The 72,089-nt window shown below is 37.7% G+C and overlaps 1 pseudogene; it reads right to left on the bottom strand.

Annotated features, from left to right (window-relative positions):
• Positions 1 to 37,220: 37,220 nt before the first annotated feature.
• LOC112623383 lies at positions 37,221 to 37,611 on the bottom strand (annotated as a pseudogene).
• Positions 37,612 to 72,089: the final 34,478 nt, after the last annotated feature.

Raw genomic sequence — 72,089 nt, forward strand, 5'->3', positions numbered from 1 at the left:
ATAATTGGAAGCTAGATACAGACACACAGATCAGAGAATCTGGGTCACAAAGGAGAAAATACTTCAAACTTCCTGGACATGCACTAAGGCAGATACATTGCTTCAGGCAAGCTCTGATAAGAAGTTACTAAGGAAAGAAATAGGAATTGATCATTTCCAGATTCATTAGTTTACAACTGATTCCAAAGTTGTGGAGAGGTATCAAAGCATTTGAAAATTAAAATAACCAAATAACAGTTTTTAAACTTGCTGCAAGGTATTTCAGCAATGTAAGATATCAAAATGCATTATCTAGTTTGCTTGCTGGAGTGTTTTCTGTTTATCTACAAATGAGATGATATCTTAATGTTAGGTAATATTTTTAGTCATTTTTTTGTAGTTTTACTTTTGTGTAATTTCTTAATTTTAAGTGAGAACTACTCTAATCTCATTGGGGGAGCACAAATGCTATTTTTTTATTTTTTTACATCTTTTTGTATTTTATGAACTTATACTCTGAAATTATCAGTTTGGCAGCTTGAAGTGGTACTTTGATATTAAGCTCATTCTCTGGTGTTACACTCTGGTTTTTGATACATTCTTTTTTCACATGTAGACCAGCAGCTATCAAATAGAGATGTACATCAAAATAAGTATGGTTCTCAAAATTGTCAGGAAAGACAATGGCATTCAATAAACTTGAGAATGACTCTTTAGGTTTACACATATGATTAATGCATCCAAGAAAGTAGGTGGGTAAGCATTTGAAATATCAAGTCTACCTTTTTTCCACACCATTTATTGAAGAGCCTACCATATACAAGGCACTATGTTGACTGTAATACAGGCAAAACTGGGTCAGTATAGTTGAGTTCTTTAGGAACATATGATCTCCAGAGACTAAGTAAAATATACCAACCACTATTAAAAGAAAAAGTATAAGAGATGATGCAAAAAATTTACAAGGGCTTGATGGGGGAAGAGTATTGGTGGTAGGGAGGTGTTTGTAAGTGAGTGTGTGTGTGTGTGTACAACTTATATCCTATTGAAGGAATCAAGGAAGACCAAGGATGATGGGTAATTTAAAATAGGGCACAAGAGTGGGTAAGAGTTAATAAGCAGAGATGTATATACTTCTTTCTGAGGGAAGAGCATCAACAGAGACATGAGAAAACTAAGTTTAGGAGGTCAAGCAGTAACATGGGTAGGTGGAGTGTGCAGGAGATGTTGGGGAATAGGATGCAGTAAGTATAGTTTGGAATCATATTGGGAAAAGACCTGAACTAGCATAGAGATGGTACACTTGGGTTGATAGGTGTGTCTTAGATGATCATTTGATGGAAATTTTTAGGATGAACTGATGAGAAGTCAGGGACAGTATGGTATTGGAGTGGTTCCTGGGACAGAGCCTAAACTAAAACAGTGGCAGTAAAAATACAGAAGAGGTAAGAATTGGAGAAAGGGAAGCAGAATCTTAAGTCTATGAAAACGTAAGTAAAAGAGAAAATCAAAATTTTAAAATGACGTACGTCAAGGTAGATTAGAGCATGGTGTTGCCACTACCAGAAACATGAGTGTTGGGGGAGAAACTGAGGTAAGGGGTGAACCAAGAGTGAGCCCAGTTTAAACACACAATGTTAGAGGTTGGAAGTTTTGCCAAAACATTTAGATGGAGATGTTCAATAAGTAAATGGAAAAGATTCAGATGCAATGGCCTGGCCTAATACCACCCCCTATTTCCCCTGGAGGGTCAATTCTGAATTGGGACAGAAAGGATTTTAAGAGCTCCTGATCCAAACTCTGAGACTCAGCATCAAATAATTATTACTCCAAGTCCATTGTTGCTGCCCTTGGGAACTTGGTTCTAGTAACAGAGTCTTAGTAATATGCTAAATACTAAGCTACCAACTTTTGCATCTATTGTTTTCTTTTATTATGTTTTTACCTAAGTGTCCAGTCTTGTGCCCATTTTTCTCTAGCATTGAAGTCCCTCAAAATCCCTCCAGGAGGCTAGGATCCTTAAGGCCTAGATTCCCAGCGATCAACTGTCGCATGATTTCACATCATCATGCTCTACCCTACCCAGCTGTCAAGACATCCTGGGTTATTTCTCATTAGATTTTTCTTTCCCTCAACACACACACACATACACATATATGAACACACACACACATACATGCACACACACACCACCACCACCACCATGACCAAGATACACACAAGTTCCTACTACTGATTTAGTATCTATTGATAGATGTTTGGTCACAAGATCATGGTATATGTTTTGGGCTGATTTCCTCTCAGCAACTGCAATAGTTTTCTTTAGAAAAAACTGGCACAAATTGCATACCCCACCTTCTTGTTTGCTTCATCCCATGTAATTGACTGTGTCATGAAGGGTCACGATAATATTCTGGTTTAAGGTGTCAGAGTTACACATGTAGATGTGAGAACGAAAGCCATGGGAATGCATGAAATGTCCGAAGAAGTGGTACAGAGGAAGAAAAGACTAAGAGAGGATGTTGGGGAATGCCCATCTTTGGCCGGTGGGGAAAAGAAGAGGAACAAATGGAACAGGCTCAGAGCATAAGTCAAAGAAAAACAAGGACAGTGCAGAATCAGAAAAAGTAAAAGAAGATTTCAACAGAAGAGGCTGTGACCAAAAGAATTAAATGCTTCAGAAAGCTTAAACTAGACAAAAATAAATTAAAAAGTGGTTTTGTGTTTTATATTTTTGTTTTTGTTGAATTTCATCTCCCTTTTATGCATGAGGAAACTAGGACTTAAATAATTTTTAAAACGTGCTTAGGTTCATTTTGCCAGTCATTTAAACATGAATTTACCTATAGTGTCTTGTACCTTTAAGTAATATTGAGAATAAGCTGAGGTCAACCAGCAAAAACTGCAGAGGATGAAATACTTTTTAATAGCTTCATGGATAAAGCAGAGAAAGTAATTAGGGAATTTACACAGGATTGAGAAACAGCACAAATCCAGAGATTGAAAAATCTAGTGGTGGAATTTGGTTTAAGTGGCCAATCCAGGGTTGCAAAATGAACAACTAGAAAAGATGTGATGACAACATTAAGTGAATGTGTCCTGTGGTTGAAATTTTCCATGAAGGGTGAAGAACAAGCTTAGCAGGAGAGAGAGAGTGGAAGAGGTGTATTCAGAAAACAATTTCAGAGTTTAAGATCACAGAAGTGGAGCAGATGCAGAGTGACGGTGTGTGACACGTAGATATTCAGGCAGGCAACTGCTGAAACAGTAGGGGTGAGGTTACTGAGTTGAGGGAACTGAAGTCTAGACAACAGAAGTGATGTAATGGAAATCTTCAGGAGCCATTTAGAGATGTAGGTTAGCCATTACTCTCATATCAATTAGCTAGGGAGTCTCCTATTTTGCTTGAAAGCAGGCATTAGGGTAGTTTTTGAAGCAAATTGGACATATATTTCTCCTTTTTCTGGTTAGCTCATGTACCTATGACTGGATTGTGAGAATAAGGAAAACTAATAGCACCCATATGTGTATAGTTCTTCACCACTAAATTCTGAGTGATGTATTACACCATATTAGCTCACATGATCATCTTATGTTTTCCAGGAATATATAGAGTAATTCAGGCACAGAGAAGTTGCCTCTGTCTTTGCTTCTGAACCTACCATTAGAGCAAAATTCTTAAAATTATATACTAACACAGAGAAGAAAGTATTGATCACTTAGTCTACTAACTGCTGAGCTAACTACTTGACACGGTATGATAGACAGTTTCTAAAATGGCTCCCAATGATCTCCACCTCCTAATATTAATGTCCATGTTTCATTCCCCCTTTGAGAGTGGGCTGGACCTAGTGACCTACTCTAACAAATACAAATGTAGCAGAAGTGTGGAATGGCATTTCTGAGGTTAGGTTACAAAGACTGTGACATCTGTCTTAGTTGCCCACTCTCAGTCTTGATTCTCACTTGCTCACTCAGATAAACTGAGCTTCCATGTTGTAAATAGCTCTGTGGAGAAACCCACATAGCAAGGAACTGAGGGTGGCTTCTGATCAACAGCCAGTGAGTAGTGGAGACACCCAGTCCAACGAATCTCCTACAGTCATGTGAGTGAATTTAGAAGTAGATCCTTCTTCAGTTGAGCCTTAAGACAGCTGTTGCCCCAGCCCACATCTCAATTGCAGTGCTACAAGAGATCCTGAGTGAGGGAAAGCAGCTAAAACATACGTGGGTACCTGACCTACAGAAACTGTTGTTTTTAAATCACTAATTTTGGAGGTGGAGGTAATTTGTTATACAGCAGGAGATAATGAATACACATGGAGTATTTTAGTTAATGTTCCCAATAACCCTGTGTGGTAAGTGTCATTATATCTACTTTAGTGAGGAAACAGAGTGGTAGACCTGGAATATTAACCCCAAAGTGGGACTTTCCTCTCTAACACAGGACTGCATAACATAATGAAAAATAGGTAGCATGGCTTATAAAATGAACATTTGTAGCAATCTTATTCTGATTTTATGTTATTGTTATTATGTGGCCAGTTATGACCCCAGTGCCCCGAGAGGATTGAAGTAATTCATCTTAAGACAAACTCATAGTGCCGAATTTTATGGTCCTTAAAAGTCTTCATCTTCATTAAACCTATTTTGGGGGCCTAAACTGCAATTTCTTTTAAAAGTCCAGAGGGTATGGTAATCTTTCATTTCAAAAAGTGGTGGAAAATTTGTCACCTGATCATTGAATGACCTCTGGTGGGTGAATCTAATTGATGATAAATGCAGCCCACTGTAAAATGTTTTCTAAAGTCTTGTCCTAGTGAAAATTTTTAACCTCAAAAACAACTAATACCTTGGCTCTTTTTTCTGGTAACTTTGAGACTCTTCTCTATGATCCAACTTCAGAAATACCCAAGAAAAAGAGATCTGAATTATCTGTGTGTGCAGCCAAGGTTAAATGTGCTAGAATCCACGTTTTTCTTCTAACCACTGTACTGAAGTATTTTCCAAAAAGCTATTTACATAGAAAATTGTAGTTGTTATATTTACAGAAAGGATTTTTATTTAAGAAATGTAAGAAAATAAACCTCTATTTGCTATGTGCAGCAGCTCCTTGGATGCTGGTGTCTGATGACCATCACACTAAGGTTTCCTCTGTAGATGATAAATGTTGATGCCAAACAAGGAGGGCATATGCGAATGCATATGTGTATATGTGTGGATGTGGTGTGTGAGTGTAGGGTGTGTATGTATGTGTGTGTATTAACACTTATGTGCCTGTGCTCACCATATTTACTATTTTTGTAATCTCCAGTCTTGACAAATCAGTTTCTCTATCACCCTCTCTTATTCTTTACAGTTCTTCCCATATCACCCACAAAATCATTTTAAAAGTTAATACTGTATGGGGTCTTAGATAGACTATTTTCTCTCAAATACCATTTTTCAAAAAATAAATGAGGTTCAGAAAGAATAGACTAGGGTACAGGACCAGAAATAATAAGCCAGCACTGTTCTGAGAGCTTAACTTGAATGAACTCATGTACTCTTCAACACAATACACAAATCAATAAGTGTGACTCACCACCTAAACAGAACTACGAACAAAAACTGTATGATCTTCTCAATTGATCCAGAAAAAGCACTGAAGAAAATCCAACATTCCTTTATGGTAGAAACCGTTAACAAATGGGGCAAAGAAGGAACATACCTCAAAATAATAAGAGCCATATATGACAAACCCACAGCTAACATCATACTGAATAGGGAAAAGTTGAAAGCATTTCCCCCAAGAACTGGAACAAGACAAAGATTTCCATGTTACTAGTCCCATTCGACATGCTAGTGATACTAGTGGAAGTTCTAGTCAGTGCAATCAGATAAGAGAAATAAATAAAAACCATCCAAATTTTGGGGAAAAAAAGTCAAATTATCTCTGTTTGCTGATGACATGAATGCTAGAAAACCTCAAAGACTCCTCCAGAGGATTCCTAGATTAAACAGACAACTTCAGTAACATCTTAGGATACAAAGGTAATATACAAAAATCAGTAGCATTTCTATACACCAATAACATTCAAGCTGAGAACCAAGTGAATAACTCACTCCCATTTACAATAGCCACACGCACACACAAAAATACCTAGGAATACATTTAACCAAGGATGTGACAAATTTCTACAAGCAGAACTACAAAAGACTGATGAAAGAAATCATAGACAACACAAACAAATGGAAAATGATTCATCTGTATCCTTAAAATCATGATCTACAGATTGAACACAATTTCTATAAAATTACCAATGTCATTTTTCACAGAATTGGAAAAAACAATCCTAAAGTTCATATGGAACCAAGAAAAAGCCAAAATAACCAATGCATGCTTAAGTAGAAAGAACAAATCTGGAGGCATTACACTGCCGCACTTCAAATTACACTATAAAGCTACAGTAATTAAAACAGCATAGTACTGGTACAAAAATAGACACATAGATCAATAAAACAGAATAGAGAACTCAGAAATAAAGCCGTATATCTATGCCAACTGATATTTGATAAAGTCAACAACAACAAAAAAATGGGGAAAGGACACCATATTCAATAAATGGTATAGAAAAAATTGGCTAGCCAAATGCAGAAAAATAAAACTGGACCCCTATCTCTCACTATATACAGAAATTAACTCAAGATAAATTAAAGATCTAAACATAAGATACAAAACTATGAAAATCATAGAAGAAAATCTAGAATAAATTCTTCTGGACATTGGCCTAGGCAAAGAATTTATAACAAAGACCCTAAAAGGAAATGCAACAAAAACAAAAACAAAAAAAACAGAAAAGACAAATGTGATTTAATTAAACTAAAAATATTATGCATAGCAAAATAAATAGCCAACTGAATTAACCATCAGCCTATGGAACTGGAGGAAATATTTGCAGATTATCCCTCTGACAAAGGACTAATTTGCAGAATCTGTAAGGAACTCACACAACTCAACAAGAAAAAGACAAACAACCCCATTAAAAACTGGGCAAAGGACATGAACAGACATTTCTCAAAAGAATACATGCATGCAGACAAGAAACTTATTGAAAATATGCTGAACATCACTAATCGTCAGAGAAATGCAAATTAAAACCACACTGAGACCATCTCACACCAGTCACAATGGCTGTTACCAAGAAGTCAAAAAACAACAGATGTTGGCATGGATGTCGAGAAAAGTGAACACTTATACACTGTTGGTGGGAATGTAAATGAGTTTAACTCATATGGAAAAGAGTATGGAGATACCTCAAAGAACTAAAAATAGAATTACCATTTAGCCCAGTAATCCCACTATTGAGTATCTACCCAAAGGAAAAGAAATCATTATATAAAAATACACCTGTACTTGTATGTTCATTGCAGTGCTACTTTTATTTATTTATTTATTTATTTATTTATTTATTTATTTATTTTCTGAGACAGAGTCTTGCTCTGTCACCCAGGCTGGAGTGCAGTGGCACAAGCTCAGCTCACTGCAAGTTCCGCCTCCAGGGCTCAGGTGATCCTCCCTCCTCAGCCTCCTGAGTAGCTGGGACCACACGTGCGCCACTATGCCCAGCTAATTTTTGTATTTTTTGTAGAGATAGGGTTTCACCATGTTGCCCAAGCTGGTCTTAAATTCCTGAGCACAAGCAATCCACATGCCTTGGCCTTCCAAAGTGTTGGGATTATAGGCCTAAACTACTGCTGCCAGCCTGCAGCAATACTCACAATAGAAAAGTCATGGAACCAACCTAAGTGCCAAACAACAGTTAATTGGATAAAGAAATGGGATATATATACACACCATGGAATACTATTCAGTCATAAAAAATGGAATTATGTCTTTTGCAGCAACATGGAAGGCCATTATCCTAAGCAAATGAACTCAGAAGCAGAAAATCAAGTATCACGTGTTTTAACTTATAAGTCGGAGCTAAACAATAGGAACACATGGACATAAAATTGGGGATAACAGAACCTAGGGACTTCAAAAGCAGGGAGGGAGGAAGAGGGATGAGGGATGGAAAATTACTCATGGAGTACAGTATTCAACGTTTGGGTGATGGGTACTCCAAAAGCCCAACCCCCATCATTATGCAATATACCCATATAATAAACAAGCACATGTACCCCTTTAATATAAAATAAAAATAATAATTATGAAAAGAAAACTGAAGTTAGCCACATGTTCATACATATACATTGTATTATATAAAAATTTAAACCCACCACTACAGTAGTTTGGTCTGAAGAAGAAAAAAAAAAAAAAAGACAATATTATCAGGAGGCATCTTCATTAGTTTGCTAATGAAACTAATAATATTGCCTTTTTTCCCCCAATAACATGGAAGAAACATTCCATAAAGACGAGGAAACTAAGGAACAAAAGTATTAATTAGCTTGTAAAAAGTCACACATGGTCTGAGAGATGAAGCCAGGATAGATGGTTAGCATCTGAATATGTGATTCCTAATCTCATGTGTATAACCTCTCCATTCAGAAACCATGCTGAAAAAACCATGCTAACACGGTTTGGGTTTTTTGTTTTGTTTTGTTTTTTGGGTTTTTTTGTTTGTTTTTTACTATATAAACTTCCTTTATGTAAATTCAGACAGGTCTGTAATCTTTAGTCCCAGGTATTGATTGTGTTTATTGAATCTTGAGGAGGATTCTGGAATATTGGCCACCTACTTCTTTTCTAACTCAACAAGTTCATTTGATGGGTTCACAATTGTATATTACAGATAAGAGCTTTTGTAGAATACCAACTAAAATGTCAGTCTTAATACTTAACTGTATTCCATGTAGTATAAACATAGCTTATGTGTTTTCACCAAAGAAGTATACATGCTTTACCTGTGATATACAAAGTGCAATCTGCAAAATCTAAAATTGTACCACAAATGCCTTTGTAGACTAAGAAACACAATCATATACAGTTTAACACTCCATTTTAAATTTCCATTTATCACTTTTCAAAAGTCTGAGAACAATAAACATCATTTGGAGAAAAAATGATTATTTCATTACGATGAAAGGAAACGTGATTCTAGTAACATACACTGTATATGCACATATCATTGATTCCTTTATTTGTGTTCCCCAAACTAACCTTTCTCCACATCTTCCGGAGTTATCCATATCCAGGCTAAGATATCATAAAGATAAACATTTGTTATTAGATCTCCTAATAGTTTATATACCAGTATCTCACTGCACAACTTGCTATGTAACAGAATTAAATAAGAGACAATTAGATTTTTCCTGAAAGCTGTCTAAGGACAGTGCAAAAAGACAGCGTATATTACTTAAGAGGCCAGAGGAACATATCATATCACTACATCACTTTTAGGTAAAATCTATGCAAGGACGCTATGAGTAACTCCTGTTAATTGCATTACTATTACTATAATTAATCTTAATTCTTTGATCAGAGGTTGAGATCAGAACTCACAGTTTGTGAGTTAATAATGTGTGAGTAGAAGAAAGAGGTCATCCATTAAGTTAGGCGTTGACACGTGTTTTCTCTAACGGGTCAGATACTAAATATTTTAATATTTGCAGTCCATCAGATCTCTGTTGCAATCACTCAACTCTGCCACTATAGCACAAAAACAGGCATAGACAGTATGTTAATAATGGGTGTGGTCATGTTCCAATAAAACTTTATTTGCAAACATAGGTGGTAGGCCATCTTGGGCTAGTTTGCTGACCTGGTGTTAAGGTTCACTATTAATTTCATTTTAACATGCACTTAGTAAGTTCATAAATTATGTAACACATGTATGGAATATAAGGAAAAATGTAGTGGTAGACAACTACACCCCACTCAATAATTTAATCATTTGTGGGGGGCTATACGCTGTGTTACTGTGGGAGGTTATTAGGCAAAAAGCAATTGTAAAATCATATACAAAACAAAATAGTTTATCTTATTTATGCATTTCTTAGAGTGTCAGAAGACCTTAGATCTAAAATATGGTTGGCAACCTGAAGAGAGTTAATCCTCCATTTAGCTATTTATTAGATATTGCGGAATGCTTGTGTGTCAGGCACTTTAGAAGAGTGAGGGAGATATGAATTAAACCTCATGGCATTGCAGAATACAGATGTACCAATGCCAAAACATGATGTTACAAATTCTAAAGATACTGTATGTCCCTGCTTTCTTGTAGACTTATTCTTCCCATTTTGCTGATGAAGAGAATGAGGTTCAGAGACATTTCCAATGTCATCTATTTAAGGAAGTTATTCTAGATTCTTCAAGTGTAAGGCAGTTTTTTGTTTTTCGTTTTTTATTTTGTTTTTTGTTTGTTTGTTTGTTTTTTGGTTTTTGGGTTTTTTTGAGATGGTGTCTCCCTCTGTCGCCCAGGCTGGAGTGCAGTGGGCGATCACAGCTCACTGCAAGCTCCGCCTCCCGGGTTCACGCCATTCTCCTGCCTCAGTCTTCCCAGTATCTGGGACTACAGGCGCCCGCCACCACACCCGGCTAATATGTGTGTGTGTGTGTGTGTGTGTGTGTGTGTGTGTGTGTGTGTGTTTAGTAGAGATGGGGTTTCATCGTGTTAGCCAGGATGATCTCGATCTCCTGACCTCTTGATCCGCCCGCCTCCGCCTCCCAAACTGCTGGGATTACAGGCGTCAGCCAGGGCGCCCGGCCGTGTAAGGCAGCTTTCTTACTGCCCCATACTACTTCTTTCCAGAATTATCTTCCTACCTCCCCTCTGACCTGCTCCAATCTGTGCTATATCATTCAAATCTGCAAAATGAGAATAATGATATTTAATCTTTTTCTACTTGCATTTTGAAATTGAAAGCTGTTTGTTCTGGAAATGCTTACCCCTTTACTATGCATGGTTTTTTTTATTCTTGTTGTTATTTTTATTGTGAAATTATTTACATATTGTTGGGGACAATAATCCCTAAACTTTGTCTTCATGATCAAGCCTTCACACCTGTTTATTCATTTCTAATCCCACATAAAGACATGAAGAGATGCATATTGAATTGCCAGTATCTGCAATGCTCCCTGACTTTGCTGAAAAAAAAGAGTAACCAGAACACTCTAATGCATTTTTCTTCATATATATTTGATTTAGACGCTTACTTTAATTTTTAAGCCTGTGGTTTAGGTAAAAATTATCAGCACACTTTTTGTAGTTTATTCATTTTTATGTCATTGAGTGATACTTTAGTGTTATAAGAGAAATAGAAATAACTTGGAGTTAGGCACAAAAATGTGCCCTAAAAATAACAAGCAGCTTATTCTGTGGGTTGTAAGATGAAATCCCCTCCCCACTTCTTCCTCCTGGAATCTGAGAAATGGGCAGTTTGTAAGCCACTTGGTGGCCTTCAAAGCTACCACACTAGCTAAAAGACAATCCAGCTTATTTTACGTACCTATTGAAAAGGAAGTATTTATTTTTTAGTTGGAGAGGTAGGAGAGGATGGTGGGAAGTTCCAAAAACTCTCTTTCAACCTCTGACCTACAATCTACAGAGAGAAAAAGAAGCCCCCAGCCTACCATAAACAGTCAGGAAACCCCGAAGCTCTGATTTCCAGCTGTGAAACTCACTCCCACAAAGGCCTTGGAGCAAGACCTTACCTCTGCCAGAAGTCCCAAGGCCACTTCAGTCCCAACAACCTCAAAGAAGTAGAAAAAGATGAGAGAAGATGGTATCCATTCATTGGCTATTATAGTTTTCTCTCGTTGCCTGTTTTGGAAGTTTGATGTTCTCTTTCTCCGGCCATGGAAGCTGGATGTTCTTTTGGTCCATAGTCTCATTCTAAGTGTAGGAGAGTTAATGAATACTGGGATGCCCTTTGAAGAGTGTGGATGCAGAAAATACTAAAGTAATTCAAAGTGCAGCCCACATTGATTGCAAAGCCTTAAGCTGACCACAATCCCTTGTAGTGTGGCACATGTGATAAAAATGTAAAAAATGAAGGCAATTTATAAAAACTTATCCTCATGTTTGTTTGATTAAAATGTTAGATTAAGACTGAATGACTAGAAAACAGAAGCATTCGGGGCAGTTTTCACTTTTTGTTATTCTCAGCATATATCATTTGCTATAATAAAGGGCAAAATTGAATGGAATCGTATCATGATTTAATCTCAATCTTTAAGAAGAAAGGGGGACTAGGGTAGAAAGAGATTTTGTTTTGTTTTGTTTTCTTGTTTCAGTTTCTGAAACTCCTTTAATTATGTGCAATTACCTATTATGTTGGAAATTGGTTCTCAAAGATGTAGAACCTACTTTGTGTTCTTTTTTTAAAAAACTGTACAAAATATGCAATTTAAGAAGGAAACAGTTTGAGTGTGGAGAAAAATGAGGCTACAGCTGTAGGATTTTGTTATGCTTTTAGTACCAAATCACAAAACCCATTAAATTATTTATCCTACAGGCAGGCGTTGTACTGCAAACGTTGAATACAATTGCAGATTCCAGGAAAAGAAATGTGTGCATTTTAATTGCCTCTGATTTAAACAACCTCTAATTTCATTAGTCTTAATTTTTTTCTTCAAAAAATAAAAGAGTTTATTTTTAGTCCTAGGATGCAAATGACACTAATATTTTTTCTTTCCTTTAAAGAAGCAGGCTATTGAGGATCAAGCCATACAGAAGCCCATGTCCACATATACATGCAAGAAAGCTGCATACACATGCATAACACGTTCTCCCGTATATACAATCTGCAATATGCCCCCAAAGGATTCACGGTGCACCTACCATATTCTTTGCTCCTTGTACATGCATATAGATTGGCTTACTATATTTCACTTCCGTCATTTCTCCCGATACTATGTTACAAATGAAGATATCCTCCAGGAGTCCTGCTTACAAAGCAGACTATTGTTCCCAGGCAAAGAAGACATATAAATTTATCAACGGTTGGGTAGCATGGGAGTGAGGGGAAAGCTCTCTCATGTCATACTTTTGGGTTCATTTGAAAAATCTTGGCTTTGCCATCCTCTGTAATTAAAACTCTTCTGTCTTAAGATTTATCGGTGCAGTAGTGAACGCGTTTTCAAAATGTTTCTTTACAGCAGCTATTGGAAATCTCTAACTCTGCCTCAGGCAGGATGCTGCGGCTGCTGTACTTTTTGGGGTCTATTCTCCCCATGATAAATGAGCTTAACTTCAAAGATAAGTTACAACAACTCTCAGAGGGGAAACCCTTATTACTGTTAATATACATTACTCTCTATCATTGCATTTCAAATACTGTTGCATGGAAAAGAAACCATACAAAATTGCTTAAGTCTTGCCTTGTCAATAGAGTCAGGGTATGCATATGTAGACTTTAACTGAAATATAGGATAATTATTTCTCCCAAGCTATAGTTACTTTTGCTGTGTGTGTAGCAAAATCAGTAAATTGGATAATATACAATCCAGTGTTGCCTCCTATACATATAAGCAACACTTGTAGTAATGGTGATAACAGTATTACTATCTTATTCAATCAATATCATGCAACTTGATAAAACTCAGAGATTTCTTAAAGTGAGATTTCACTCAAATGATACACAATCTCTAAAAGAATATTTGTGATTTGAATGTGATTTTGACTATTTCAGATTTAATAGCATATTTTTTCTTTCCAGAGCCCTTCTCATCTCCAGAAATGTTGTGCTCTAGCCATTTCCCTGAAAGTATGCTTTCTGAGGTTGTTTAAAGATGAATATTTAAAAGAAAAATTGACCCATCATTCCACTGTGCTCCTGCTCAGAGATTGTATTTGTTCTCCTGGCTGATGAATTTTTACTCCTCTTTCTGGCTTCTTAGCAGAGCAACATATAGATAGATGGATGTGTGCAGACTGAAGCCTGGTCCTTTATCCTTTGAAAGGGTTAAAGTGAAAAGGGGGCTTTTTGAAACTGGGGAGTCTGTAGGGTGGGGGTTTGAGGGAAGGAAAAAGGAGAAAGAAAAGGTTAGTGTTTTCTGTCCATTAAAGGGAGTATTCTGTTCTGAAACCAAATTGGTCATGCATTCCAGAAGCGTTTCCTGGTAGAGCGGAGTCTGACCGGAGCACCTGCCTTGCTATTGTACTGGGTCTGGGCTGCTGTCCTCCAGCCCTTTTCTTTATATGAGGCAGAATCTGTCACTTATTACAGACAGATTGCTCATGGGCCCAGAATGGCTGTGTGCCACTGAAGGGATAGGGGAAAATACTGTGACCGCATGAATCACTGCCCAAGCCATCATGTACACACTGCTTTATTTTTCTTCTCTAAGCACTTAAAAAATAATGACGTGAAACCCTAATGACATCATGTTGAAGTCTACCAACAGATTAAACCATCTGAACCCAAGGTACAGATGGGTTAATATTCCAAACTGAAGAGTAAGAAAATACAAAGAAAGGGTGGACACTGGGTGCTCAGAGTTTCAGGAGCACAGAGGAAAAGAGGGTGTCGGTGGCCAGCATGCCGCAGGTGGAATCTATTAGCTCTGTAGCACCGGAGGTAAATAACCGGACTTGCTCTGTGGATCCTGGAAGGAATTCCCGGTGTCCCAGCTGTGTTTTTTTGTACCCCACAGAGTACCTCCCTGGATTTATGCCCTGGACAACCTCAGCACTGAGGAGGGACACCTTATCCAGAAATGATGTCATAGTTCTGCTACTGCATGCTTCAACTAGTTATTTTTTAAAGCATGTTGCTCAACAGGCACACACATTGTGAACATTTTTTTTTAAGTTGCATACTTTAAGGGATTAGTCGGTTTCTCTTTCATCTAGTCATTTTGTTTTCCTCTTCGTTGAAGAAGTGAGTAATGAACAGAAGATTAAAAACAACCAAGTTTTTTTTGTTTTTTTTTTTGTTTTTGTATTGAATTCTTTTTAATGGGTGTACATCGAAGGGAACTTGCTGTGATAAAATTCAGTTGTGGAAGATTCACAATGCCCTGTGGCTATCTGTTCAGATTAATGAAAGGTGGCCTTTGTAACCAAATCTTCCAACCCTAGGGTCACTCTCTCTGGCCCTCTAGAACTATTAGACAGAAAGCCAGAGCTTAAATTTGCTGGTCTTTGGTATCTTTGCTGACATTTCTGGACAGATGTTAATTATAAGAAAAATGATAGTGGAAATGTAGAGAGTATAGAAAATATCTATTAACTTAAATATCTATAAAATTAAATTTTTTTATTTTTATTTTTTTAGTTAAGAGATTTGGTTAGGAAGAGCACATGGCAAAGACTTACACAGAGCACCCCTACCCCCTTGTGGCACAATGGCACTTGTAAAATGGAAATTTCATCATCATTTTTAGAGCTTTTGAGACTTTTGAACTCAGAAGCACCTGAATTAGACCCCTTGAAGCACTGTCCTGTTGAAGATCAAAACACAGAAAGGTAGACAATTTCTCAGCTCTACAGAGAAGAAAAAAAGATCTGAGGTATTTTTCTCTTGAAATACTTTAGTTTTTATTTTTATTGTAGATTACAGCACATTAAAATATATGTCACCTATTTAATCATCAGGCAGCCTGGCTAAAGATAAGGCCCCATTATTTATTTAGCTGTTCTTAAATATTTATATTATCCTAATCAAAATAAATAAAAACTTCATCATTTATAAAAAGTTATTACAACTAATCTGATGCTCTCAATCCCTCTAGGGAGTAGTCTGTGGCTATTCTCATTTTGAAAATGAGAGCACCGGAGCTCAGAAATGTTAAGGGTCTTGCCTAAGTTGGCATCATGGTCAACAGAAGTATCCCAGGGGAACACAGCTGGTCAAGGGGGAAGCAAGACCTGAACCCCAGTTTTCAAAAACTAAGGCTAGGACTCTGTTGTATACCACCCATGCCTTTACAGAATTAACTGCACAAATTTGCACATTAATCTCTCATACATGGTCCTCCACACTGCCCTTATCTTCAATGTCTTCATTCAATTCTCTGCCTAAACTCCTGTTCATATTTGGAAACTCAGATGAAATGCTATTTCCTCAATGAAGCCTTCTGTGATTCCCATAAACAATCATTCATTTTCCCTTCTATATTTCCTCTGCCTTTTGTTCATTCACCTATTTCAGCAGTTACCATGTTGCACTGGCATGATCATTTTATTCATTTATATCTCCCTCTAGACTGAGTTCTGTCAGAGAGAAATCTTGTCTTATTCATGCCTATATTTACTATGGACCTGGCAATGTCAGCTATTAGGAGATGTTTGGGGATCCATACATGTAAGTTGGGGCTCTATGCGAGAAGCTGAGTCACTCTTACTAAGCCTCTTGTCAGTAATGCTGACATCCGGCAACTCTAAAAGGGCCTTTCTGTGGAAAAGCTCCAGGAAAGATTCTTAGACGCTTCCTGGTTCTCCTTGTTTTTCTATCTTCTCTGTAGCAGACACCTATTACCCAGGATGCCTCTGGCTTCTATTCATTCATCCACACATTCATTCATTCACACATTCATTCATTCATTCACACACTCATTCATTAATACATAAATTCATTAAACAAATATTGATTACTTGCTCCAGGGTAGGCACAATGCTAGGTCCTGGAAAGATAGATGGTAAAAAGATAAAGAGACAGCTTCTGATTCCAAGAAACTCAAAGGAAGATGGGAAAGATGGCAAGCAAATAAACATAATGATTGGGGTAAGCTGGGTCCTATGACTGTTCATGATTTTCTATGAAAGGAATTCTAAGAGACAGGATGTAGGTGGAGGGATAAGCACATAAAGTTTCCAGGAGGGGGTCATATCTGAGTAGCACTTTTACTCATGACTAGGCATCAACTAGAGAGAATAAGAGTGGAGCAAGGGGAGATGTGGCAATAGCACTGTAATCAGAAAGATTGCAGTGTGAAAGGGCCTAGAGATGCTGAGAGACCACAGCACATTCGAGGTATTGCAAGAAGTTCAATATGGCAGTTATTGGATTAAGGAGGAAGATAATGAATGATGATGCCGGTGAAGGTAGCAGGAAACCTACCATAAAGTACAAAAGTCATACAAAAATATCATCCTCAAAATATGAAAGCAATAAGGAGGAAAGTTCACGTTGATAGAAGTATGAGGAATGCCAGAAAGGGCTAAACTTGGGGAAGAAACTGGGGAAAAAGAACAACAATGAATGTGAAGAAACAATTGGGATATTATATCAACTTGAATAACGATCCAGGTAATAATTGGTCATGAAAGAAATGAGAGCACGGGTGCCCTCAAACATATTTATAAGATTTAATTCTATATAGGGGATTGAGAGGAAGAGCCTGAAAAAAAATGCTAGCAGAAGAAATAAACTTAGAAGTAGAAGAGAGAAATTAGTAGATAACTGACCACTCAAAATAAGCATGCAAACCAAACTTTCAAGACATACAAAAAATCAAGCACTAAAAACAAAATTAAATTCAGATTAATTCACTTAATAGAGAATTCTGACAAAGACTATAAATATGTCTGTCTATGATTTTTGAAGGGATTAATTAAAGTATAACACCCATTTAAAAATAATAAAATAAACCAGAAATAGATAAAAGTGAAACTAAAACACATATAAAAAGGGACCAGTTGGAAAACTTACAAATAAAAAATATAGTCAATGAAATAAAAAATAAAATTCAATAGATAAAAATATACTCTGGATTAGAATCATTGACGAAGGCATAAATGTATTGAATTATTAACCAAGAACCCAGCATCAAGGGATAATGAGATAAAAATATGAAAAAGTAGATTAATGTTTACTGAGGAAAGACTGAATGGATCCACAAGTAACTAATAAGACTTCTCATAGAAGAAAATGCAGGGAATGGCAGAGAAGTAATAAATATCACAAAATTTTCCAAAATTAGAGAAAAATAAAAAATGTATGCCAAATCACCAAATAGGATAAATAACAATAAAGCTGCATCTAGAAACTTCTTTGTGAAAGCATAGTCCATCAAAAACAAGGGAAAACACTCAAAAGCTATCAGGAGGAAAGATAAATTAACAGAAAAAATTTAGATTAACTGTATACTTCCTATAAGCAACAATAAATGCCAAAGCCAATGGAACAACATCTTCAAAGCACTGAGGGAAAATAATTGCCAACCAATATTCTATATCCGGGTATATTTCCATGTAATCTCAAGGACAAAATAAAACATTTAGAAACATACAGAACCAGAAGAGTTTACACAAAACTCACTAAACTCCATTAGATGATGTTTTTAAGCATGAAGAAAAGTGAATTCTGGAGGAAGGAAAAAGGTAATAACAATAACAGCTAATAATTATTTACTTTCTGCTGGGCACAGTTCTGAGTGACTACATCATTAGCTCATTTGGTCCCAATAACAACCCAATAAAATAGAGACTACTGTGAGGTTCATTTTACAACTGAGAAGATATATGTCATGAGAAAGACAAAGAACTTCCTCACAGCTAAGAACTGGTAGATCTGAGGACTGAACCTCAGCAGACTGGCTCTAGGACACGCATGTTTTATCACTACGTATTCTACCCCAATAGAAGAAACAAACACGAACCGAGAACTTGATGAAACATATAGCTAAATGTAATTATCAGGTGTAAAAATAACTATTTTTATTATTTATAAAAATGTTGATAGAAGTCCTCCAATAAAAGGCATAGAAGTGAAGACTGAGAACAGTTCTTGCTACATAGGGCAGTAGTTAGATACAGAGAGAAAAATTGACTTCAATATTTATATGCTGAGGGGTTGAGTTCTAGGAGGGGGAACGGTAGAAGTGGAGGGGAGAATGTGGATAAACAAGGTTTCAGAGGTAGCAAAAGGACCCCAGACCCAAGGCCTGGGAAACCTTCTTATTAATAGGTAATACCTCCACCCTCTGATTTCTTACAATCTTTAGAATCTTAATCACACACATTAGCAGGTAATTATAGACTGAAATTATTTTGTTTGTTCCATACATATTATCATCCTGTTGCCTGCTCAAATAAACTGAGCTACTTGAGGTAAAAAGTTGCATTTTATAGCTCCTTTATCCCCTTCAAGTAGCTAGCACAGTTCAGAAAATTTAAAAAGTAAATTATTATAATTGAATGATTGACCCATTATGAGGTTGTAATCCATTCGATAGGAATTATTAATATATGATTATCTATATGTTAGGTATCTCAAATAAGAGAGCAATATTTTAAGTTATTTATATTTTCATAGACTTTATATATTTTTCAAGAAGCTTAAATCATTTAATTACATAAATAGTAGAAACCTTGGAAACGCTGTTGTTGGGTTCATGTCACTATTCTTAACTCTTTGGGAGTAAAGTATCTACTTCCACTGATAAATGTCTCTATGAGCTATAAAAATATATAGTAGAAATTGCTTAAGAAGTATCATGTCTCATTCTTGGACATTCTCTCAGCCCTGAACAGCTTCCACTAACTTGATATGAACCTAAATTTGAAGATCCCAGAAATGAGCCTTTGTAGAAAATCCCCCCCCTCCTTTAAGAAGAGGGTAGGCATTTCTCCCAGTTGAATCTCTTAGAAAATATTTTGAGAATTGTTCTAAGCTTTTACCCACTCTACATTCCACCAGATATATAAGCTGTTTTCAAACATTTAGTCAGTCCTACAATACCACTGTTGAGTTTGAGGTCAAGATAATCTTCTCTCGATGATTTAGTCGAAATCCCAAGGTTCCTCTCTCCTTTACTAACTTTAGCAAGAGTACTTCTAGGCAGGATCTAATCATAAGGTCTCCAAGATCTCTTTGGGATCTGCTGGGCATAGTGATCCCAAAGGATTATTTTTCTTTCCTTCTTTCTTTTTTCCTATTCTTCTCTGATGCCTTGGACCCGCTTGGGGTTGCTCAGCTTACAGGAGCCCTGCTGACCATCTCTGGCTCCATTGCCCATGGCAAGAAAACTGCTTCCTTAACTTTCTCCAAACCTCTCTGTAGGATATCCAATCTAACACACCAGGGGAGCTCAGGTAGGGGTTAGTGGCTAAAAGGACCACTGATCTTCTTCAGAACTAAAAAGTTTCTGTAAACATTCCACACGCCCTCCAAGAACACCCTGCAGCTTCTGCTGGCACTTCTTGAGAAGTGCTGTGGCTAGTGAAATGCCCCACGAGATCCACTAGCATTTCCAGATACCCACTGGTGAAGTGCACCCAAGGGACTCTCAGACTCCGGGAAACAATTATCTTCACCCCTCTAGAATGTCCATGGACTTTGCTAGCACCTTCTAAAAGTGCCCTGTGGGCTCTTCTGTCTTTTCATTTTTCCAGGATCGCACTGTGCTTAATCGACTACCCTGCCCACTGCATCAATTTGTCAGGAGCTCAGCTGAGCTGAAGAGAGCTGAGCTGCCAGGTGTTGGAGTAGCTGATTAAAATAAAAAGCCAAAATGGAATTAACAGGAAAGCCTTTAATCACCTTCTGCCATAGTATGAAAAAGAGGCTAAACAAGAGGAAATGTCAACTCTCTTCTATTCTATTTTCTCCCCACAGAATGGCACCAGTCAAAGGTCAGGTGAATCAGCAAAGCCAGGGAAGTTCCAAACAAAGAGATCCTGCAGTTTTATGAACCTGGGTCAGGGTGGGTCAAAGGCAGAGATGACAAAAGGGAAAAGACTAGGAGTGGGAAAGTATTGAGTACTGCATTGAAGTGGAGAAAAGTAGCTTCCAACCTACCCCACCCTCCTTGAAGTCCCATAAGGAGATCTTGGCAGAGAGGCCTGAGAAAGGCCTTGACCAAAAGCCCCATTAGAGGCCTCTGAATGAAGGCACCTGAGCTAGGAATGCAGCTATGCCCAAGCGCATGCTAGTCAGGAGGACCTGAGTCCTTGACTGTAGCTGTCCTCGGAGGCTGCAGCCCATCAAGCCTGTTGTGAGGAGAGCAGCTTTCCCCATGAGCCCTATCAGGTAAAGCCTTTATTATTACCAACAGTTGGGCCTGAAAATTCATGCAGAAGTTTGTGGCCAGAAGCCAGACTCCCCTTCTAGCACACTTTCCTCTCCATGTGAACCTGGTGAATTTATTATCACCATCATCTTCCTTTCTCTCTGACCCCTATCCCAGCAACTGGCCGATGCTGAGCCAATTAGGGTACTTTATTTTCCATTCTCATCCTTCAGCCTGGTCTAAAGGATGGAAGTGGAGTCAAAGTTTAGTAAATGTGAGTGTTTGCTCAGGATGTTAAAAATTAGTATTGATGAGAGTAATAGCTCTGCCTTCTAGGTCGTGAGGTCCTGGTGTTGCCAGAGTCATCTGCCATCTTCCCTGCCCTTGCAGAAAGCCTGCCTGACAACAAAGCCCACGTAGTGAGAAGGCAAGCCGATTGACGGGGAGAGCTAAAGCTCAGGTTGAACAGCCCCTGAACTTTTCAGTTATACCAACCCATAATCTCCTTTCATCTTGTTTAGGGAGACTGGGGTGAGTGTCTGTCACTTAAAGCTAACTATCTTGATTAATACTTTTCTATTTCAGTAGTCATTTCAACTATCAATATCCCCTTCACACTTCTACCCCAACCTCACATCCAAACATCACTACACATGCCAGCCTCCCAATTCATTCCAAATGCTAGACCTGTGATCACATATTCTAAGACTCACTGTAACTCTGCCTCCAACCAGTTCAGGCTAAGCCATCTATCTACTTATCATGTTAAATATCAGCTTCAAAACCTAGAGGACTATAGACTCAATTATGCTTTTGGAGTGGGAAGACCTTTTGGACGGAGTAGTAGAAGCTTTTCCTAGTGCGCCTAAAATCAAGAGAAGGAAAACTAGGATCTGTCATTTTATTTTTAGAAAACATCTGCCTATCGGTTATTTTTATTTTCATAAAAACCCTTTGAAATAGGCAGGTTTTAATATGTGATTCAAAAGAGAATTTTTGCATAAAACTGGCATTTATAAAGTGAGTGTACAGACACCCAACAAATAAGTGACAAGGTTGACTTGCATTTTATTTCATTAAGTCACAGGACTATGACATACTAGTGCAGATTAAACCATGAAGGTGTGAGGATTGTAGGAAATGATGAGCTTACAATCACTAGGTTCCTTTTGAATGAAAAGCCACTTGCAGATTCTGCAGATTCAAGTTTTCCACTTAATCAATTTTGCTGGATTGTTGAGATACAATAATTTTCTAAATCAATCTAATATTTCTTACATAATTTTTAAGCAAATGCTTAGTTGATTTTTTATCGCTTTAGGGAAATGCTTTCAAATTAGGAATACCTTTATCAAATATATAATGTATGGTTAGCTATAGAAAAAAATAAAAAATGTTACACATGTGCTATTAATAAAGTTGATAGTCACTATCTGAGATTGTGGGCTGTATATTTTTCTCATGTAAATAATAAAATTCCATTTGACTAACAAGGGGAGTCCCAGGGACATTCACAAGAATCCTTGTATGTTAGGACATTGACTCAAGCTAAAGAGCCTACTTTTTCAAGCGATAGTTGAAGACACCAAATAGTTTGACGGGCCTATCTCTTTCTCCTGCTTTCTGACCCAGTTGTTCAGTAAAAACAGTTTCCATCTGGCACAAGACAATCTGAGAGTTCTTCTTCATAAGGATGCTGCTATTCCCTGGAGCCACTTCCCCTAGGTCCAATAAAGGGAGCCTCCCCTTGAAGCTCTGGGGTTATAACCATGCTAACTCCATGTTCTAAATGCCTACAGAAAATCTTTTCTGACAAGTGTAATTAAAGACAGGGAGTTTAGAAACTGTACCTGAAATTTGTGATTGTAGAACTACTAACATTATTTCATGTACAGTTAAGTAATATTTATTGAATATTATTTATCAAATTTATTTTGAGTCCTGAATGATTTTTCCTCTAACATCGATTGCTATTCTATGGACCTAGTGGAAAGTGGAAAAACCGTGTTCAGATAAATGGAGTAATAGATGTGCTCTATGAGCCACCTGCCCCGATGCTTCATCCTATTTAATTCTCACAGCAACCTATGAGGTTGATACTTTCATCATGCAAATTTTACAACTGAAGAAACTGAGTCATAGGGAGTTTTAATATTGTGCAAAGTCACACAGCGTGGTTGTGCTTGGCCATGCTTGGCTGCAGATCCAGGAAGTCCAACTCTATGGATCACATTCTTAATTACTATACCATATGGCCTCTATTTAATATTTCCTGACTTCTGATTGTGCATTGTACACTCACCATGATGACCATATGTAATTGCTTGAATATAAATCACTTTACAGTTTTGGAAATTTGTACAGAGCTTCTGCAGAGATTGATGGCCAGGCCATTGCTAACTTTCAGTGTGACCTCAAATATCATTTCCAGGGTCTCAGTATCCTGCTCTGTAAAATGGCCACAGAAAGAAGCAGTGCCTCACAGGAAGGATAATGACACAGTGAATTAGGTTAGCTGGTCTCATAAGCTTCTCTCTGGGAGTACACCAGATGCTTGTGGAAGCTGAATGGTTCCTTCAATCAGTTAAAACAACTGGGGGCATTCTCGGTCCTATGCTCTAAATGTTCAACTTGTGGGCTAGAAGCCCCAAAACCTGTCCATTTCAGGTAGCACTGAAAGACTCCTTCCCTCCCGGCTTCCCATGGTTTATGTAGTGAGATACCAATTCCTCAGCAAGAAAGCTCACTCTTAATAAGTGTTTTTTCTTTTTTTGGTAACTTCTTAAAGGTTAAAATGGTCTAACAGAAAATCAAGTTCATGTTGTGATCCGCTGGTTTTACTGTGTCTTTAACTCATAGTTTTTAATACTGCAACACATTTTATACTTTATTCATCCACTCATTCATAAAATGTGTGCTGAGAATATACCACGTGCGTGGAACTGTGATGGTTAATGTGAGATACTAAGACCACTGGTTTGTGGGAATTTGGTAGAGAGAGAAAGTATAATTTCTTATTTTGCAGAAGTTATTAGACATCCAGTGTATGTCTTATTTTTAAAGGGAGGGAAGGGTACTTACAGTTATTGAAAAACTACCATGAGTTAGCCATGCTGGTAGGTCCTCTATAAACACCTGATCCCCACTTTAATCTTTTGAAATTCATATTATTTTTCCATTTTTATGTATTATGTACAAATAAAATGAAAGCTCAAGAAATTAAGATGGCATTTCCACGTTCACACAGCTAGGGAGGTGTGCAGGCTGGCTCCAAAAGCCCATTTTCCTTTCACTAACCTAGTAACCTCTTCATTACAGTATATCAGAGGATAGATTATAATAATTGTTGGGAAGAGCCAATGAGGAAGTGACGACTCTGAACCCTAATCCATAAAACCTGTGATTGTTAGAGAGCACCTATAGGAAAATGGGCTGCAAAACAGCCCTGCTTAACTCTCCCCATACAGATGCATGTGTTAGAATGGAGTATTGTATCTGAATTCTCTTCCCAGTCCAAATTAAAAGGATAGGTGTTGGGGGTTGCCTGAAAGATAGATCATCATGTTAGAGAGGAATGGGAAGAATGAGATGAGAAAATTGTGATTAAATTTAGGAAAACAATCAGATGTTTAGACTTAGGAAGACTTGCGGGTTTATCCACAGAACATTGTCAAACATAGCACATATTCTCCAGAACATTCCAGCCAGGGACAAAAATGAAGCCATAGTAATTTTATCTCTGTGGTTATCATATGCATTGGATACAGGGGAACAACAGCTCCACTGTTTCTGGAAGGTGCATTGAGATATCTTACCCTTATTATTAGAAGCCCTCCTTAAGAACTTTCAGTCTCCATTGATTGCAAGGGATCCACCCTCCCTGAAGCCTCATCAGGTTGCCTCCCCTCAACTCCCTGTGCACCCCCTCATAGCCAGGCTGCTTTCTGTGACTCTTTCTCAGGCGGAACCTCGAGAACAACTAACCCAGCAATAGGGAAGTGAGTCTGGCCCTTGATTCCTGAAGACACAGCGTCCAGGGGTTGAGAGACTTCTAAGAAATGTATCTAGCTATGCCCAAGATTGTACTGTGAACTTCTTTAGTTTGTGTTTGACAAACAATTGCATGTGTTTTGGGGGAACCTAAGGGTCATGGTGAACACCAATATCAAAGCGGATTTCAGAACCCTGAAAGTCAACAGTGACTAGGCATGTGGTGTCTGTCTCTATAATGGTAGACATTAACTCCTCAAAGACAGGGCCCATGTCCTCTCTGTCTTTGTCTGCCCATGACCCAGCACCTGATCATAACATGTGCCCAATTAATGTTGAGCAGTAATGAAGTACAAGAATGTTTCCCAAGACACTTTCTCTGAAGCCTGCATTGCTTGTCGGTAATCAACACTGTACACCTCTACTTACAATAATATTCCTCTTGTTGATTTTCCTAGTCATGAGTGGGATCTCCTTTTCATCATTTGGTAGTTGACTTTCCAAAGACCCACTCTCGTATGGGTAGCATTTGGAACTCAGAGTATGCTCTGGGAACATTTCATTCATTGCATCATGAGAGGCTAATGCAATTCAGAATGAGATTTAGAAGGGGAGCTGCATGTGTATGCAGAGTCCATATTCCCAAAATTCTTCATCCCAAGGCCAGCCAAGTCAGGTGAAGACAAAAATGGAGAGGGGACATGATATATTACATGTAATGGTTTTGTCAAAGCTCTAAGAGAAAAGACTGTCTAATGGAGAAACCAACAGTCAGTAACTCTGGGGAAAGATTTGACTTATTAGACTCCTGGACAAAACACCTTCCATAGGGTAACATTTCAACTCTTCCTTTTTTGTAAACAGTAATTGGTTATAACAGAAAACTACAAGTTCTGACAGCTGAACGTAGGGCTTGACTCACTGGGTCAGGTCAGCTGCAGTTGCCACAAGTTGCCCCACAAATTGTGCCTGGGACAACTATGGAACTTGCCATTTTATTCTAATGTTTGCTATTGTTCCCCTGAGATACCAGATTCTTTTCACAGCCCTAGGCAAGTGGGAATCCCCAATATTACATGAGTTAAAATTCTAACTGAGATCTCTGTTTTTAAACTAGCCTGGTTAATACTTGGCAGGTGGCAGTGTTTGGATGCTGCCTTCTGAGAGTGAGTTTCCAAGAGCACCCCAGGCACACTCTACAGAAGTATTTGTGCTAAATTCACAATGTTTTTTTTTTCTTTAGAGTCCAGTGTACATCTGTTTGCCCCATGAGTCCACTCATAAAACAAGAATAGAATTAACAGTTTGTGAGGATTCTTAGGGACTTTATACGTTTGTGAAAATGAAACTAATTCAACCTAACTCCAATATAAGAGCTGCTGCATGCCGCGCACAGCACCCTGTAACCCAGTGGGTTCTGCTAACTGTTGTTGACTGACTGATAAACAAGTTCCAGATTTCTAATTGGCCACAGCTTCCCTGGCTGCTCTGATGATATATTGCTTTGGGTGGAAGATTCAGCCTGTATCACTCAGAAATAAGCAAAATTAAACTAAACTAAAATAATTATTTTGCATAGAAAAGAAAACATCTAATATTTGAACCCCGACTAATACCTAACCTCTTCTTTCTGGGTAACCCTCAGTCTGAGGCCTTTAGAAGATGCAACTAGACCTCATGAGGACATGTGAATAGTGTGAAGCCAGAGGAAGTACTCAGGAGCCACCTGTGGAGCCAGGGGAGGACAAATGCAGTTCAGTACAAAGGCAAGCACTCCAGCTCAATAAACACTTATCTAGCAACTTTGTAGCTAACTGTACAGTGGAAATGTGAAGACAAAAAGCACTCTTCCTGTTCAGAACCTCCCAGTCCAATGGGGTATTAGATAAATAATTATAGCACTATGTGATAAGTGCTATTTGAGAGATTACATAAAGGGAAACACCTTGGAGAGTCACCAAATACCTGGAGGAGTTTGGAATCAGGGAACCTTTCCTGAGCTGAGATTTGAAGAATGAATAGAAAGGATTCTGTTGAAGATGGTGGTAGGGGCCAAGTCCAGGGGGATGCAGGGGCGAGCCCAAGGGAAGGCCAGAAGGGTGAGAATGGCTTTACACTGGCTAACGTCTATGTGCACGGAACTATGCAGGTTGCAAAGGGCCTTCACTGAAGTATTTCATTTGACTTTCTCGCAAACTGGTGAGGCTATGTAGTGAACAGGATGCTCTCTGGGTCAGCTGTAGCCACTTCCTCTTTTGAACAGAGATGAAACTGGTTGAGTCCCTCTGTCTTCACCTACTCAGACTCTCTGTAGTATTTAGAATGGCCTGTCACTACTCTTATTGAAACTCCCTTCTCTCTTGGTCACTGCAGCACCCCTCTTTCCAGGTTTCTCCCCTCTGTCAGATTTGCCATCTTGTTTCCCTTGTGGGCTATTCAAGCTTTATACCGCTCTTGGGGCTAGCGTGTCCCCGCAGATCTGTTCAGAACTTTTTCTTTATCTGCAATTTGTTCCTAGGTGGTCCCATCCGGAGCTACATTTTTAATAGACTTTATTTTATAGAACATGGATTATATCTTTTAATATTATCTTCTGATTGATGAATTCTGAGTCTATTTCCAGCCTGACCACTTCCAGATTCCATGTTTGTATATCCTGCTGCAGATTACACATCTCTGCTTAGACCTCAAGCCTCACATGCCAAAACAGAATTATTTATTGCCTTCCACTCTTCAATGTGTGCCTCCCATAGTCTCCCCCATTTCAATAAATAGCACTACTAACCACTCAGTTGCTTACATAAAAAACTAGGAGTCATCCTCAATTTCTATCTTTCCTTCATATTCTACTTCCCAGCCAAAAACAATTTCAGTTGGCTAACTTTCAAAGTAAATCTCCATTTTAATTATTGCTTACCCCTTCACTTCTTCTTCTTTTTTTTTTTTTTTTTTTTTGTTTGTTTATTCTTTCTTTTTTTCTTTTTTCAGATGGAGTCTTGCTCTGTCGCCCAGGCTGGAGTTAAGTGGCGTGATCTCAGCTCACTGCAACCTTCACCTCCCATTACCCCCTCAACTTCTAAAACCCTAGTTGAAGACCCATCATTTCCTATTTGAACCACTGCAATATCTTCTTAACACGTTTTCATTCTTGATCCTTCAAGTCTTTTCTCATGTTTTATTCATTTTTACAAAGCAAAGTCAAATAAAATTTTCCTTTCTTAAACTACTCAGTGGCTTCACATTGCAGTGAAAATAAAACCTAAGTTATTTTTCATAGCCTGCAAACCCCATCGCATGCCATCTCCTTCTCTGCCTCATCCCATTCACCCTCCTCTCAATATTCTTAATATTCCAGAGCTGCTGATATTTCTTCTCTTCTTTAGTCATAACAAGTCAGGGCCTCATATTCAACTGTTCCTTCTGCTTAGAATGCCCTTTAAGAACCAGCAATGCTGTCTCCCTCCTTCATGTTTCGGTTCAAATTCTTCCCTCTCAGAGTGCCATTCTCTGAAAATTTGAGGTGCAGGGGTCACAACCACCCCCACTCTCCTCTTTATGTATGACCCTTTTTTACTTTCTTCATATATTGTATTGCTATCTGAAATTATCTTGGTGATTTAGTTGTCTACTGCTTATTGTCTCTTCCCAACTGACTGGAAGGTAGGGACTTTGTGGGCTTACCTCTGGATCCCTAATGCCTAGAATAGAGCATGACACATAGCAAGGACCCAATAAATATTTGCAGGTGACCATGTGAATGTCTGAACCAAGAGCAGTTAGCTGTGAGGGACTCCAGGTGAGAGCTCTGCCCAGCCAAGATTGTTGTCATTAGATTGTGAAAGGGTAGATTCATCAAATCAGCTCTCTCAAGCATTGTGAACTAGAGACACAAAGTGAGGCAGTCAGTAGCAGCAGGGGCAATAGAAGCAGAGACAGAAGTGATGTGTCACAACACTGGTGGCCTGTGAGAGTGGAGATGAATGGCAATGGATTGCTGAGGAGAGAGCAAAATAACCAGATTGCCAAAATGCTGCAGAGCTTGGTGTCTCTTTTGATTTGCTGGAAATCCTCACTCTACAGCTTCTGAGATTGTTTTCCATTCTTCCTTACTTCCTCATTAACCTAGTTAGCCTGAATATGCCTCTGTCCCTCCCACTTTACAAGAGTCTAACTAACAGAAAGAAATTTTTAAAAAATATATTCACTTTAGCTAAAAATATGCAGGGACACAGAAGAACTAAGTAACTTACCCAAGATTACAGAGCTGGTCATTGCTGAGTCCAAGCTTAAACTTTTCCACTATTGTAATCACCTGATGGGTTCATCTTGCCTGTGGCCCAGAAAGTCAGTTTACTGAGACAGCATTTTGGCAATAGAGAAAAAGTTTAATAAAGATAGAACTGGCCAAATGGGAGACCAGAGTTTGATTATTACTAAAATCAGCCTCCCCAAAATTTTAAAGGCTAGGATTTTTTAAGGATGGTTTACCAGGTAGGGGGCTAGTGAATGGGGAATACTAATCAGTCAGATTGAAGATGAAATCGGAAGGAGTGGAAGCTGTCCTCTTTTGCTGAATCAGTTCCTGGGTAGAGGTCACAAAACCGGATGAGCCAGTTTACTGATCTGAGTGGCACCGGTTGGTCCATCCAAATGCAGGATCTGAAAAATACCTCGAAAACCAATTGTAGGTTTTATAATAGTAATGTTATCTATAGAAGCAACTGGGGAGGTTAGGAATCTTATGGCCCCTGGCTGCATGACTCCTGAGCCATAATTTCTAATCTTGTGGCTGATTCATTAGTTTTACAAAGGAAATCTGGTCCCCAAGCAATGAGAGAATTTGTTTTGGGGAAGGGGCTGTTATCGTCTTTGTTTCAAAGTTACACTATAAACTAAATTCCTCTGGTAGTTACCTTGGCCTATTCCTAGGAATGAGTAAGGGCAGGTTGGAGGTTAGAAGCAAAATGGAGTTAGTTAGGTCAGATCTCTTTCACTGTTGTAATTTTTGTAAAGGCAGTTTCACTATGTTGGTCACCTAATTTTATCTTCACAACTGACCTAAGAAGTAGGAAATAATTTGACTACCTTGAGATAAAATCTCTATCCCTCAGAAAATGCACCTAGAGGCTGGATCACTAGTTATAGGGAATGCCACAGTGGAGTTTCAAGATTTAGATTCATGGAGACTGGGATAATTGGCCTCTTACAAATTTAAACCCTGAGACTCCATGATGTAATATTAGAGGATAGGGAAAGCATGGTGGGTTTTCTTCTATATCTCACAGTGGGTTTTCTTCTTGTCCACAGTGCTTGGGGACTCACATTAATTTGGAGATGTTGGTATGGTAATTTCTCTTCCAGAACTTAGGATACCAAACATTCTCCTCATTAAACTTCTGCTGGTGTCTTAGGTCCAAAGGTTTCTTTGTCATTTGGATTTTCTGCTGCCACTCTCCCGGTCATTGAAACTATGAATTTCTGGGCCACGATGCCGTTAGTAACCAAGATAAATCACCAAGATAAATCATAGCACCTGGGACATGCCTTCCTTACTGACAATGGAATAGTCCACTGGTAAGGATACAGCAGCTACAGTACTGTTAGCATCCCTCCTTGTGAATAAATTCTATGTTTTCATAGCGCAGTGACCTAGCACCAAAAGAAAGTGACTTGTCTTCACATATGCCAGTACCAGCCTGGAGTTTAACCCAGTACCTTAAAACTTAGTGTTTTTCTAGTCACCTTTCTCAGAAAGAATAAACCACGTGTAAACTAATCTAGTGCTAACATTGTTCAAACGTTCCCCATAGTGGAATAAAATATCCCTTTCACACTAAACTATATTCTTTAAAAGTCAAAAGAGTTGTTCCCAAGTAGTTTCTTCAATTAATCAATGAGAGTCATAGGCAAAATATTTGGGAATCTCAATGCTCTGTTTCACAGTACCCACCACTGACTGTGAAGGATCATGTTCTAGGGGTACCTCTGCCTTCTGTTATCTGGGAGGATCAATGATCTGTAGAGACTGGCATCCCACCAGATATGGCAAGGTGTCTGGAGAGTTGCCTTTTGCAAATCTTTAAATATGTAGGCATATATTACTGGCATCTTTTCGCAAAGTTCACATGCTAACCTGTGGAGGGCCCAGCAAGAGCCCATCACCAGGTAGGAGAAATCAGAGTCATAGGCCTGCTATTCTGTATTTCTCCTGAGACCTAAACAAAGACAAATTGGCTAACCAGGCTGTAGCTGAAATTACAGATCAGCTTCCTCATTGAGGTTGGGTACCTCACAGAGCTCTGTAAGAACTTTTTAACCTGAGTTAGAATATTCACAAAATGATTTTGAAGCCAGAGCACCTAAACCTGATAGAAACTAGTCCAGCCCTCAAAGAAACCAGGCAATAGAGCAATATAAACATAATTTTTAAAAGCCATAACATGGGCCTTGGTGCACTAAAATTGTATTTCAAGATGATGGTACTGTTAGATGCACTAGATTCTGTGTATTGGTAAGTGTATTTACTGGTCTAGATGGAAAGTTTTGGGTGGTATTTGGCCTGAGGGGACAATGAAAGGGACTTAGAATATCTGTCCTCCTGGCATTCTTTCCAGACTGTACGTTAGTTCATTGACATATATTGATTCAGTGCCTCCACATCATTAGCCAAAAAAGGAGCCAAATGTACCGTCCTCCCATCCTAACATGAACAGGAACACTAATATTCCTGCCCCCACCCCTCAGCATGTTAAAAAAAAATGTTTCCCAGATAAGCACAGAGTGGAGGCCTTGAATGCTGTGCAGTAGTCATTCAGTGAAAAACCAAATTAACACTAATTATATTCTGGCTTGCTGTGGTGCAGACAGTGTGACTTCACAAGGGGAAATGGCATTTGTGGCACTAGGTGGCATCATTCTGACACATTTACAGACCATTAGCCAGCACTAATATCATTTCAAAGGGCTGGTGTCAGGACGGGTAGGGCACCCTGGGAGCACTTCGCTCAGCCCTGTGTGATCTGTGAGTGAAACTCCAGGCTCCCAAAGGAGGAGGGCTTGGGCAGGGGTTGGGCATCTACCACCTCCCTAAATGTAGGTCACTTGGAGCAGGTTGTGTCCTCAGGCATCTAAAACACTTTGGGAAACTTTTGTTTTTTTGACAGGAAGAACAGTCTTATCAGGAAATGCCCTTGCCTCACTCACAGAAAGACCTAAGTTTTCCCTCAGGATCTGTGACTAGTGGTCTCACGGTCCAGACATTTCGGAGGTAAAAGTGGGAGTCGGTTTCTATAATTGGGGTTTCAAAATGAGACTTTTGAGCCTCAGCAAGGCTCTAGCATAGGGAAATAGGCAAGATGACCCAGTGAACTAAAAGAGATGCTAGACTGGTGGGAAATTCAGGGAACAGTCCTGAATTCAGAGCACTAAGGCTGGAGGCTCTCTCTAGAAGTTATCTAGCCTCTTGCCACTCTAAGTGTGATCTATGCACAAGTAGAAGGGTCACAGTTGGTTGGGTGGAGGGGGTTCTTTTAAAAATGCAAACTCTGGCCGCCCCAGCTTTTCTGAGTCAGAATCTAGATTTTAATACAATCCCCACATAATTCCTGGGCACATTAACACTTAAAAAGCACTGGTCTAGTCTACTCTAACTTCAAGAATGCTTTTCAAAAGAGGACAATTGCCTTCTTTTCCCCCTCTCTTCTTCTTCCTCTTTTTTTTTTTTTTTTTTTTTTTTTTAAGAAATTTTCACTCTCTACTCTCAAAACCTTTTTTTGGATTCTGGACCAACCCTCCACCAAATTTTTCTCACATTCCCTTTCACTTGTACTCCATTTCACCTCCTTTTTTTTTTTTTTTTTTTCCTGTGTGTTCCTCCCTCCTTCCATACCTCCAGCACATATATTCTGCTCTTGTGGCCATCTGGATCCTGCCAAGAGAAGCCCTATTCTGAAGTTAAAGCAGTTAAAATAGGAAAAGCACTCAACTTTGAGCACAAAAACCAAACTCAAGCCTCAGGTCTGCAGAGTCCTGAACATAAGTCTTTTCATTTTCCTAGTAATACCCATTTTCCTGAATACAGATATGAAATGTAATAGTGTATGTAAAATAACTTTATGAGCTATAAAACATTAAAGATATGTCTAAGATCTTGTTCCCCACGGGGCTGTTTCTCAACACATGCTATTCATAAAGGGGGTAGTACAGCGTAAAATTTAAGAACATGGGCTCAGAGCAGATTGCCAGGGTTCAGATCCCACTTTGCCATTTTCTGGCGATCATGTTTGACTCAACTTCACCATTTGTAATAGGACCCACCTGTTACCATGATAGGGATGTCATAAAGAGTAAACTTTTATGCATATACCCAAACATTCCTTGTCCTATAATGTGAACTGTGATTACTTTTTGTCCATAAATGTCTGTAATATCCATAAATTTCAACTATGACTGATTACTACAAAGTGCAAGTAACTTTACATCTGAGAACTGTATGTACATTATCTCTAAGCAAAACACAGAGACATAGAATAAATGAACTTAGAACACAATCAGGGGGCATTTGAGGGTGAGGATAAGAGGGAAAGAGAGAGAGAGATCCAGAGATACAAAGACATAGAATTTATGTCAGGCTAAGTAACAAGCAGAGCTAGAAAGACAAAAGGGTAGACTTCATATTATTCAAGAAACATAAGTGTTTGTGGGGGGGTTATCTCTGCAAGAAAATCACTATTTGTCACAGAAGAGAGCCAAAGTGGACTAAAGTCCTAAGACTCCTAAGACAGGTGCTTGATCTCCTGCCCAGATGTAATTGACATCATTGCACACAAAGGCTATTTCTACATATTAGATGAATATGTCATGGCATCATGCCCTTAAATAAAACAGCTCATATTATTAAGAAAATGATTTTTTGCAATACAATAAAAATTTGAAGATGCCCTGAAATGCACTTACCCTGGAACTCCAGAAAAATCTCTATATGCCTACATTTGAGGTCATTATTCTTCTCTTTATGGAAGTTTCTAGTTACCAAGACAAGAGCCCTGACCTTAATCGTTTCTCTGCAAGCCTCATAGCAGACCATGAGCACTCTGTGAAATATAGTTGTTCCCCTTTCCTGAAGCCCTGGAAATCCCCGTTCCAGCCATTGCTCTAGGCCCATCTCCCATTCAGCCATTGATTACAGCATCTCACATCCCTTTTTAGCTGTGGTCGTCTTTGGTAGGATCTTCTTCTGTCTAGTCATCTAGTCTTTTTTGGGGGAAGTGTTTGATGTTTGCCTGGATCATAATTTCTCAGAGAGCTGACTCTACCTCTGAAGCCTAGTACAACTCCAGGACTTCTGCTTTTTGGGGGTTAGGTCACTTCTTCCAAGTTCCTTGTGCACTTGCCCATACTCCTGCCATCAGATTAAACACTGTGTTCTTGAAAGATGGTCTCTTGCACAGTATCAGGTAGGATCCTGTTACTTCACAAATGCCCCAAGATTAATAGAATAGGATCAACAGGAAAGTGAAAATGATAATGACAATCAAAGTTAATCTTAAGGAGAATTATCAACCAAGTGAATTTTAAACTTTATCCTTCTCTCTTTTACAGAAATTTTCCTTCTCTTCCAAGGTTCTCTTGCTTTCTCCCAGTATTCTCATTCTGTTTTATGTTAAGCACAACACCCCAGCATGTCACTCAACTCATCATTGGTCTGTATCAGCATCCAGAAATTCCACTGTTATGTATCCATTTCTTAACGTAAGTATCTCTCAGAGGAGTCTCAGGAATGAAGTTATTAGTAAACAAGCAGGAGAGGTTAGGGAAAAAGGATCCAACACCTTAAAGTGCTTAAGATTTGATTGGATGAAACAAACTTCTACAATGTGAGGAAGTGCCTATTAGAATAAATTCCATCTAGTAGTGAGAGAATAAATGGGCTAGTTCATCACTACTGGATCCTTAGGAGGCTGCATTTTGCAATCAATGAGGCATAATGAGAGATTCCAAGAATGCTCCATCCTGTCTTGGTTATTCGGAGATGTTAATTGAACTAGCAAGATCATTCCCAGAGTTCTCTAAAATGATTATACATATGAAACTCCATAGATTGATGTTGGAAGCCATTAAATGTTTCTCGAATCCAAAAGAGTCTAAAATTCCACTGAGAATTCAGTTACTAGCCTTGCCCACTGATACCAAGATGCTGGGTCCAGTGATATTAAAAAACACATAGAGAGTAGATAGAGAGTAATTTAGTAACATTTGCAGACACTTTCCTGTGGGAAAGGTGGTTCTTTGGTTTTAAAATAGTCTCCAATAGCTATTGATTACAAGCACACTCACACACACATTTCAAGGTATCAATGTGTTTTTTATTTCATTCAGGCATGTGCCCTCACTGTTTCTCTGCTATTCACCTCTCTGTCTCTGTCTCTTGAATTATTTAATGTTTTTTCTCAGTTAATCTAAATTAGAGTTGGTTCTTTTTTTAAGGGGGATGGGAGGAAACTAAAAATAGTCACTGAAGCCAGGATATATTACACCAACTGCTTTTGCCTCTGGTGGTTACTGGAGTTTCCTTTGTTGTCTTGTTTGATTGTTTCATTTATATGGCAGGTTAGACAGCAACAGACTTCTGTTATTGCCTTTTCTCAGTGGTGGATTTTTTAGGCTCAGATCCCCCTAAGGCAGCCACTCCCCATCCGCAGCTGGTGACAAGAAGTGCTGTTGCTCTCAGTACTTACACCTACTGGAGAAAGATCAACAGAGATGCTATTAAGTGACATAGAGTGTCTCCATTTTTAACTGTTTAGGCCTTTGTTGAGAGACACAGGGAAGGAGAAAAAATGAGAGAAGGAGACTTAGAAAGGATGAGAGAGATAGAACATTGAACAAGTTGCATCTTCCATATTCTTTATGAATTACTTTTGCAGATGTGAGATTGCATTTTTCTTTGTTCCTGCCTTCCCACCACCAGCTTCCACCCTCTCCTTTAAAAATTTTCTGTTTTTTCCTATTTTTTCAATAGTCAGAAATAATTTCTTAAATCAAACGGTAATAGAAGTGTGTTAAAGTGGAGAAGACAATTTTTAGGGAACATGGTTTTCACAATAGACTGAGAGTATGAGGATCAGTAATTCAGCACTTGGGGCTATTTTTTAAAGTTCTCCCAGGAAACTTTAGGTCATTAGCTACTTTCTAACTTTCCATTACTCTTTCGGCTAATGTGGCCACAGAACATCATGCTTGGCATAAAACTGGGAATGGGGAGATTTATGGAGGAAAAAGAAGTGAAACTTTGTGAAATTAAACAGATTAGATGGCTCTGGTAATACTTAAGGCAATAAATTAGCACTGTGAATTGAGAGGGGACCCTAAAAATCTTGGTCATTAGGAGAGGGTTTCTGCCCTCTTATCTTGTCTCCTTCAGGCATCTCAGCTACCCCTTTATTTCCTTTTAGTTCATAGAGCAGAGAGCCAGGGGAAGGACCCTCCAGGTATTCACTGTTAAATTATGTGGTCTGTTTATTTTTCATTAAGGGCATAAAACACCAGGTAAGGAAATGTAAGGTTAAGGACATCACCTAATCTTCAGAGGAACTTTAAGACCAAGACATCCTTGAGCGCTTTCTATGTGCATACACTGAAGTCTACAATACCACATGCCAAAAGAAAAATAAAGAATTTTAAGAATGTGTTTTTTAAAAGGAAGGTGACCCTGGAGCCAGGTACCTGATTTTAAAACCATAACTGAGAAGACCTACTAAAGGAGATTACAAGAGAAAAACTGGAGACTTTCTCTCATAATAATAATGCAAGACTCCAGGTGCCTAAGAGCCCACGTTAATTCCTAAATAAGATCAAAGAGGCTGAGGTAGTCAGAGATGGCCTGCTTGTGGTGATCTTATAACTGGGAATTGAAAAATGAGTAGGATTTAGATAATTGTTATAGATAGAAGGCATTTTAAAATTTTCCCTTCCTTTCATAACCACAAACTTAGGAGTTAACCTTGGCTTTATCTTTTAGAAAATGCCCTGAGTTCTAGCTTTTTTCTCATTTGAATAAACCAGATGAATTTCAATAAATATATTGAACTTATCCTATGAACAAAAATAGTGAATACATGATGATGTCATAACATAGAACATTAGCAGGGAAAAGGCCTTCGACATTCTGTGACTTCAGTCTCATTTCTCGATCAGTCTGTAATGGATGTTGCAGTATTTTAAAACTGTGAAACACATTCATGGAAACATATAATCTTGAGAAAAATATAACCATGAGTAATTTATAAACCATTGTATTGATTTTGCATGGAATAGAATAGGGGCTTTTCTTCCCCATGAGGCATTTTATTTGTAAATATGTATTACATCTCTAGAAAAAGAATCCCAGGATTTTCCCACCTGTGTTTTTGACTTGCTTCTTCATGGTCCATGATGCCAGCTGTCGTTGTCAGTACAATGAAACCAAACTGGTGGGATGGAAGCAGATTATTCTGCCATTTTTCTAGATTTTTATGTTGGACATCAAATCTGGGGCTGATCACTCCACACTTGTGTGGCCTGCCTGTGAGGTTCACGACAATTTTCACAGCTCTGTGATCATCAATGATTTCAAATTCACCAATGTTATCATGCTTCATCATCACAGTTAGAAACAGGATGATGACTTTGGAGCATGGCCTAATAAACACCTAGCGTTTGCCTCTCTTTTCAGCATTGTTGATGCTCTGGAGAGCAACAGCCAGGATGTCCATGTGCACCATTGTGACGGTGTAGAAAGATGGCAGAAAGAGAACACAGGGACATTTTTAAAATAAAATCTATTTCATTCTGAGACAAAATAGGATTCAAAATTATATAATGAAGTACTTCTAATATAATAATAGTATTTATTACACACAGAAGCAAATTTTCACTTTTTCCCATTTAACAAATATATACAACTTAACTTACTATTTAATCATGTAAGAAAGAGCATTATTTATGTACAAATAAATTTTTTAATGTGTTGAATTTGAGAGGTATTCTTTGTGTTAAAATATGGATCAAGAATTAACTATGTTTTATAGCATCAGAATCTTAAAAAACACTATAATCACATATTATTTGGAATTATTGAACTTCACACAAATTATTATTTTTTAAACTTTTGTTCTGCTTCTAAGGACAAGATAAGAGAAATCTGGGGGCTGCTATTTACATTGTGTCTCTACAAATAATGCATTTGGGTATGGGTAGTCTTTATTTGCAACAAATGAACAGCCAAATTGGCCATAATCGTTGCTATATTTCCCATATTCATTTGGAAGGACTGAAGACACAGTAACTTATTTTAAGAACCCTGATCACATGAGTACACCAGACAGGTTCTGAGGTGCCTTTGTGGAAAGCCAGCACAGTGTGATGCTTAGGAGAGGGACCCTGGAGCCAGGAACCTTAATTTAAACCCACCTTCCCTGTTTCCTTGCCTTCCTACCATGCAGCTTTCTAATTCTGTGACCTTTCTGCGCCTCAGGTTCCTCATCTGTAGAATGGGGATAACAACAGTGTCCATCCCATAAAATTGTTAGGGATATTGAATGAAATAGTATTTTAAGGCAATTAGAGCAGCACCTAGCACATAATACCTTCTATAGCATTATTAAATAATCATTTATATTCTCATTAACTCCAATTAAAATTAAAACATCAGTGTTTTTATGTCCATTACTTGTATAAATTATGCCCTGATTTCCAAGAGTAAGATGATTCTAAAATGTATAATGATTACAATTACAATGTTTTTGTTTTTGTTTTTTCTGCTAGATGTCCAAACCCCGAGTGGCTGAATCACATGCATGATTATAGAATCTATCAGCCAGCGTGCAGATTCTGTCCTTATTTACATATGTTCAAGTTCCTTCTACTTTAAGGGAAACTATTTAGATAATTATTTTTTAGTTAAAATTGAAACTGACATCATTACCACCTTATAAAACAGAACCTTCCTGGAACATCTTTACAAATTCCATAATTTGGTAAAGTGACCAACAGCATCTCTAGGTTTGAAGGCAGCTCCTAGAATTTTGGAAAGCCTGATATGATTTTGGCTCAATATAGGGAAACATTTTCCATTCCTTGTGAGCTTATATACTCTGAGGCTTCCCTGTATAGCTGTACAGGCTAGATACTGCACATCTCTAGGACTCCTCAGCCATTTTCTAAGTGAATGCTGCCACCAGAATTGTGTAACTGAGTAGCCTGAACACAGCAGTCCCCAAAGGATCCCCTAGGCCACTAGGACCCACCTTGTCTTTCTGTCACATGCCAATCCTCCTTCCAATACTGGGAGGTAGCGATCATATTATTCCAAGTCTTCTCTTTTCCAAGTTAAACATCATAACTTTCATCAGTCCTACTTCATATGGCATGATTCCAAATCCTAAATTTGTTCATTCAACAAACATTTGCTGGGTCCCTACACTGTGTCGGGTGGTGATGCCCAGATGAATAAAGCGCCACCGCTGCCCTCAAAGTCCGTGTGGTCCATGCCCTAGCCTGGTGATATCCCCTTTATTTGCCCAGGATAAAACAACATGTTTGGTTGATGAAGTCTGAATTGCATCTAGCTTTCTCAATTGCCACAGCATACTGCCAAGCTTGCTCAGTGCCAAAACTCACATAGCCTATGCTTAGCCATATCTTTCGCTTCCTAGGCTTTTGCAGTTTGGTTTGCAAAGCTTTACAGTTTTTCCTGCTGAGTTTTATTTTCAACAATTTAGACTACCAAGCCCCAGTTATCAACAATTTTTATACATTTAATATGTTTGCTTTTATTCCAAATGATGTGGCATTTAGTTATCAAATAAAAATGTTGAGCAACAGGAGTCTATGATGGAGCCCTGCCATATTTACTCACATACAATCAGTGGTCCTCAAGTATGTCCACAAGGCTCTCATAAGGAGCTTTTGCAAATGTTTCCCCAAAGTCCCGCTTCTATGTCAATTACATTTCCCTAATTATTGGTCTAAGGATCCTCTCAAAGGAAAAACTGAAGATGGAAGGAATTGCTTGTTTTTGGTGACCCTATGTTGGTTCTTAATGGTTGCTACTACATTCTCCAGGGATTGTTAAACCAGCCTTTCACTTATAAAAATATCTGATTATTTGAGGGTGGAGAGAAGAATACTAGAATTAAGAGCCTTGGTAATGTGTTTGGAACATCTTCCTTTATTCCTCTTAGAAATCAGCCTGGCAACTCCAAATTCTCAGTTTGTCTGTCATCTCTCTAGCTTTCTCAAGATTTCTCCAAGATCAAGGATTACAGTTCAGCCATTTCAATTGCAAATCCCTTCTGCAGAACTAAAGGTCAGGGTAGAACTCTCTAAAGCTGACAGGAAACATCCCTTGCCTCAGACAAGATCATCCTAATTAATAATAATCACAATAATATTGTGCTCTGCATTTTATCCAGGGACACCTGAACAGCAGAATGCTTTATGAACATTATTTAATTAAGTCTTATGACAGTCCCGTGAGGGGAACTGGGAAACTGAGAGATTGGCTTAATCTCTGCATAGGTAAGGAGACCTGTCAGGAGGAGCAGGGCAAACATGCAGGAAGAGACAGGCTGGGAGGTTAAGCGGAGAATGGGGATTGATAGCAGATGTGCATTTAAACCTTTCTAACCAGCTATGCACCTGGAGGAAATATCTACATCTGAATCCTTCTGAGGTGCTCCTGTGGAGTTTTATGTATGTCACTCCAAAATAATAGCAATATTCTATGTAATTCAGTGATTTTAAATTCACTAAAGCAAATGCTTGTTAAACAATGTTTGCATTTTCTCTCTCTTTTGCTGTCCTCCCTCCCTCTCTGTGGCCGCCTCTCTGGGGCTCAAATTTGTCAGCCACAAGACTGACTGAAATACAAGTAAGTAAAGCAAATGACCACATTCATTGTCCATGACAAACCCAAACCATATTCCATCACATCCCTGTGGTCTGGAGCCTCAAGATCTGGCCTGGAGGAAGCTATTTCAGTGTCATCAAGGGCCATTCCATTCTTGTCCCAGAGGGACATGTGACACCCGGTATACTGCATGGACACGGGCTGGTCTGCCCTACAAAACTAGATTATTTAAAGGACTCCCCTAAACACCTAAGATAAAAACAGAATAAACAGTCCAATCTTTTTGGGAAACTTCTTGAGAAACAAAGTGTGTGTGATATTGGATAATGACAAAAAATAATAATTTGCTACACTTGACTATACTTGACTTAAATATAATATATGGAGACTATTTTTTTTCGTCATGGGAACTTTTGAACTAAAACTATTACCTTCCTGAGAAGTACTTGGTAAGCTAAATTGTCTAAGTTAGCATACAACAACAAAATCAAGGTGTGTTGAATTGAATTAAAATAAGTTTAATGAAATTCTCTTTCCCAACTGAGTTTTCTTCCCTGGCACTTCACCATCTCCTAGCACTTCTAGCACTCACACCTTTGAGAAGTCTTGTAACGTGGTTCCCTGGTTGTGGTTCTCTTCTGTATACACACCTCACACTTACATCTCTGTGGACACAATGATGTACAAGAGGAGAGCAGAGAAAGGAATAACTGGTTATTGAGATAAGCATCAACAAATGATCATTTAGATTACTGCATAGTCTGTGTCAGACATAAGCCTGGGATGTCATCACCTGCACTTTGTGGGAAATTGCCATAATTCTCATTTTCACATTGCACCATGGAAGGAAGTCAGCAGGCATTACTGGGCTCAGCACATTTAAAACAGCTCACACCTATTTTTCTGTTATGAATTCCTCATATACATATTCAAACATGGAGAGAAAAAATATATATACATTTAAATATATATTTTAAGACATATATACATATGCATATATATGTATACACATGCATATATATATACACACGCAGACACCATATATATTCTCACCTCATCCATTCACTAGCAACACAGATTGCTTCAGAGAGGAGGAAATGAAATGCTATTTTTGGAGAAAAGACTGATCTTTCACACAGATTGTCCAGAAAATGACCCAGCCTGCCACCCATTCAGACCTCAAGGCATCTAAGTGCTGCTTTGTTCCAATGCTTACATCTATTCAAAGTTCATACTCCAAGATTAAATGAACCTCCCTGAACCAAAAGAAAAGGCTTCACTGGCATTGCTGCTGATGCCATTCTCCCTGTGTCCGCCGTATAGGAGAGAAAGAATGAGCCTAGGCTTTTCAAAACGGGCTGCCCAATTATATTTTTAAAAAGATGTTTTGCTGACATCTAGAGGCATTTGGGTAATAACACTTATTAATAATGATTCTTCCCACTTATAGGGCATCTTGCGTCGCGTGATCCCTCAGCTCTTTACACACATTAATTAATTACGCATCACAGCACCCCTGTGAGGTAGAGTAGGTAAGCATTATTATGTGCAAAGGATTTATTGATTTTTCAAAGCAATATATAGCTGAGGCACAGAGGGGAAAACCATAGGAGCATGAATTAAGGAAGGAAAAAATAAAAGACATACAATGAATGTAAAAGAAAACAAATAAAAGTAAAAATTACCCCACTGAGCTCTTTAGAAAGGAATGATTACTTCACAAGTTCTGAGGGCCTGAACGTTAACTAATTTGGTTGTTAGCAACTTATGCAAAGGCACATAGGAAATTGGAGGGAGATAGTCATCGGTAAAATTTCCAAGTCTTCTTTTGCAATCCTGTTGACAGTGCTCCCAGCTCTTGGTGCTCCTGCAGTCTGGGAAATCTCAGTAGTCACTGAGGAGCTGTGACATCAGGATGGCCCTTAAATTTACGATGGAGGCATATTACATGTTTATGGCAGGGGTGGGGATGAGATGCGGATGGGGTGTGTAGTAAAGGAGGGGGAGAAGGATAGCCAAGTTTCTATGCAAAAATATGTTTGGAGGCTGTGGAATTTAAAGTATGTCACTGAGTACAGCAATATAAATTGACTATCATTTTGAATTCTTCTAGTCTTGTTTTATGGTAGTGGCTCAGCTGCTCTTTTTTAAAGTAGTAACTATGCTAAGTTCTTATTTTAGGCATAGTTCTTATTTATTTTCATGGAGCTAACACTTCTGGGGCTTACTATTTATTTCTAAACTGAAAGGTAATATTCTACTTAAAAAGAAGAGTGTCATAAAATCACTAGCTTGCAGACACCAAGACATGATTAAAAACTCAAGAAATGCATTATATTCTTTCTATAAGTTATTGTAATGCTGAGTTTTTATGGGGATAACAATAAGTTGCCTTTCAAACAACTTATTTTGCTCAAAACTTTTATATTCATTGGGTTTGAAAAAATGTGACAAGAAAGTAAAGTGAACATAGATGGGCAGACATGGCTCCCAGAGATTTGGAAGCGGCTTATCTTCTAGAGTTGGCACGAAAAAATAAAATTACAACTTTGCCCTCACCTTCCCATTCACTATTACTCCTCCTCCACATTCCCAGGCCCATCGAAATATGAGTTTATCACCATAAACACTTACAACTTCGTTGTGTCTTCATTGAAAATTAAACATGCAACGGAGGCTCAAAATTAGAGAAAAGGCCATGCTGAGGAAACAGGGCCAGTTATGATGGCCAACTCCTGGAGTGCTTTTCCGGGTAGGGTCTCCTCTCCTACTCTCTACTAATGATGCTTTTGCTTGTGTGTTTCACTTCATACCACCATACTGACAGAAAGTCTGCTGATCTAGATGTATTTGGGTAAAAGCTATTCTTTTTTTCTCTATTTCATATATGTCTGTGCTATTAGTCATTCACTCCTCAAAACAAAGGACTTGGATCAATTTTCCCCCATACTTGAAGCTTGGACCAGATATCCTGAGACAGAGGAAATTTTGTTTGAGATAGAGGTGAGGTAAGTCATTTTGAATCATGGGTCACTCAGGGGAGAGGCCAGGCCCCAGTGTTACATAATACTAGGCTTAAGGCCTTTGGGACTTGGAAGGAGGGCTACTGATTCGATGGAAAAAGATGTGCACAGGAAGCGATGGGGAAGGTACCAGATCCAACAATCAATTTCAAAATGTTGCCTGGTCATGTCTCAGGGACTCTGAAGGGGAGAAGAAACTCCTTCCTCTTCCTCCTCCTCTTGCTCCTTCTTTTCCTCCTGCTCTCCCTTCTGTCCTTGGCTTGTCCTGCTGAACCCAGACATCACATCTTTGCCACAACTCAACTCTGCTTTGGATTGAGGATTCCTCAGGATCTCAACCAGGATCCCGAGTACTGTTAATAATCTTGTTTCTCAGGGAAAATGTTTTAAAGTTCCAAATCATGGTATAAAAAGACAATTTTGAAAACTGCCCACTTCAAAAATTGGATACTGCTTCATCCTCAAACAGGTAGTGGTAAAATAGCCAAGGAATCACATACCAATCCATAAGGTAGTAGGTTTCTTTTTGTTTCAGTACCTGGCTCAGTTCATGAGTATTGCAATTTATGCATTCTATAATTCAAGATAATTTACCTTCAGGTTTCCTATGTACTGTACTCTCTTTTACTACAAACAGATATGCCACCACTTACCTAAGATGACAACAGTATATACCAGGTGAATGTTAACAGATATGTATTTCACTCTTTATAGTTATGTGCCTCCTGGGTGAAGAGCAAGCTGGAGAGTTAAAACATTGTCATGCACTAGTAATATGTTCCCATTTGCAAAGAAGCTAGTGGTAGGAAAGAACATGTGTGGGTTCTAAAAATTAAGGGATTTGCAAAAAGACTTTTACTTTTAGGACTTTCAGGCTTGGAGGGTCATTTTCAGTTCTGTGTGATTTTATGAAAGTTTATTTAATAAAACATTTGGATCTAGTGGGATCTAAACAGAGGTTTAAAAGGATTTTTTGCTGCTTGGATTCATCTGCAGTTCGAGGGTTATGTAGGGAAAGAGTTAGGAGACACAGAGTGGCGATGTGTTGTTGATTCCACATGTGCGTCAGTGTTGAATGCAGACATCAGCAAGATTTCCTCCTCATCACTGCTGCCTCTTGCTAAATGTGGGACCCCCACTTTGTTTTTGTGATCACAGCTACACCCAGTTGATTCACTTACCTGACCCTGAGTAAGTACTAGTTTCTGGTTCAAACGATTAGGAGACCTTCTTAATGTATGTGTCTCTCCTTTACCCAAAGCCCTTTAATTATTTCACATCTCAACAGAGAAAAGTCAAAGTCCTCATCATGGTTGCCATGGTTCTACCTGGTCTGTCCCCCTTACCTTCTGACCTCAGCTCCTACACTCTCCATCATTCACGCCACAGAACTCCTTGCCATGCCGTAAGCACTTGAGAAGCACCCCTGCAGTGTCTTTGCACTTGCTGTGTCTTCTCTGATTCCCTGGATAGCTACAGGGCTCGATCCCTCACTTACTTCAGGTCTTGACCTAAGTGTCACCTTCTCTGAGAGGTCTTCCCTTGCCTTCACCTAATTGTTCAATATTCCTTTTCATTCTCAAAGCCAGGATGCTTTCTATCACCCAGTCCTACTTTATTTTTCTTCTTGACACTCTTACAAACCTAATAGTGTTTATATTGTACCCCTTTATCTTGTTAATCATTGGTATCCCCCAAAGTAGAATGAAAGTTTATAAGGTCAGGAATTGTTGCATTGTTCACTACTGTATCCCCAGGACCTAGAACAGCATCTGGCACTTAGTAGGTGCTTAATAAATATGTGTTGAGTGAATCTTGAGGAAAGGTCTGGGGATCATTGTAGAAATTGTTCATAGAGATCTGATGCATTAATGAGGGAGCACCGGGCAATAAGTTTAAGCATAGGGAGAAATTAACTTTCTTTAAAGTGGCCAGTTGAACAAATTGAAATCACAGACCAAATTATGCCATCAAGCCTTTAATGAAACTGCCACCAGTTCATTTAAGGCCGCCTAGATGATTTCAAAAGCAATGTGGCAGAGTGTGTCTATTTCAGAGTGATAAATGCATGTTCAACTGCTAATGTTTCTTTCAGAAATCTTGCATAGCTTCAGTAAAGCTAATTTATAAACCTTAACTACTGTAGCTAATTTAACTCGCTAATTTTAGACATTGTGTTGAATTAAAATCTGTGTTTTATTGTGTATCATTTTGTCTACCGCTAACATTAATATGCATTTTGTAATGTGGAACTACGAATGTTTTAAATACATATTTAGGCTTTTGGAAGCATTTGTGTTAACTAGATTTTTTTTTTCTTTCATGCATTTTAGTGGATGTCTTGCCAGATCATACATCATTAGACCAAGTTTTACATGCTTAAGACCTGCATGTAAATACTAGACTAGACTAGTTAAGTCTAGTATCCTTCTTGACTTTTGAAAGTACCTTCCACTTTTGAAAGTCAGGAAGGATACTAGACTGAAGGGCTAATAAGAATTCAGTAAATTCTTCTTTTCCTTTATCTCCCCTCATTGGAATGGCAAAAAAAAAAAAAAAATGTGGTTTGGAGAAATATACTGGTATAGTCAATTGACATCTACATGCGACCCTCAGACAAATGAGATGAGAGCACTAAAGGGGCTGTGTTACCAAATACAAATTTTAAAAAGGTGTCATTGGCAAACTTAGCTGTCTGTGAACATTTTTGAGGAGCTGGGTATATTTTATAATTCTTATTTCTAAGAGAATTTAAATTTTATTAACACCTATAACCCTATCTATGCGGAGAACATGCTTTACATTTTTCACCTATGTTCTTTCTCCCTTACAAGCTTCTCAAATTCAGGTCAGAAATTTGTCTATATTTCTCAGTGTTTTACACATGTATATATTTTTATGTATTTTGTAGATTTATTGGGATTATATATATATATAATACTGGGATTTTATATATGCATATAATCCATATATATAATCCCAATAAATCTATATGATATATATACACACATTATATATAAAGACATAGATATACTCACATCACTACAAGACTACTATATCCCCAGAGCAGACTGTTATGTTTCAAGCTGTTTCTACAACTCTTAAACTACCTACTTCTTCATGGAAGGGCAATATCTTTTCACAATTTATTTCCCCCAACTGTGAGACTGCATGTATGCATTTGATGCTTATTAATAATAAGGACTTGTACTATATTATCCATAGTCACAAAAGACTCTTAGACCAAGTTTTGGAAAAGAGTAGCTCTGTTATTTGCAGGGAACCATAGTTCTCCATTTTTAAAATGCAAGAAGGAAAAAGAGTGACATTCCCCCCTCCACTTCTCTTAAGCATACTTGACATTTCCTTTGAGTTAATATCTATAAAGAATCTTGAGGGACTGCTCCAAGTTTTGGTAAAGTAATGATGACATAAAAGGAAAAAATACTAATAAATAAAAGATATGGTTCACAATAGACTTTGCTGGAAGACAGGAGTTGTGCAAAGAGCATGAATTTTGGTCAGATAAGCATGAACTTAAATCTTACATCTGCTATTGACAAACTGTGTCATCTTTGCAGAGCTAACACTTAAGACCACTTTTTGAACTAAGTTCTAGCATACCTATTTTATAGATGAAGAAACAAGTACTCAGAGTTTACAAAAGAAAAATATGTAAGTAAAGTGCGTAACACACAGTAGAAGCTTGGTAAATGTTAACTCTCTCAAAATAACAAAAACAAAAATGTCACCCATACTTATAAAACCTTAGCCGTGTTCCCACACTGTGTAGAGTGCTTTATCTGTGTTATTTCACTTAATCGTTACAATCATCTTGTGATTTAAACGTTATCTCCTTTTTGCAAGGGGGGAAACTAAGGCTTAGAAAGCTAACACTCACTCCTAACTACTATGTTTTTCCCTGGGAAAGACCACAGTAGCTGAGCATTTGCCAAGGGCTTCATTGCAGCGCCAACTTTGGGATTCAGTTTTCTTGATTTATTAATCCCAGTACAAACCTAAATCCTTAAATTCCCTTTCCACTTCAAAGGGCAATTATGTATTGAGTCATCTTTTTAGATATTTCAAACTAAGCCCACTTTTCCTAAGCTTTCAAAATTAAGTGAGGCACATTTTGTTTTGGAGAATCTGAATCATTGGTATTTGCCTTCATTTGTAAGTTCGCTTTCCACAGCCAAGGACATTTTTTCCTGAATTTTGTCTTTCCTTAAACGGCAAAGAAATAAGATATTTGGCCTTAAAGAAGTGACCCATTTCGGTACCTTCCTATGGTACCTATGGAAGACTGTCTAGGAGACCCCCACGTCCTCTCAGGAAGCATCCTCGGTGCCCCTGTCCAGATAAAATCCTGTCTCAATGCTTTGCAGCAATTCTGATATTCAAATATCCCCAGTCACAATGTTGTAAATAGGATTGGAACAAATGACTACTACTGATGGAGGAATTCGTGGTCTCTTCCCCGTCAGCACTGGGCATTGAGAATTAGACATTAACAGCTCATGCAGACTTATGAATCAGAAGCCCTACAATTTTGTGAGGATGGAAATAGCCCCACATGCCTCCAAGTTTAGCACAAAGTCAGGGTAATACCACTGATGTTTACTGGTGGAAGATTGCAGAAATTGAAATAAACGGTGTTGTAAGTGACTAAGGAACAGTGGTGAGCATGGAAAGAGGAGAGGGACAAATTCTATTTTAGTTACCTATTAAAAGCTTGTTTCTACAAGGTATCACATGAGAATTAATATGTTTCTCTTTGGAATAAAAGGGAGCTGGCAAGAATGGTTATGATTTTTATAGCAGCTAACAAATGTTTAGTACTTTATAGTTGACATAATATTTTTCAAATTAATTATCACTTTAGCACCTTACAAAGGCCCTGTGAGATAGCTGGAATCATGATAGCAGGAATCATCTCTACTTTACAGATGAGGAGAATGAAAGCTCAAGGAGAATGAATGCTCATACTCTTGCAGGGTCAGATTCATGGTGTCCGTTTTGTTGAGGAGGAGGCAGAGAAGTTAAATGAACTGACTGGAAACGAAGCTGATAAGTGGCAGATGTGGAAACTTAGCACTACTCTGTCTGGCTCCAAGGCTATTGCATCATGACAATGCCTTCCCTAGGCCTTTCCTTTCCCTCTGTCTGGTCTACTTAGCTTCTGTGGCTCATATGCCAACCCCAGCAGACCTCTGTAAGGCTCATATCTGGAAACAGGTAATTTAAAGTACTTAGATGCACATCAAGTTGGGGTCCTTTTAGGATGGTGCAAAAGTAATTGCAGTTTTTGCCATGCAAGTATGGGAAAATTGCTCACCAGGAGTGGCTGCTGATTCTTTGTGTCTACACTTTTTTTTTTTTATTTTTGCAAAAGTAATTGTGGTTTTTGCTATACTTTAATGGCAAAAACCACAATTACTTTTGCAAAAATAAAAAAAACAAGTGCAGACACAAACAATCAACAGCCATTCCTGGTGAGCAATTTTTCATGGAGAACAATAAAGTGAAATCTGTCTGAAACACATAATAAATGTCCATAAAGTTCAAAGGCATGGAACAAAATGATACACTTCTCTTATAAAACATGTCAGCAAGACCAAGAAGGCACATATGTCAGAAGAGCTGTGGACGCCTAGCCTCAGATGACCAATATACTATTTTTGTGCTTGTGATTTCCTCTTAACCCTCATGTAAAATTCAAGCCTTTTGTCAAATCATTTTAAACAAGTGTTATTGAGAGTCTACTGTGTATAAGATATATGGAAATTAAGGTGTGAGCATTAGGAAAACCTACCATGTCTTTCAGCTTCCCTTATATCTCATCAATGATCTCAAGTCACTTGGGAACATGTTTTATTTCCTTTTCTTAAGCTTTCTAATATTTTAGTGAAGAAACTTAATAAAAATCCACACAAGCTTGTCAAGATGCTTCTCCCATAAAACGCAATAGAGTGTTGATATTTACCTATCTACCTATGTGTCTAGGTATCTGCCTGTAATGTATATTAGATATATATTAAATATATTATACATTAACTATTACACATATGTTTTATGTGTATAGATTCAAAAAAGATTTAATATTGTATATTAAATGTTTTAATATATTTTATGTGTATAGACACAAATATATGTTATGTGTATATGTATATATCCATACATATATGTATCTATAATTAAAACTTACTAAAGATGATAGTGATCCCACAAAAGTCATTGCTCAGTATAGACCTAGTCAAATATTCTTACAAGCCAAGAGGTTTTACCTTACTGTACCTAAAGAGGGAGAAGTACACATATACAAGTAATTCTTCAGTACCTTTTTTTAATCCCACTCACTGTGTGCTCTGCCACACACAACTCTCTCTTTTCTTTCTCCTGTTCTTCCTCTCCCAGGTCTCCTTCCTTTCTTTCTTTTTGCCTTTATTAGGGAGTCTTTGTCCTTTAGCCAGAAGCAAGCCTCCAGGCGATACCCCATGTTCTAATAAAGCATCCCTTTTGTCAATGGTGATAATGATTACCTCTTTTGCAGCTGCCCCTGGTGTTGCATTTTGTAACACAATTTGGCCTCCTTGGCTCTGGTTAGTCCTATGTAACATACTGCAGGGGTTCCCTGTTTGATCTCTAATTGATCTAATTGACTGGGAATAATCGGGAAGGCTTTATAGATGTTTATTGATAGCTAATTTTCCTTCATCCATTGTTTAATTCAATAAGAGCATAACCTAATTTATTGTCACTCCAGTAGAGATCCATTACCCTTTTGATAAATGCTTCTGGGGCCAACTTGTCAGTAACTGATTTCAAAGAGCTGTTAAGCCCACAGAGTCCATCATTAGTTAATGGCAGTTTAGAAAGCTAATGATGTTATAAATTACAATCAATAAGAACATGGAAATTACAGTTGTTGAGCAAGATAATACTATATTATTAAACTAACACTAAATCCTACCTTTGCTTACTATACTTTTGGAGGGTTTCTAAATCCGTTTAATAATATCCATGATTAACCAAGAAACCCATGAATCAGGAGGGAAATTGTAGGAATGAAGATTCTCATACTTAAAAGAACATTTCAAAAGGATAGAGGAATTACATTACATTCTTTGATAACAAAAGGAATCTGGGGCACCAACATGCCACCACAAACATGTACAGAGATCTCCATCATCTCATGTCTTGAATCTAATCCTATTGAAGGAACCTATCCCCAGATATACCACAACTTAGGGGTATCATACTTTGTAAGTCTTTACTTCCTAAGAATATATAAAACCTAGATGCATAGATTCTCTGTGGCTGCCGGTTTCTGCCCTTTCTTCTTATAACTTATAATTACATCTATAATAGATAGATAGATGCATATAAAATTTCTTATACCTAGTGCTGGGCTAACAAAGCAAAAATGGACAAAATTAGGACAGAGTTCTTGGTTCCCAAAGATAAGATCAATATCTGATATAGGGGATTATATAAACAACTTAACAAATATTATTGCTTATGATTGGAAACATATTCCTTGTTTCACCCACTCTCCCTAGAAATGTAAGCTCTGTGAGGGCACCTATTTTTGTCTGTCTTTTCACTTAGAGTACCTAACACATAATAGATGCTCAGCAAATAGTTTCTGACCATCTTTGTTAAATGATTTATCCTGGAATAGTACGGATTTAAAGCAACTTCTATACAATCTCTGACTTTACGAGATTATACAATTCAATTTTTCATCTATTTATTCAATACTTATCAAACAATTGCTATACAGTCAATGAGAATATAATGGTGAGAAAGCCTAAAAGAGTCCCTGCTCTAATGAAGAATACAGTCTAATTGGAAAGACAAATATCAAGGAAATAATCAAGTAAATAAAATACAATGACAAACTGTATGATAAGAACTATGAAAGAAAAGTACAATTTTCTATTGAGTATACGGCATGATGTGAGTCACAAGAATGACCCTAGGGATTAAGCAAATCTGAATTTATCATAAACCCTGAAAAGTAAGACTAATTTTTGTCTTTTAACACAGCATTTAGCTTAAGGTTTTAAACATAGTAGCTTATTATAAGATTTTTATTAGAGTTATTTTTAAACTGATCATCCATATATTTTTATTCATTAATAAATGTCAATTTGTTAGAATATTCTATTACCTATCCAGTAATTATAGATAAACAGTACTTACTCTCACATTTTTCCAAAACAAAGATGCACCCTTCTCTTCATTTTATGACTTTGCATGGTGTAAAATTAAGTTCAAATCAAGGCGTATGGAAGTTAGTTATTTCCTGTTCATGTTGGTTTATTTCCTTAACATGCCAATTTCATTAATGCTATGGAGGAGAAGAGGCAACTCTATTTAATGATCATGTGCCAAGTGGGTGTAATGTGGAATGCCTACCATTTCTATGCCTTTAATTTTCACTGAACCACGGCATCAAAGAAACTTTTTTAACACGTTTTTACTGTACAAAGCACAAACATACTACTGTGCATATTTCGCATTTCCCTTAGGACTTAAAATTGGGCCACATTTCACAGAACCTCCATTTGGGGGCTGAAAGAGGAGTATGGAGAGGAGCAGGGGGTTTCCCCTGAAAGATTTGTCTCTCCTTTGTCTCAAGTTCTCTTCTCATCATCTCCACTCCTTCATTGGTAGTATCTAAGTCATGTTCATAGAAACCGTTGGTAATCTTGCCAAAATGGATCATGATGTGGAGTTGAGGATAAACAGTAGAACGGATAAGATCTTTAAAAAATAAATGTGCAGGCATGGGCCATTAACAATAAGCAAGGGAAGCACCATGCAAGTCCCACGGAGGGAGCAAATCGGAGGAGACTATGCATCTGTCTTCTGTGAGCCATTGGCTGCTCTTCCACTGTACCCTCTTTGCTACTTTGAAAACACAGCAGACAGGCTGGCGCGTCGAAGGAGCTACTTGCAGATTGATTTCCTTGCTTTGATAGCTACTTGACATAGCAAAGTTTGGCTCCATTCTGTTTTCAAATTGAAAATTTATACAGAAATGAGAAAAACCACCACACCCAGCAATGAATTAATAATAGCTGCCAACTAGCTGCAAGAACCATTATATTTATAATGCTTCCCGATGCTGTTCGCATTGCCTGCGAAAAGGAATTTGTCCTTAAGCTGCTTATTTTCAAACTACATGTGAAGACAACAAATTGTATGGCGTGTTTATCCAATAAGGCATAGCAAGGAAACTAAAGAATCAGATGGGAGGGAGTGAAAAGAAATAGAAATTTAACAGCTAGACAGCCCGAAATAAAGCAGGCAAGATTAGGAGACACATGTACAATTCTCCACGGTCCCTAAAGTCTCTAGCGAAAAGGTAGAAATGAACTAATTTATTAGTAAAATCACATCAGGGGCAGTAATTTCATGTTAGTGAATTTACATGTAATAACATTAGGCTCCCAACCTCCATTTCACCAGTGTGGCCCTCTCCGATGATGAATGAGGCGCCTAAAGAAAGATGATAGTTTGATTGTTTTCACAGCAAACAGATCAGCATTTTAATTTCTTGCCTCTGTGTTTATTGCTTATTTGGCCCCTTGCTCGGCTTGTAAAAACTTGGCTAAATGGAAATGAATAAATGTAATTACTGCGGGTGACAGTGGTAATCTGTGTGGGTTTTTCATATTGGCTTTGCCAGCGTTAATCTAATCACCGGAGAATACGTGTCACCGCACAAATGCACTGACAGAAAGCAGAGTTTTCAGTCAGTGCCAAATATACACAGGCTGGGAAGCACAGACACAGATGGCGACTTCTGCACCAACGACTTGTCTCTCCTCTGCTACAGGAGCAGAAGCCACCAGAGTATCCTGGAAGGTGAATATGTGTGTATGAAATGGTTCATAGTTTGGGGGAACCCAAAGAAGGCTCACAGATGACCCTGAATCCAATAGAAATAGCAACAAATGGGCCGGGCACAGTGGCTCACACCTGTAATCCCAGCACTTTAGGAGGCTGAGGCTGGCGGATCACCTGTGGTCAGGAGTTCGAGACCAACCTGACCAACATAGGGAAATCCCATCTCTACTAAAAATACAAAATTAGCCGGTCGTGGTGGCACATGCCTGTAATCCCAGCAACTCGGGAGGCTGAGGCAGGAGAATCACTTGAACCCAGGAGGCAGAGGTTGCAATGAGCTGAGATAGCCACCACTGCACTCCAGCCTGGGCAATAAGAGCGAAACTCAATCTCAAAAAGAAAAGAAAAGAAATGGCAACCAATGCTTTCCCCAGTGCAGGAATGAGGTGTCCCAGGGTATAGGAAAATGGAGACTGCAATTTTCCATTTCTCCCCAACAGTAAATGACTGGGAGGGCTGGTTAATGAGTGGCTTCACCTTTCAGGGGTTTGTTTGCCATCTATAAGACAGGGATGGGACAAATCAGATTGTTTGATGTTTGCATTGCAGAATTAGCGGCAGGGGGTGAACCAAGCAATCAGTGCAGGGTAGAAAGGATGAAATGAGATAATGTATGTTAAAGTGTCTTGCAAACTACAAAGCAAAGCTAAATGGGGCAGAAGAGAGTCCTCCAAAATAGACTTTATTATATTTAAGATTTATTTTAACAAAGCAGCAGGGAAGCAAAGGATTAATTATTCAGTAAATGGCAACTGAATGACTGGTTAGCATTTTGGAAAGAAAAATAAATCAAGACCTGTAACTTGGAATATTGGTCAAAAGGAATTCCAGATGGATAAAATCATTAAATATGAAAATAAAACGTTAGGAAACCCAGATGAGGAATTTAATATGCACTAGATTTGGGGGATTTGAGAGAGGGCTCCCTACACTGAAAAACAGTAAAAAAAAAAAAAAAAAAAAAAAAGTTACGAAAAAAGAATAAACAAGTTTGACAACATTAAGTTAGAAGCTTCTGCATTCAAAATAAGGTAGCCCAAATGGGAAAACAAATGGTATTTTCAGCAAGTACGGAAAGGGCCAGTAACTATATTAAATAAAATGCTCCCAAATACTTATTTTTTTTAAATGACCCCATTAATAACTGATAGAAATAAAGCAGATGAATAAGTGTCCAAAGAGAAATACTACTAGTAAATTCATGAAAAGTGTTAAAACTTGATAATAATCAAAGAAAAGCAAATTTGAACAAATTAGCAAAAATAGATGCCTTATATTTTCAAAGCTGTGGACAGACTAGACATTTCTAAACTTCTAATTGCATTTGAAGGTCAGTGTAAACTTTTTGGAAACCAAGAGACATAAAAGTTGTCTAGTTTTGACCTAGTAATTCTACTTCCGGAAATACCATTTAAAGAATATTTTAAAAGAATGAAAGGATTATATCCCTAAAAGTATATGTAGTAGTGAAATATTAGAAATAAACTGCCAGGCCAAGTGTGGTGGCTCACACCTGTAATATCAGCTCTTTATGAGGCTGAGCTGGGTGGATCACCTGAGGTTAGGAGTTCGAGACCAGCCTGGCCAATATGGTGAAACTCCACCTCTACTACAAATACAGAAATTTAACCAGGCATGGTAGCACACACCTGTAATCCCAGCTACTTGGGAGGCTGAGGCAGGAGAATTGCTTGAACCGGGAGGCAGAGGTTGCAGTGAGCTGAGATCTCACCACTGGACTCCAGCCTGGGTGACAGAGTGAGACTTTGTCTCAAAAAAAAAAAAAGAAAGAAAGAAAGAAAAACTGCAAGTATTGCTCAACATTTAAGTAATTAAGCAAATACTCTTCCTGCATAAATAATATTTGTAAATAAAAACTATAAAGACTAACAATGTGGAAAGTATTTGGTAGGCTACTAAGTTAGAAAAAATTGTGCTTTCCTGGAAGCCTTCATTGGGTTTTTAAATCTCATGTGACAGTATTGGGTCATATGTTTATCTCTAATGCCATCATGACGAAGAACAATGGGATGACTATGATTGACTTTGAACAATCATTTTGGGGAATAAATAATGGGTGATACTGAAAGCCGTAAAGGAATGAGGCCCATCAAATGATGTTCTTAGTGATAGAATAAGCACTAGGCATGTGAGAGTAGGGAGAGATGGATGTGGTATATAAGACAATAAATAGAAATTATGTGTATTTAGAAAATTGGGGAATTACAGGAATGACTGGTTACTTAAGTAAGATATAAAAAATCTTTCTCTCCAATCCCTAAGGAACAGAAAGGGAAGGAGGAAGGAAAGAAGAAAGAAAGAAAGGAAAGGGGAAGGAAGAAAAATAAAATCATGAGGTGAAGAAAGGAAGGAGTGAGAACAAAGAAAGATAAAACATTATTTCCATAGATTATCAATCTTAGAAAATGGGGTATCTAACCCCCCTCTATATAAAACAAAGACTTTTATCATCATGTTTTCAACTTACAGATAGTATCAGGAATATAAGGCCTCAGACAATCTGCTAGGAAGGTAGCTGAAAGGCTTAGAACTTTCTCGTGAAGTTTAAAAAGCAAGCAAAAGAAAACAAACAACAATAAAAAAGAGTGAGGCACACTCTCCAAGGAAGGCAATACAAGATCCAATCTGATCCAAAGTACAGTAGGTAGACCTCTACTCTTTTAAGGTGCAGTGTGCAGACTAAGCCATGATAAGACACAAAAAACTGGGAAGGTGTAGCAGTCAACCAGAAGTCTCAATGAAGAGCACTTTTCCTCAAGAGAGTTGAATTTAAAAGGAAAATAATAACAACAACAACAACAACAACAAAAACAACAACAACAAAAACTCAGGGAAGATCAATTCAAAGCAGCCAACCTCTCTAGAGATGGAACATCAGAGACGTGGGTAGACGTTGTTTGGAAAATGCCTCTTGGCAGTTCATTTGCAAGGGAGATGATAATCCGTATTTATATTCCTCCACCAGCCCATATTTCTGCAGTGCTTTGTGATGAGGTTTAGGTAGGAAAGCAACAGATGTGTTGTAATCACTGGAAGAAAGAGTCTAGGTCTGGGGATAGGCATATTTCCCTGTTGACTCCACCAAGGCTGTGCAACCATCTTTCCTGGAAGAGAGTTGATAGCTACTTTTATTGAGTATCTACACAAATTCTTTACAGAACAAGGAAATATATCCATTAAATCTTCCAGAAATTAGATTTCCTGGTTCTTTAAGTCAGTGACGTGAATTATCACTTTGTCTGGGCATCACAGAGATGGTTTCCCTCCATTGATACCCAGGAAGCTGTGACCAGGGGATCCTAGGGAGAGAATTCTGTTCACCCACCTGACACCCAACTTTACTTCCAGTGATGATAGGAAATAAAGTGGCTTCATTGCCGCCAGTCTTGAATGTAAAAATTAAAGTACTTTCACTTGACAAAAAAATAAAGATGGGAGAAGTTTCTTTTATGTTTCAGGAAATTATTACATTTTGGTGAAACGCTTAGAGGTATAATATGAGCTGGATAATTTTCACAGCATTTGATATACTGAATGTTGTGGGGCTCTTCCATGACACATAATCCGTATTAAGCCAACATTTATAAAATAAAAAATGAAACCAAGTTTCTCACCAGGAAAATTGGTTTCCATTCAACAAGATATCCTACGGCATCCTTATAATTTTTAGGTTTCAGTTCTTAGTAGTCCCTTTTACCACAAGGGATGACAGTTAGAAAATAAAGAATCTTTGGTGTCCCCTCAAAGGAAGTGTATACCAAAACATTAGGAGAGTATCTGACCCCAAGTAAATTCATATTTAATGATAACCATTGGCTTGGTACTTCTTCTTGCCCTTTTTTTATTATAAAAAAAGACAAACATTGCTGTTATATTTTATTTTCTCTTCTAAGTAACTTTATAGGTCAGTCTTCTTCCTAATATTGTATTTGGTATAATAAAATTGATTTTAACATATCTGAGAACAACATAAATTAATGCTATTGATATTATATAAATTTAAGGCATTGTATAAACTAGATAGGGTAAGATACAATCCCTACCCTTTAATAGTATATAACTGAAAAAGGGAACTAAAACATACACACTTATAAAACTAATACACATATATATATATGAAGGACTGAATGCTATTGGAGTGAAAATAGGACTAAAAATAGTCACCAAAAAGGGTTAAGGACCACAGTATTTTCAGTATAAAACTAGGAGGTAGGTGTGATAATCATATATATATATATATATGATTATGTTGATGCTTGTCAAAAGCTAGTTTTCTATCCACAATTTGCATCAAATACATTTAGTAGACTTGTTAAAATGCATGTACCTAGGTCCCCTCTCAAATTGATTAAATAAAACATTCAGGAGAATGGGGTCTAGGAAGATGGATTTTAGAGCCACATCAAAGCTTGGAAAATTTTGCATGATATAAACCTACCAGAAAGTATTAAGGACTAGAAGTTCTCCAGGGAATTAGTGGCAGAAGGAGATTACAGAATGTGAGCTTTGAACTTGGTTTCAATAACAATCCATATTTTGGCAGTGGTAAGAACACAATACAAAAGTTCAAAAAGTAAAACATTAAAAATATATTGATGGGAAAATAAAGCCAATGACTTTTGCTAACATTAAGAAGTGCTTACAGAAGAAACTAGGAAGGTCATTTTTAAAGATTCTTGAATGTCTAGCCCCCATCCCTAGAATCTCTCTAATTTTCAAAACATTAGGTAGGTAAGTCTTTAGTTACAAGTAATACAATTACACTAATAAAGTATGGCTTGTTTTAAGATTGCAAATTTTCTGAGTTGGTGGGATATAGATGGTCTTAACATAGCACCCACTATTCTAAAAAAGAAAAAAAAAATGTAATGTTGAAATCTCTCAAAATCGCCTTTCCTAAGTACTGTGCCAGCCCCAAAGAAACCAGTTTTGTGAGAATTACAAAAATAAATGTTCCTGCTCCTAAAACTCCCACGGTGGCCAATAGATGCTCTGCTTTCTGTATGTAATTCAAAGAAGCTGATGTGTGTTCTGAGTCCTCCCTCAAATGCATTTATTCTCTTTCATGAGAGGGGAAAGGGAGCACTGCAAGTCTATTCTTTGTTTCTTCTTTTTTCAAACTGACACATAATAACTGTACATATTTGTGGGGCACATGTGATATTTTCATGCATTTATATGATGTGTGATGACCAAATCAGGATAATTAGAAAATCCATCACCTCAAATATTTATCATTTCTTTGTGTCATGCAAGTCTATTCTGATCCCGAAAGTCAAAACTCCTATCCCACTGGTTGCTGAGTAAGAGAAACAAGCTGAAAAGTTAACTGTTGGAAAGTCTGGCACAGTGTAGCTACTTCCTACTTTGTGTTTGTATTAGTAGGTGAGTTCCTACCACTGCCTTTTTCTGTGAAGGTGAAACCTGATGTGAGCCGCATCTCCATTCCTTCTAGTGCCCTGCTGGTGGCAGCAGGAGAGCGAGTACAGGTAATTCACAATTAGGTGTTGGGCAGAAGAAGGCTGTCAGATCCAGGTAAAAGCACACCATGCTGTTTGAAAGATCTGGTCCCTGGTTGGGAATGCCTCACTGTTTCTTTGAAGACTTTCTCCTCAAGGCAAAAGTCAAGATCTAAGTAAATAAAAGAGGAAAGGAAAAAGAGGGAGACTGCAAGAAACTGAAAGAACAGAACAGAATGCAATATTTGAACCTGGAGAATGCTTTAAGTTCTAAATTAATAGGACCATAATTAAAAATAGATCTTGCATAGTAATGTTCTAGTAAAATCAAGGATCCAAGAGAATAAAACATATATGGGGGACTTAACTTACACTTTTGAGAATGTTTTTATGCAACTTTTTTCTTATATCCACATGAAGCATAAAAGCCCAAAAGAACTCAAAGGGACATGGTACAAAACAAGAGACCAAAAACTGAAGTTTAAAGAAAGTGGTAAAATAAGTAAAGAATGAATATGGTTAGGAACTGAAGAGTACCAAAGAAAATGGAGTTGGTAAGAATGAGAATGTGGTGGAAAGGAGTAGGGTGGCAGGGGAGTCAAGAGATTTTAGTTAATGGCAAAACACACCTGAAGAAAATTTAAAAACCCAAATAGAGAAACAGTTTTTGAGTTTTTCCCCTCTCTCCCATGATGATTATGCCATTTTTGCTGCACCAGAATGAGTGAACATCATCATAGCAAGCTCTTCTCCTTCTGCAGCTCCCAGGGTACATCCAGTTTCACCTCCTGCTAATCTTTATTCTGCTTCCTTTTAGGACTTGAGATATATTTTGCAAAACTTCTGAACATAATTGTCATTCACAGTACCAGAATTGCTGGGAGCAACTAGTTTTCCAGGAAAAGTTCTGCATAGTTGTTGTTTTTCAGACATATCAGCTCTAGAGAGTGTTCACCGTCATACTTTTTATTGAAACGCGTTGCCCGTACATAGGAGGCATGTTCAGAATAACCCTGTGCCTCGATTTTGTCTGTACTTCTTTCTGCTATTTTGTTCACTTACATATTCAAAGTAAACTAGACTCTGCCTTACCACTTAAGAAAGACTGTCTTTCTCAACACAATGGGATGAAAACCAAACAAAAACCTGTTGAGCTTGCTCCCAGCTTCTCTCTGTGACACAGTTAAATGAGAGATGCTGAGGTGATAGCAATCACTATATCCTGCATCATTATTAAAATGATACTGGATTATTATCATATTATGCCTATATTATTATGCAAGTCAATTAAAATGATCATTAAAAGTAACTAATTATTTTTAAGTCTTACTGTGAGCTAGGCACTATTCTAGGAGTTTTTCATGTATTAGCACATTTAGTTAAAATAAAACTAGGAGGTAGGGGTGATAATGAGCCTTATTTTACAGATGCAAAAACTGATTCATAAAGAAATTAAGAAGTTTGCCCAAGATTACTCAGCTAGGAAGAGGTGGAGCAGTAATTCCAACCCAAGTTTTACAGCCCTGAATCCTAATAACTTTTTTACTTTTACAAAATAAGTGGGATATATATATGTGTGTGTGTGTATATATATATATATATATACACACACACACATATACACATACACACACAACTCAAACACATAAGCAACACACACATAGAACTTTGATTTATGTACAGTGAGCATTCTTTGTTCAGCCAAGTAAAAAGGTTATAGACAACAAACCCAACATACATCACCATGAGAGATTTAATAATAGTCTAGAAGGACTGAATGCTAATGGAGTGACAATAAGACTAAAAACAGTCACCAAAAAGGGTTAAGGACCACAGTATTTTCAGCAGCTTTGGTCTGAATGGGTGCCCTGAGTGTTTATCACGTAAGTAAACACACGAAAGAAGAAAACACTCAAGAAATTTCATGAATATGGGGGAAGGAAGTCCACTGATATAGGAGACGTGAGTTGACAGGAGATCCCCCTTACCTGAAATACCTGGGGCAGCTTCATTGGAAAGGCTGGTTAGGGGTTTCCAGGATACTAGAGCTGAGACTGAAGTATCTTTTGAGGTCTTCTGTTCATTACAGCCAATTACTTCTTGCCCCTCTCCATGGCCCATCTATTGGTTACTTTGAATTCATGTATCAGAGGGTGCCAAAATTGACCCTGAGAAAAAACCCTTGTATTGGTATTTTGTGTCCATTGGCAATTGTCTCAAGTCTTCCTCCCCAAGGTTTCAATTATAGAAGATGGTGTTAACTTTTCATAGGCTACAATTTAACATCTGTTCCTGCCAGGTTTATTTCATCTGGCCTGGGAGAAATAACATAAGTAACACTTCCCCTCTCCCCTGCTCTGCCTGGTGAAATGGGATATAAAACACAGAATGGTGGCAAGGAGGAAAACATATTGAAGTTCCTTTACCTTTGCTGGATTAAGTATTCAGAGATCAAAGAGAGTATTAACAGAGCCTTAATTAGGTGATAGAGAAAAGAATATTGATGCACTTTTCCTTCCTTTGATGGGTTACAGAATATGGGTTATGTGCCATTATGTAACTATCATTAGTCCCCTCGTTTACAACTGGACTACAAAGGCTGCATGGATAAAGCTTGAAACAAGAAACAAAAATAGTAACAAGAAATCATAATAAATGCAAGTAAATATGGTGTAAAAAGGCAATAACTGTAGGATCTTTCATTAATCCTTACTCCCATTTCTAATAAACTTAATGGGAAGTTGTAATATGTATCCTTTAGAAATACACAGCAGCAGCCCAGTGGATGTGAGACAGAGGTGCATAGAAGGGAATCTTGCTGATTTTGCTGTCTAGACTAGGGCTTACATTGATTAGTTTTTATAAAAATAATGAAAGAAGACCTGGCCAATAAAAACAGAATTAACGAAAGGAAGGCTTTGGGACCCAAATGCAAGTTAAATGCCTGCAACTCCAGGAAGATAATTTGTTATTGGTTATTTGATTTTTGTAGTTGTCGTTGCCTGTCCATAAGTAATAGAAGATAGTTGGCCACATCCTGTGACTTTAAACTATCGAAGCTTTCCCCCAAATATTGTTTCTCAAACTGTACTTGTTGAGACAACAAAGAGGTTCCTTAGCTGTTTCTCTTAGCTAGAGAGATGAAAAGTGAAAGTGGAAGTGGTAAATTAAGACAGAACACCTGGCATTTTAAAGAAAAATTACTAATAGAATCTTTTAAAAAATTATCTCTTGAGGAAGTAAAATTTTAGGTTAAGGAAGAGCTTAACATTTTAAAGAAATACCATGTTCTTTCTTGATCTGGACTCATTCCCTAAAATAAAATGCCAAACCAGAAAAGACAATTTCTTGTGAAATTCAAGTACACTCTTTCTTAAGAAGAGGCTTTAATTGTTATTAGATGAGACATGGCAAGCAAATTGTTACCTAGTTTATAACAAAACTATAAATATGACCCCAATGGGTCATTTAGCCAGTTGTTTAAATATATCAATACTAGTTCCTATATATCATTACATATAAGACATCTATAGGAGAATTGTGTTCCAAGTAGGGATGTCACCCCCACAAAATGAAAAGAAAGTTTTCTGTGCAGGGTCGCATTGGTGAAACATATTCTGGATAACATAAAAGTTAGAGTACCTATTATTTGAAGCACGTTCGGCCTAAGAAATACCACCTGTGTAATAGGACAGAACACATTAACTCAACATTATTTTAAGGTAGATAATATATAAAATTTTAGCAAGGCAAGAGCTGATTATTTTCGGTATAATCAAGAGATTACACAATATCCACTGATTTTCCACATATACAAAATTTAAAATGTCACATCGTAATTACATTTCCCTAGATCAGTAGCAGTTGGAAAATTTAAATTGTATCACTTATAACAGTATTCTAAAAAATAACATGTCTAGGAATAAGTCTATGAAATGTATGTAAGACTTATATGGAGAATATTATAAATTTTATTGTAAAACATTTTTGAAATCTAAATAAATGGAGACCCATACTCTGTTTGTAAAGTCTCAATATTGTAAGGTCAAATTTTCCCAAACTGATATATAAATTTATTGCAATTTCAGTCAAAATTCCAAAGTTCTTAAAAGTGAGAACTGACTCGATGCTTCTAAAATTTAAGGGGAAGAGAAAAGCATTAAGAATAACTAAATACTTCTGAAAAAGAACAAAAGAAACAAATGTGTGGCATGAGGGGTGTATACCATACACTAAAAATTAGAGAGAACAAATTAGAAAGCTATGCATAGGCCCATAACAAAGGAATGAAGAGACCAGAAGTTGGTCCACAAAACAGGTTGATGCATATGTGGGATCTCATCATATGACAAAGCTGCTGTAGCACATCAGTGGGTAAAGGATACACAACTTAACACAAGGTGTAGGGGAAAAAAACAATTATTCTCATTGGAAAAGAATAAAATTCCTGGAATTTTCACAAAAATCAATTCCAGGTGGATTAAAGACTAAAATGTAAAAGACAAGACTTAAAAGTGTTTTCAAAATTACATAAGAAATACTTTTAAGATGGCTCACGCCTGTAATCCCAGCACTTTGGGAGGCCGAGGCGGGCGAATCACAAGGTCAGGAGATCGAGACCACGGTGAAACCCTGTCTCTACTAAAAATACAAAAAATGAGCCGGGCGAGGTGGCGGGCGCCTGTAGTCCCAGCTACTCGGGAGGCTGGGGCAGGAGAATGGCGTGAACCCGGGAGGCGGAGTTTGCAGTGAGCCAGGATCGCGCCACTGCACTCTAGCTTGGGCGACAGAGCAAGACTCCGTCTCAAAAAAAAAAAAAAAAAAAAAAAAAAAGAACTGGGATAGTAAAGGGGTTCATAAACAAGCTACTTTTTAAAAAGATTGATAAATTATTTCATTAAATTTGAGATCTACAATTTAACAAAAGATTCCATGAAGAGACTGAAGAGACAATAAAATACTTGAAATATGCATAACAAAAGGATTAGTATCCAGACTACAGGAAGAATTCCTTCATATCAGTAAAAGTGCATAGTAGCCACTAACAGGTGTTTCACCAAAAAGAAAACATAACTGAACAATAAACATGTAAAAAGATATTCAACTTCATTAGTTATAAAGGAAGTATGAATTAAAATAAAAGTAAACTATATTTTAAATTAGAAAACAAACAAAAACCTGTCAATGCCTTAACAAGGATTGTCAATGTAGAATGAGTAAATTGCTTGTGGTATATTTATTCACAAATGTAATTGCAATAAAGATGAATGCTTATTCACAAAATGAAATATTAGTGAACATGAATAAAGTCAACTACCCATTTCTACATGGAAAAACCACAAAAATATAATTTCTGTGAGAAAAATGCAACTCACACAAAAATGTAGTCTGTATAATGTTGATATAAAGATCAAAAATAGGCAGAACTAAACAATATATTATCAGAGAATACATACAATTATAGTAAAAATACAACTTAAAGCCATGTAAAAGATTAGCACAAGTCAGGATTGTCATTACCAGCAGAAGGCAAGGAATCACGGTTGATTAGGGAGGACAGGCAGTTGTGATGGGACACACAAGGCAACAGATGACTTTTATTCCTTAAGCTGAGCTGTGGATGTATAGGTCTATAAGTGATATATAAAAGTTATTGATAACTTATGTATAATATATTTTACACTTTTAAAAATTGTTCACATAGAGTGAAATTTCAAATTGAGTCTAAGATACATCTATGACTGGGGCTAAGGTAAATTTGTGAATTTCTGGTAAACTGATTGATAAGGAACACCAAGGAATTCCTTTGGAAATAATGTAGTCTTGAAGCAAAGTGGTCAGGTATGTCACCTTTATTACTGAGAAAAATTAGAAAATACAGAAAATATGTCCTTAATTTTACGTAGGGCTGGAGCTCCTGTTAGAGTAGAGGGTTAACAGCCAGGAAATTTTAGGATATCCACATGTTTATCCTATAGTCCTTATCTAAGAACCCTTTAAATTAGGCATAGTTTTCTCCATTTGGGAATGGGATTATCATGGGTTCCACAAGAAGATGGGCTCAATGATGCCATTTATTCTATGGTGAACAGATCTGAATTCTAATCCAAGGCTTCAAGCAGAGCCCATATTCTTCCTCCTTCCCTGGAATTTCTGACCTTCTTTACTATTGACATTTAGGGCTGGATGTTTCTTTGTGAGATCTTTCCTGCGCATTGTAGGATGTTTAGCTGCCTTCCTGGCTTCCATCTAAAAGATACCATTAGCACACAATACCCCCATCCCCAAGTTGTGACGGCTGAAATATCCCCAGATACTGCAAGATGTCCCCTGCATGGCAAAAGTCCCTTTTGGAAACCATTGGCTTACACCATAATGACAAATGGGATCATGATTTTAAATATGTATGCTTATGCCCTTATGCATTCATATAAGAGTAAGATTCTGAAAGCAGCTTGTCTTATTTAGCTCTCCGACTCCAAAATCCACACCAAATTACCTGTAGCCAGCGCTTATTAATGTTCAGAATTGAAGTAAGGGTGCCCAGAAACATATCTGGATAGAAAGAGATATGGTTATAGACATAGAAGGAAAGAAAATACAAGATTGCATCATTTTTAGGTGCTGAGGTAGAGAGTCCTTTTATTTGCTTTCTTTTAATTTCCACCTCAAAAATTTCAAGTCAATAAATTAAATCAGCTGAAATAACTCCAGACAATATGAAGGAAAACCTAAGGAAATAAAAGTGGTGACTGATACATTAATTTAATAACTCAATGATTTTCATACCAATCTGTAGGCTTTCCCATCTATGTGTATGTGTGTGTGTGTGTGTGTGTGTGTGTGTGTGTGTGTGTATATATATATATATATATATATATATATATATCCCCATTGATTGGTTGAAAGTTTCTTACAATTTGTTAAATTGCAAATTGGAAAATGTGCTTTCATTATGTTACAGAAGTATTTGGAAATTGAAAATTTATCTGTACATCTGTAAATTTAAAAAATGAGTTTTAATTTATTAAAAAATACTAGCACCTATTTAATACCTGAAACTATGCTAGGTAGAAATGTGATGAAAAAATTTTTAAGACGAATTTCAATGCTGCTTATGAAATACTAATCTATCATGAGTAGGAAAAATGGCATGATATGGCTGATTTTGTTATGGAAAAATGATGCCTTCTTGGGGTATTACAATAACATACATGTGTTTTGAAGTCTAGAGGAAAAGAGACTTTGAAATCTCTTCATGATCTCCTTACACACTGTTCTTAATTAAGACTTCAGCATTGTCATTAAAAACAGAGAAAATATTATTAATACTCTTTCATCTACATCCCAGACCAATTTTCATCCCATCAAAAGGAGCAGAAAGCTGAGAGAGATATCAAGCATAGTGACAATACTTTTATGTCAGTGACTTCTCTTCATCTGACATATCTTCAATATGCCTTATTGGTATTTCCACTTTATTAGTATATACACACATGGATACACACACATATAGAGTTTTCTGCAGGATTCAGAAACATAAGCTCAGTGCCTTATCTGATGTCTTAAAGATAATCGTAATAATTAATTACCTTTATTTCGAGCATAAAATTGAAATAATGTAGCCATCTCATTCATGAATGTGTGACTGTGTGGATTAATGCGTTTGTTAAGACACGAGATGCTATCTGTTTAACAAATTGGTGGGAGTTTTTAAATATAACCTTATTATTAGAAGCACAATACATGTTTTCCCCTTTAAAAATCTTAGCACTTGTAATATAAGATAAGTTCTCTATTTTTCCAATCTTCTAAAGATTTAAGACATAGTTTAATTGTCAAAACTTATTTTGAATTAATAAGTACATATTAATTGAGAAAACAATCTTGAAAACTAAAGTTTTGTTCATGAAGTAGTGATTTAACTGAATTTACATTTTATTTATCACAATATCAACAGTATATAAAACTATATGTGAAACATATTGTTTAGCTAATAGAAAATGCTTGGTAAGCAAGAGAAGTTCTCACACACTCTGCAGTTGCTCAAATATCAGTAAATATCAAATGGAAAATATTGAAAGAAATAGAGGGCATACAAGAATGAATAATATTTTTTCCCAAGATCTTGGGAAAGACAAAGCAAACTAGAAACAAAACCAGCAGGGTCCTTAGAGGCTTTCAGACATCAATTTCCTTGTGTATAATCTGGGGACAATAACTCTCTTCAGCACAAGAAATGTTTGGTAAAGCAGATATTAAATAACTGTCAAGTAACAGATTTTTAAACTGAAAATGAAATCATTGGGTGATACAGGAAGTCTTATTCTTCTGAATTATTTTAGCCTGTGTCACTCATTTGGCAGAAATTTGTATAAGGTGCTGTGGGTTTTTAGGAGTACAAGACTTTTCTCTCCAAATCAGATTAAAAATTTCTGGAAGACTTTTTAGTATCCTCACACAGCCGCCTTCTGTGTAATCCTCCTAGCACGTACTATTTGTAATTTAGATGTCAGCCAGAGGGTTTTTGTTCATTTGTTTTGCCCTTTGAGATCCAGGTAAATTTGGCTCAAACTTTATTTTTTTGCCTTATAGAAGTCAAAAAACCTCATAAAGGGTTCTGTGACTTATTAGGGATCTTACTTATTTTTGTTTGTTTGTTTCGTTTGGTTTGTTTTGTGTGCGTGCACATGCATGTGTGCATGTGTACTTGCTGTCCTGCACTACCGCCATTTAGTTTTTACATTAAAATTCAGCACTCGTCTTTCTGTGCCTTAGCACAATGCCCTCCAGGTTTATCTATTTTGTCATAAATGACAAGATTTCCTTCCAAAGGCTGCATAGTAGTCCATTGTGTATACATACCACATTTTCTTGACCTATTCATTCATTAATGGATATTTATACTGCTTTCATATTGTGGCTATTGCGAATCATACCACAACAAACAGGAACGAAGATATCTCTTCAACATACTGATTTCACTTCCTTGGGATATATACCCAGTAGTGGGATTGCTGGATTATGTGGTAGCCCTACTTATAGTTTTTAGAGGAATTCCCACACTATTTTCCAAAACAGCTGTAGTAATTTACATTCCCACCAACAGTGTATGAGAGTTCCTTTTTCTCCACATCCTCTCCAATATTTGTGTTCCATCCTACATATATGAGGAATTTTTAAAAGTCAAACTCTTAAAATGAGAGTGTGGAATGCTGGCTACTAGAGACTGGGTGTGCCATGGATGGGGGTGGCAGGGAGGGACAGAAAAAAGGGAGATGTTGGTCAGAGGATAGAAAGTTTCAGTTAGATAAGAGGAATAATTTTCATGATCTATTGCACAGTAGCTGATCATAGTTAATAATAATGTAATAATGTATTGCATATCTCAAAATTTCTAAAAGAGTAGATTTTAAGTGTTCTCACCACAAAAAAAATGATAAGTGGGTAAGGTGGATGTGTTAGCTTGATTAACCTTTCTGTAATGTACACATACATCAAAGCATCACATTGTACTTCATTAATATATTCAATCATTACTTGTCAATGCAGAATTAAATAATAAAATAATTTATTCATACGACATACTCATAAACATAACAGGCTTTTGAAAGAGGTATGAGTATAAAGAAAAAATAAGAGTAGGGGTCTATTATAAACAAAAATAACTATAAATTATCAAAACAATGATGATGACATCATTGTTCTTATACTGTCCTTTGGCCACCCCACTATTTGGGAATTATTACAGGCCTTGTATCCCCTATCTTCTAGCTTTTTTCAATTTGTTAATTATTCTCTTCCTCCCTTTTTCTCTGCTTTTATAGATGACCCAATTGATTGCTTACCCAATATTCATTTCCATTTTTCTCCTACTAACAGTATCATTTGGATTAGGTATCTTCCCTTCCTTAAGGAAAGCAGGCCATTCCCAGCACAGAGGTTACCCTGATCACACTGTAAGTGCACAGTGAGTCATATGGCCTCGGATGACCCAATCAAGCTAGAAGGAAAGACGCTTGAAGGAGGACTGTTCCTTCTCTCACTTGTCCAAGACAAGACCCAGCCATCACCATCACCAGGAGCTGGCTTACCACCATGAACAAGCCACAGATGCAAGTAGCAGGGTGAAAAGATGTAAAGAACCTGGGTTCTTCATGCTGTGAGCCTCTGCCTTCACAAACACTGGCAGCCATACCACCTCTGCATTTCTGAGAACATAATGTTTGACTATTTAATTTGTTAAATGTCTTGCTATTTAAACCTATCTGAATCAGGTTCTTGTTACTAAGAAGTATAAGTATCCTAATTAACTATAGTTCTCTTTTCAGTTCTTCTTCTCAGAAACAAAACATTTTTATTTATTTATTTATTTTAAGCTCATATAGAACACGTTAGTGCTTTAGAGACTAGTGACCCTTCCTTGTTGTTTAGTCTTCTGTGAATTTCCCCAGGCTTGGAGTCCCACACTCTGCCCTAAGTAGATTATCAAAACAGGTTTCTAAACAAAGATAGTTCCCATTACAAGAAAAATGCTAGCAAGAGCTGTTAAGAAAATTATGATTTCCTCATTATATATCCATTAACAATTATTTCTTCTCAGCTCTGCCACAGTGCTGAGTCAGTTCTTATCTTCCTGTCCAGGTGAAATTACCACCACCCCATAGCCTGCCACATTATTTTGCTACAAGATAGAACAGGTGCTCTACTTGCTCCAGCTGTGAAGGAGGAAATCTTCTTAAAATGCCCCAGTCTCCCCTTCGCTGGTCTTACCACTGTCAGCTGCAGAGAATGGATACCCAGTAACTTCACTGAATGCAGCTAGAGAGGGTTATCTGCTATATTAGATACTGTGCTGTGCTGCCCAGATCTTTCTAAATTGAAGGGCCTGTTTCTCACCTGTAGAAAACACTGCTCACATTCCGTCCACTGTTTTCTGAGCTTTCCAGGAGTTACCTTCTTCTGAAGAGAGCTGCCTGACTCAAAGTTATATCCCTTCCAGGATGCAGCCCGGATCAATGATGGGCTAATGCAGAACAAAGGATGAGTCTCTCCTTATCTAAATTTGACCAACTCTGCAGGCCACCTGAGCTTCAGAGTGCCCATACATTTTCTGAGACTGAATGTTATGCCTGTATTATACCTTGATTTTTCCTCCGCTGCCTGTGTTGTTTTCCCTTCTTTTATAGGTGTTTATCACACACCCCGGCACTTCCTAATAACCCTGCTGTATACAAATCTCCATCAGAGTTATTTTCCTTCTCTGATGGAGGAAGCTGATGGTAACTGTTGGTACCAGGAGTCTGAGAAAGCGGATGCTAACATGAGATTCTGAAGTTGCCTCACCTGTCAGCCAACAAGCATCAAGTGACTCATCAATGGTGGAAGGTAGAGCAGGAATAACCTGGCAAAAGGCAGCAGGGTGATTGTTAAAGCTTTCACCCGCGGGGAATCGTGACGGCATGCTGGTAGAAGGAAAGGCACTAGTGGGTGTAATGCATCAGGTGTTTGAGGAATATAGAGACAATAGTAATTAGGGGAACAATGAACTGGAATAGGTTTTACTGTGGATATTTGATTATTTAGAAAACAAATAATGGAAAGCTGAGAGTGATTAATTGGAATTTAAAAGCTAAATGTGAAAGCCAGAAGATCCCCTTGGCAACATATAAAGAGATATCCATCTCTTACAGTTGAAAGATAGAATGAACTGAGGACCAGACAAGGGTTTAATCATAAGAGTAGCAGAACTCCAGATAACCTGAGCATGTCTGCTATGCCAAGGTCAGACACTTGATTAGGAAGAAGTGGAATACTGAGATAATTGATAGGGACATCTGGCATGACGTACTTGAAAATTACACATCCCCAAATCCCCTAAACCAGAATTTCTCAACCTCTCCACTATTGGCACTTGAAACTGGATAGTTCTTTGTTGTTGGGGGCTGTCCTGTGCATTGTAGAATGACTACTCACCAGCATCCCTGGACTCTACTACATGCCGATAGCAGTAGCCCATCTGCTCCATTTATGAAGATCAAAAGTGTCTGCAGCCATTGTCAAGTATGCCCTTGGGACCAAAACCACCCCAGTTGGAAATCAGTGCCCTAAAAACCCTCTGTATTGGTGAGATTGTCCTAATCCTCCCTGTTAGAAACTAGTACTCCACTCTTGCTTGAAGATAACACAGAGAACTATATCTTTCAAAACAAAAAGGGCCCCACTTGTGATGTAACCTCATGGCTCCTAAGCCAATGATTAAGTTTGTCATATTCTAACCCAGCTGGAGCAATGTTGGGCCTGCTAAGGGAATTAAAGAATCATATTGCAAATAAATTTTAGTACTTAACCATCAACTTTAGCAGGACCTTGGAGAGTTCATATGAGACTGGACCCTAAGAACACTGGATTGAAGCTGGCAGAACATGAACTTGGGAAAGGGGGAGTTTTTCAATATGAGAACATTCTCGCATGACATAGGATTCAGCATTCTGGCAAGGAATCTGGGAAATGGTGCCAATGAATTCCTAGGATGGTTTGTAAAAGCTTGGGGAAGACTATAGCTATGGTAAATACATAGTGAAGCATAAATACCATAATTTCCATGGATGATAGTGGAAGAATGAATTAAAAGGCATAGAGACGTAAGCATGCTAGAGTACCTATACTATGTAAGGCCAGGTAACTCATTAGATGGCTATTACCACACGGGAGGGTCTGGGAGATACTTCAATTACAAAATGTTAGAGAATTTGCTGAGGAGAGGGGCACCAAGATCACTGCGAGGCTTACAGTAGGAGATGAGATATGTCATGTTAGAACTGGGCTGAGGGTAATAATGGGATGATTGGCCCTTAAATGATAGAGACCACATGGTCACACAGTTACCACAATCAGACTTAGATTGCCTTGGCATCATACAGCAC

Source organism: Theropithecus gelada, chromosome 4 (assembly GCF_003255815.1).
Source record: "Theropithecus gelada isolate Dixy chromosome 4, Tgel_1.0, whole genome shotgun sequence".
NCBI classification, from domain to species: Eukaryota; Metazoa; Chordata; class Mammalia; order Primates; family Cercopithecidae; genus Theropithecus; species Theropithecus gelada.